The sequence below is a fragment of the Bos taurus genome, chromosome 15, assembly GCF_002263795.3.
Source record: "Bos taurus isolate L1 Dominette 01449 registration number 42190680 breed Hereford chromosome 15, ARS-UCD2.0, whole genome shotgun sequence".
NCBI classification, from domain to species: domain Eukaryota; kingdom Metazoa; phylum Chordata; class Mammalia; order Artiodactyla; family Bovidae; genus Bos; species Bos taurus.
The window spans coordinates 17,233,162-17,300,661 of record NC_037342.1 but is presented as its reverse complement, the minus strand read 5'-3'; the positions used below and the strand labels follow the sequence as shown (position 1 = coordinate 17,300,661).

Below are 67,500 nucleotides of genomic sequence, written 5' to 3'. Positions count from 1 at the left end.
CCTTGTACATACCTCTGTGAGTATAGAAATAAACCCTCATTATTCCAATGTCCCTGTGGCTATTGGGGAATGAGTAATTTAGCACAAATGTTCTTGTAATTGGGACATACTGTAATAATTAGCAGTGATCAGTCCATATCAGGTGTCAGGACACTCTTGCCTTCTGGAAGGAGTTTTGTATAAGGAGTCAAGACTACTGCTGGCTCTGTTCCTGACAGTGTGACTTTGGAAGAGGAATTGAGGTGTGATGGAATGAGCAATGGATATGACACCAGGCTTGGCTTCCAGCTGTACAACTAATTCCACTTGAGCCTCAGTTTCTTCATATGTAAAAAAAAAAAAAAAAATGATGCTGCTTCACAGTGCTATTGGACTCAAACTGGATAGGGGTGAGATAAGAGATAAGAGCAGAATGTTGCTATTATTAATTTAAATATTAATAACCTCAGATATGAAGATGACACCACCTTCTTCACAGAAAGCAAAGAAGAACTAAAGAGCCTCTTGATGAAGGTTAAAGCGGAGAGTGAAAAAGCTGGTTTAAAACTCAGCATTCAAAAAGCTAAGATCATGGCATCTGGTCCCATCACTTCATGGCAAATAGATGGGGAAACAATGGAAACAGTGACAGACTTTATTTTCTTAGGCTCCAAAATCACTGCAGAGGGTGACAACAGCCATGAAATTATTAAAAGACGCTTGCTCCTTGGAAGAAAAGCTATGACCAGCTAGACAACATATTAAAAAGCAGAGACATCACTTTGCCAACAAAAGTCTGCCTAGTCAAAGCTATGGTTTTTCCAGTAGTTGTGTACGGATGTGAGAGTTGGACCATAAAGAAGGCTGAGCACTGAAGAATTGATGCTTTTGAACTGTGGTGTTGGAGAAGACTCTTCAAAGTCCCTTGGACAGCAAGGAGATCAAACCAGTCAATCCTAAAGGAAATAAACTCTGAGTATTCACTGGAAGGACTGATGCTGAAGTTGAAGCTCCAATACTTTGGCCACCTGATGTGAAGAGCCAATTCATTTGAAAAGACCCTGATGCTGGGAAAGATTGAGGGTAGGAGGAGAAGGGGACAATAGAGGATGAGATGGTTGGATAGCATCATCGACTCAACAGACAAGAGTTTGAGCAAACTCTGGGAGACAGTAAAGGACACAGAAGCCGGGTATTCTGCAGATCATGGGGTCGCAAAGAGTCGCACATGACTGAGCAACTGAACAAAAACGAAGTTCTCAGTTTTCATCATTGTAGAATAAGAGGGATAGAACTTGGTATTGAAAGCCCTTTTTACTCTAAAACTGCTTGTGATTCTGTGACCAGGGATAAGTCAGATCCCCCAAATGAGAAGGGTGGGGATCATCCTTGGGTCCCCACCAGGTGGCCACCATTGGAAGAAAAAGTAGTACAAGGCAAATAATATAGCATCCTTTCCTTTCTCCCCTCATCACTTCTTCCATTCCTCCCTTCTTCTTTTTCATTTGTTCGTTCCTTCCTTTCTTCTTTTTCTGTTCTTTTGTCCTTCTTCCATTCCCCAAACTTGCTATACCTCTTGAAGCACTCGTTTCCACCCTTCCTAGCTAACTTCAGTCTATTCTTCAGATATTTGCTTTTCTGGGAAGCCTTCTTTTGTAGGCTTTTCCAGATCTCTCAAATTTTGAGCATGATGCCCTTCCCATGTTCTCCAATAATGCACTCATGACCGTCATCATTGCATTTATCACTGTGATTTGAATTGTCTTCAACCGTTAATAGAATGTAAGACTGGGGGGGCATGTAAGTTTCATGTCTTGTTCACTGCTTTATCCCAAAAGACCATACTGGTGCCTAGAACATAGAGGCCACTTCAATTCTGTTGAATAAAGAATAAATAAATATTCAGACACCATGCTAGGCAGCATGAATACAGGGATAAATAACGCAAAGCTTTAAGCTCTCAAGGAATTAAAAGTCTTGGAGGGAAGATAGCACGAGCACTTGTTAAGTCGCTTCAGTTGTATCCAACTCTTTGTGACCCTATGGACCGTAGCCCACCAGGCTGCTATGTCCATGGGATTCTCCAGGCAAAAATACTGGAGTGGGTTGCTATGCCCTCCTCCAGGGGATCTTCCCACATCTCTTACATCCTCTCCATTGGTAGGTGGGTTCGTTACTACTAGTGCCACACGGGAAGACCAGGGAGGATAGACAGGCAATCAAATAATTGCAATGCTATATTATAAGAACAAGCATCAAAAATCTGTTCAAAATGCAAATGTATATAGTGAAAAGAGTTTGAGTGGGTCTAAGAAAGTTGTTTAAGAGATTGGTAAACTGGATCTTAAGGATGAGCAGAAATGTGTCAATCTGGGAAAAGCAAAGGACATGCCAGGCACAGCATCAGCATATTTATTCAACTCGTAGTTAATAATCCCCAAGCATGTGCCAAGCACTGTTACAGGTATGGGTGGTATAGCAGGCACGTTGGGAAACACCCTCCTCAAGTCCCTTCCCTCCCTTGCAGAAGTCTTCGTTCTGTCTGACCCATGTCATCCTGCATCCCTGCAGCAGCCCTGCAAGTGTAGGTATTTACCACGTATGAAAATTTATAGGGAAATTGCATTTCCTTGATCCAAGAGAACAAGGTCTTGGCTGTTTTTGTGCTGAGGAGGACGTGAGGGCTTGAGTTTCTCAGTGTTTTGATCAAAGGCACACAGCTGTTACATGAGAACGCCCTGGAAATGTAATCTGAGTTCTCCAAGGCATAGACTGGGCCTCACCATCTGTCTCAGGCCACAATCTGACTGAGGACTATCTTTGGCTGAACATCCCTTGCATGGGTCAAATATTAATACAAGCATCTGCCAGGGAGAATAACAAGGTAAGAAAAAAATGCACATGAAATAAAGGCCAGAAGAAGTCTCATAGATCAACACACACCATTATGCAGAGCTTTTATGGAGGCAATTAGTGAAAAGAAATACAGAGTTACACAGAGTAAAAGATAGGCCATTAAAGGGGTTGTTTCATGACAAAACTGGTATTTCCATTTGCAGCAAATTTTATACAGGGCTCTCAGCAGTGAAAGAGTGGAGTCCTAACCACTGGATACCAGGGAGTCCCCTGAAAACATGTTTATTTTACTTTTTCACTTGCCTGAGGATAGAATTCTGAGTTGGACACAGTTTTTCTTCAGAATTTTGAAGTAATTGGAAGCCTTCTATCTTCCAATATTGCTGATGAAAAGTTGGAAGCCAATCTAATTACTTCTTTGAATGTTTTCTTCTTCTTTTACAATTTCTGTTTACTTAAGATTGCATTTCTTCTGTTTGTATTGAACTTTAACTTCCACATTTTCTGATAATCTTTAAGTATGTAGGACTAAAAACTGCTAAGACTCTCTGAGTACAGGGGTGAAGCTTGTTGATTGTGCACTTCTGTGTAAGATGAGCTGTTAGGGACTTTTCACTGGGGGAATTCCAATGTCAGTATCTTTTCCCCTTGGGCTGCTCAGATTCCTCAGAGAAGGCTTTTCCAATCCTTTGCCCAGAGCTACATGTGAAGGCTTATATTCCACTCTTAATGGAACCTGAGTAGGGGAAGGTGCCTGGGGTGGGATATGGGTTCACCGTTCAGATGTATGTCTATTTAAATCCACCCTTTCAGTAGGCTTCTTCAGTCTTTAATTGTGCCATTGGTTTCCCAGTCCAGAGAGTCTCTTCAAGGAATAAAACTGTAGTTTCTGCTTAGGCTGAGGAAGAATAGTTGTTAGCTGTATCAAGGTTAAGGGAAGGGAGGGATCTTTGGGACCTAGCAATTTCTTGAAAGGCTCTGAACTAGTTATCTTATCTTAGCTATCCCCACTGCTGCCAGTCTCTACCGTATAAATCAGATGGACTCTTGGCTTTCCCTACTACCAGTTTAGGATTCAGCTTTCTTAGTTTTGCTAAATTGGTTACAGCAGTCCTTTTGCATCACAGCTTCCAAAACTTACTTGCTGCTTTCTTCTCTTTGATTCTTATCATCCTTATGGATTTATGCTTTAAAAAAGTCTCTCTACTGTCATTTTAGAAGGATTTTGAGAGACAGTAAAATTACATGCATATGTTGTATCTTTCTGTCTTAACCCAGAAGCCCAGAAAACTTTTAAATTGAGGTGAAGATATGCCATTTCTATTACTGTATCTTGAACTTCCACTGAAGCCAGGAAATTAGCAAGTAGATAGCATAAGGGTTCAGAATTTACACCATGGAATCAAACCTGCGATTGAACCCTATGTCTGTCACAAAATATTGATAGTGACTAATGTTGCTATTATGTACTTAATTTTTTCCTCCTAACATTTCTCTCTTTTCCTACAATATGCATGTATGTGTGTGTGTTTGTATCACTCAATTGTGTCTGACTCTTTGTGACCCCGTGGACTGTAGCCCGCCAGGCTCCTCTGTCCATAGAATTCTCCAGGCAATACTGGAGTGGATAGCCATTCCTTTGTCCAAAGGAACCTTCCCAACCCAGGGATAGAACCCGGGTCTCCCAGATTGCAGACAGATTCTTTACTGCTGATTCAACAGGGAAGCCCACAACATGCATATATTACTTTTATAATTAAAAATGTTAGTATTATTTAAATAAAATAATGCTAGTTGAAATGGGTAATACAAACATTTCATCTCAGTTTTATTCTTTAATAGAGAATAGAGCTACTCATTTGCTTAAAAAGTTTGTGTAGAAATAGTTCTAGCTAGTAATATAGTTTGTTTCAACCTGTGAAGATTTATTATATAAGTAGTTTAAAAAATATAACACCCAGACCATATAATCATGCTACATTCACAAAAGGAAATACTGACCTGTATCAGCAAGATCTTCCTTTCTGTGATGAGTTCAGGGACAGGCTTCACTGAAAAGAAAATTCTCTAACATCTTTTAATAATTAGTAGAATTGAAAACTTATCAGCCTTAAAAGGGTGACAATAGATTGAGTATCTTTTGTCTTATCTCCCTTCTTGTCTAATGTTTTTCTTCTTTAAATCTTAATTTGATTTTGTCTTTATTATCTTCTAGGAATCATAAGAAGGTTAGTAGAAAATATTTATATATCTATATTCCCATTGAATGATCCATCTTACATTTCATCACTATCATATCAGGACTTTTCTAATTCTTTGAGAAGTTCAAATATAGTTTCATTATGTATTTAGTATTGATGATGAAAATTTAAGGGAATGAGGATGTTCCATGACTGAGGTAGATAAGATCAAAGCCTGGGTGCTATGGAGTTACCAGTAAGGTTTGTGAATTCTTTATATGAAGCATAGACTATGGACTGAATGCGTAACATTTATTACAATTTTTCAAATATTTGTTGATGCTATCATATTTAATATAATATGAATTCATTTCTTTTCTCTCTTTAGTCGCTAAGTCATGTCCAACTCTTTCAACCTCATGGACTCTAAGCCTGCCAGACAAGAATACTGGAGTGGGTTTCCATTTCCTTCTCCAGGGGCTAGCAGTATAGTTAATTCTCAGTTCTCTAACTCTGATCATCTGTGCCTCTCTTCCTGCAGAAAACCCACCCCAGATGAAGCAAGCACTGACTGTCTCCTATTTGAGGGGAAGGTTCTAAGAACACTGCCACCAACAACATGGCTAGAACCACTAGCCCTTGGAACTAGCTCCTGAGAGAATTTGAAATAGTCATCAACATTTCCCTCTACTTTTGCAGGAAATACTGGAAGTAAATAAGGGGAGATGGAATTTAACAGCTGACTACCAGTGTTTTACATTCAGTTGTTTGGAAGTATACTGATTCAGCTCTGGCTAGAAAATACAGAATTACTTTATTACTTCCTAAAGTACATTATTTGTGTATTGTCACCCTGCTTATTTGACTTATATGCAGAGTACATCATGAGAAACGCTGGGCTGGAAGAAGCAAAAGCTGGAATCAAGATTGTCGGGAGAAATATCAATAACCTCAGATATGCAGATGACACCACCCTTATGGCAGAAACTGAAGAGGAACTAAAAAGCCTCTTGATGAAGGTGAAAGAGGAGAGTGAAAAAGTTGGCTTAAAACTCAAACATTCAGAAAACGAAGATCATGGCATCTGGTCCCATCACTTCATGGGAAATAGATGGGGAAACAGTGGAAACAGTGGCAGACTTTGTTTTTTGATTTTCCAAAATCACTGCAGATGGTGACTGCAGCCACGAAATTAAAAGACGCTTACTCCTTGGAAGAAAAGTTATGACCAACCTAGATAGCATATTCAAAAGCAGAGACATTACTTTGCCAACAAAGGTCCATCTAGTCAAGGCTATGGTTTTTCCAGTGGTCATGTATGGATGTGAGAGTTAGACTGTGAAGAAAGCTGAGCACCGAAGAATTGATGCTTTTGAACTGTGGTGTTGGAGAAGACTTGAGAGTCCCTTGGACTGCAAGGAGATCCAACCAGTTCATTCTGAGGGAGATAAGCCCTGGGATTTCTTTGGAAGGACTGATGCTAAAGCTGAAACTCCAATACTTTGGCCATCTCATGCAAAGAGTTGACTCATTGGAAAAGACTCTGATGCTGGGAGGGATTGGGGGCAGGAGGAGAAGGGGACGACAGAGGATGAGATGGCTGGATGGCATCACTGACTCGATGGACGTGAGCCTGAGTGAATTCCGGGAGTTGGTGATGGACAGGGAGGCCTGGCGTGCTGCAATTCATGGGGTCGCAAAGAGTCGGACATGACTCAGCGACTGAACTGAACTGAACTGAAAGTACATTAAGACATAAAAGTCAGTTCAGGATAACTTAGTTTTTGAATTGAAGGTGAATCTGCAACTAAAAATCTGCTCAACGCTAGATCTGGAGATTCAGTTGTGAAACCCGAAGTGACCATTTGTCACTGAGATATATAGGTGCTTGAATTTCTTAGTTGATGCTGCCAGAGAGATGTGGTTACTGGTCAAGGGGAGGAAAGAAAAGAAATCTTGTCCTTTACATGCATAGTTAGTTTGAGTGTAATCACTCAACTCTGAAAAAAGGGATTTAATTTTCACAGCAATTTAAATGAATTCATTTAAAGGTATGAAAACATTTTGTCTAAAAGTTTGAGAATCATTTATCTAGTTAAATGAGCACTTGACATGGGACATGTCCTTAAATATTGACCTTAAATATTGTTTTCATATGTAAAAGGTAAGACTCCATCCTGGGTTATTCATTTAACTAGTTCTGTGATTCATTTAGTTTTCCTCATTTGAAAAATGGAGATAATAATACATACTATATTTATTCTTCCGGGAACTGTGCATGTCAAGTGCTTTAAAGAAGCTACATACTTTGAAAATATTGGATGTCACTATGATGACAGTTATTATCACAGTCATCCATATAATGATATAAAACCTAAAGACAGAATTGAAAAAAATGATTCACTTACCCCATACATCAAGTGTCTTGATTGCTAAGCTCATAGGATTTTAGTTTTTGTTGTTTAGTAATAATTTATTTAAAAAATAGAATCAAAAGTTCTGGGTCAGTATGACAGAATGAGTACATGCAGAAATCTCCAGCTTCTGTTCTAAATGCTTAAGAACTAGGGATAAAATATTGTCATATATATGTGTGTGTATAAATATACACTTTCAAAGACAACTGAGACAACCACTATAGATAAAGAGGGAAGCTACAAAGGTAATCAGAGCCTGAAGGTACATAGTTTTCAGGAAGTTGGGACTGGAAAGAGGATGAAGACTTCAGTGTCTTTATAAGAGCAAGGGCTCAATATGCCTCTGTCATGATGAGGATGAAGTTTTCTTCTTCATTATGGGGAACAAGTATTATTTGCTTTGCTCTCAAATATCACCTGTGTTCTGTGTTGAAAGAGAAAGGAAGTACATTTACTTACCCATCTGAAACTTACTTCTGTCAAAATCTGGTAGTTGAAACAGGTTTCTGTGTGAGACCGGAATTTGAGCTTGAATAACATATAATGGTTGTAACTCGACCACCTGAATAAGTGAGAATCCCAAGACAAGGGTGCAATATGCAACTTGGTTTGAGGCCAGAAAACTGGTGAAGCAAGGATGACTCTGCCTTACATGCAAGCCAAACATAGGAGGAACTCTGCACTGAAGATACAATCTCAAGCAAAAAGAACACAAGGACACTTGGTATCAGAAAAAGTCGTCAATAGAATCCATAAGTAAGAAAATTCACAACCATAAAAAGAGAGCTAACAAAATGATCTAAAAGGCCTTAAAGCTTAAAACTGTCCCCCAAATCAACCAGCCAACCCCTAACCCACCCCGCTGCCCCAAGCAGCAATCCTTGAAAAGCAAATTCATCATCCATAAAACAAGATTAGGAATTTATGAAAGCAGCATGAAAGTAGCACGGAAATGAATTTATTGGTAATCTTGGAAATAAAGTGTAGTCAAAAACTTAAAAATATAATGGATGGGTTAAATAATAGCTTTTAAAGAATGAAAGAGGGACTTTATGAATTGGAAGACAGAACAGAAGAAAACTCCTATAATACAAAGACAAAGACATGTAAAAAATGTAAAAGAAATATGGAAGATTTCAGACTACCTGCAGGATATATCAACGAGATCAGTAGCCTACTCCTCAGTCATAGCAATAGAAGTCAGAAAACAATGCAGTTATTGTTTTAAAGCACTAGGAAAAAATAAATGTAAACATAAAATTTGATACTCAGCAAAAAGATCATTTAACAGGGAAGTCTAAAGAAAGCAAATTTTAGGTATATGAGGAGCAAGAAAGTTTGCTATTTCAGAAAAGAATTGTTAATGAAAAAAATTCAATATTGAAACTGACTCATTGGAAAAATTATTGAAAGATGAATTTCAGCAAAAAGAGAAGGGAAGGATGAAGTATAATGCAAGAATACTAGGTGTGCTTGTAAATCTGGAAAATATCTTAATGTAAGAAAGTGTTGGTTGTATAAATAATAGTAGTGACAATAAGAACAGTACTGTTGACATTAAAACAGAGAACTAAAGAAACAATAACTACCTGAACTTTAAAGGATATCAGAGGGAATGAGAAGATCTTTAATATTCTTTTCTTATTTAGAAGGAAGATTGAAATGTTGAGTAATTTAGGTTTTAATTTAAAAAAATGTATGTCTAAATATGTATTTAGATTATTGGGTTAATCTTTCAAAGAATAAAAATGGAAGAATTTCCAAGTCAATAGAGAGAAAAATAAGAACAAAAACAGGACAACTTTATGAAAACAAATAGGAAAGGGAAAATGTGGAAAATATAAAATGTTTTCATATAAGTATTTCAGAATAATCTCAGAAATATAAGTTGAACCTATCTATTCAAAGATATACACTTAGACTAAATTTTTAAAATTTAGCTGTATGCAATTTAGAGAAACACATATAAAACAAAATTATATAGAAATGTTGGAAATAAAGAAATCTAAAAGTTACCAGGTGAGTACTCATCAAAGCACAGAAGCTATTACAGCATTATTTAAAACAGATAATATAGGATATAAAATTAAAAGCACTGAGGAATAAGAAGAAAAATAATCTTAAATCAACTAACACAAGAGGGGAGTAGAAGAACGTGCACTCAACTTCTCCTGTGAGAACTCCAAATTTATAACTAATCGCTGAACAACCATTGACAGGAGAATGATGGATCCCACAAAAAAAAAAAAAAAAAAAGATACCTCATGTCCAAGGGTAAAGGAGAAGCCCCAATAAAACAGTAGGAGAGGCGAAATTGCATTTAGAATCAAGCCCCATACCTGCCAAAGATGCTCAGAGGGCTCAAAGAAAACCTTTTGTGTACCAGGAATCAGGGACCCCACAAGAGACTAGGCCAGACCTGCCTTAGATTGTTTGAGTGTCTCCTGTGGAGGCACAGGTCAGCGGTGGACTGCTGAGGGGACAGGGACTTTGGCTCAGCAGACCGGGGGAGTGAAGTGTGTGAGCCCCACCATAAAGCTTCTGATCAGACAACCCACAAACTGGAGAATAATTATACCAAAGAAGTTCTAGAACTGTTGTGAAAGTTCCAGGGCCCACAACAGATTTCCCAAACTGGGGATCTGCCAAAGGGACTGAGAACCCCCAGGGAATTTGAAGACCAGTGGGATTTGATTACAGAATGTCCACAGAACTGGAGAAACAGACTCTTGGAGAGCACAAACAAAACCTTATGCAGACCAACCCAGGAGAAAGGAGCAGTTACCTCATAAGAGACTGAGCCAGACTTGCCTGTCAGTGTCCAGGAGTCTCTGGCAGAGGCGTGCCATGTGGCCTGCTATGTGGTTGGGGGCAATGAATACAACAGTCCTGGCATAAACCCTTTTAAAGGAGGTTACCATTACCACCGTTATTCCTGCCATAGTCTGGCTTAGGCCAACTAGAGGAAGGAAACACAGTCTCACACATCAACAGAAAATTGGATTAAAGATTTAGTGAGCATGACCCTGCTCATCAAAGCAAGACCCAGATTCCCCTACAATCAGTCTCTCCCATCAGGATGCTTCCATAAGTCTCTTATCCTTATCCATCAGAGGGCAGACAGAATGAAAAGCACAATCACAGAAAACTAATCAAACTGATCACTTGCATCACAGCCTTGTCTAACTCAATGAAACTATGAGCTATGTCATGTAGGGTCACCCAAGATAGACAGGTCATTGTGGAGAGTTCTGACAAAACATGGTCCACTGGAGAAGGGAATGGCAAAACACTTCAGTGTTCATGCCTTGAGAACCCCATGAATGCTATGAAAAGGCAGAAAGATATAACACTGAAAGAAAAACTTCCCAGGTCGGTAGGTGCCCAATATGCTACTGGAGATCAGTGGAGAAATAGCTCTAGATAGAATGAAGAGGCTGAGTCAAAGCAAAAACAGCCCCCAGTTGTGGATGTGATTGGTGATGGAAGTAAAGCCTGATGCTGTAAAGAACAATATTGCATAGGAACACGGAATGTAGGTCCATGAATCAAGGTAAATTGGAAGTGGTCAATGGAGATGGCAAGAGTGAATATTGATTTTTAGGAATCAATGAACTAAAATGGACTGGACTGGGTGAATTTAATTCAGATGACCATTATATCTACCACTGTGGGCAAGAATCCCTTAGAAGAAATGGAGTAGCCCTCATAATCAACAAAAGAGCCTGAATTGCAGTGCTTGGGTGCAATCTCAAAAGCAACAGAATGATTTCTGTTCATTTCCAAGGCAAACCATTCAAAATCACAGTAATCTAAATCTATTATACCCCAACCACAAATGCTGAAGAAGCCGAAGCTGAACGGTTCTATGATGACCTACAAGACCTTCTAGAACACCAAAAAAAGATGTCCTTTTCATCATAGGGGACTGGAATTCAAAAGTAGGAAGTCAAGGGATACCTGGAGGAACAGGCAAGTTTGGCCTTGGAGTACAAAATGAACCAGGGCAAAGGCTAACAGAGTTTTGCTAAGAGAACTCACTGGTCATATCAAAAACTGTCTTCAAACAACACAAGAGATGACTCTACTCATGGACATCACTAAGTGGTGATGGTCAATACCACTGATGGTCAATACAGAAATCAGATCGATTGTATTCTTTGCAGCCAAAGATGGTGAAGCTCGATACAGTTAGTGAAAAAAAGACCAGGTGCTGACTGTGGCTCAAATCATGTACTCCTTATTGCAAAATTCAGACTTAAATTGAAGAAAGTAGGGAAAACCACTAGGCCATTCAGGTATGACCTAAATCAAATCCCTTACAATTATACAGTGAAAGTGACAAATAGATTCAAGGGATTAGATCTGATAATTAGAGTGCCTGAAGAAAGATGGACAGAAGTTTGTAACATTGTACAAGAGGCAGTGATCAAAACCATCCCCAAGAAGAAGAAATGCAAAAAGGCACAATCATTGTCTGAGGAGGCCTTACAAATAACTGAGAAAAGAAGAGAAGTGAAAGGCAAAGTGCCGGGAGCCGGCATATTGCATATTGAGTGCATATTGCATATTGAGTGCAGCACTTTCCACAGCATCATCTTTCAGGATCTGGAATAGCTCAACTGAAATTCTATCACTGCCGGTAGCCAGTGTGAGGAACTCCGCCCATGACAAAGGTCATGAGGAAGGAGGCTCGGCACACGCAAAGGCGGGATCGAGCTTCAGGAGTCCCCCTGGAAATTCTCGAGCATATACCCCCAAAACCAGAGTCTGCCTACTTTCTGCTTTGTGCTTTCACCTACACCTCTGACTTTGCGGGGGGCTGTCCCCCACTACCTCTCTGAAAAAAGAGTTAGCTTACAGCTCCAGTTAATAATTCCTGGGTGTGACAGTGTTTAACCTACAAACTCCTTTGAAAATCCTCTAGCCTGCCTGAATAGGTTTTTCTGGCCACATATGATTGTTCAGAGCCTCCCAACTGTGAGAGGCAGGAGATGTTCTAAACTGTCTAAACACAGATTCTTTTGAGTAGTTAAAAGATTGATTAGAAATTGTATTGGTGAAGGGATTTTCACTTGTTGGGCCAATGTTTGCTGCTAAGTTTCCATATCCCTTACCTGCTGTGTCCCTGGCAGTGTATTGATTAATATAATTGGTGTAAGTAGTAGCTTTAATGTTTGTAACCTGGAACCCTTGAGTTAATTCTTTTTCTTGTTATAGCCCACCACACCTTTGCGCTGTAGGAATGCAACTTTATCTAATGCTTTTGGAGGGTGGCTCCTGACCAATCACCTTTAGAGAAAAATAAGTTTTCTGAAGAAAAGGTCTTAGAATGTTAACAGGCCTCCGGGCCAGAAGATGATGCAAATCACCTAAACTTTTGCATATGATAAGTTTGCAGGAAGAAAGCCTGGCTTACTGCCTGACTCTACCCCTTCCCCCATTATCCTCTATGCATAACTTAAGGTATAAAAACTACTTTGGAAAATAAAGTGCGGGCCTTGTTCACCGAAACTTGGTCTCACCATGTCGTTCTTTCTCTTACCTTCTGGCTGAATTATTCAGCCTCTTTTCTCCACTGAATTTCCTCACTGAGCTATCCTTATTTCAGCCTCTTTTCTTCACTGAATTTTACTGAGCTATCCTCATTCTATTACTCTTTATATCCTTAATTAACGTTTAATTAAGCAGTTGTTTCCTGATCTTCGCCTACGCCGTCTCTCCTTCGAATACCCTGGATCAGCCGGGGCTGGTCCCCGGCAGCAAAGGAGAAAAGGAAAGATATATCCATCTGAATGCAGAGTTCCAAAGAATAGCAAGAAGAGATAAGAAAGCCTTCCTAAGTGAGCACTGTGAAGAAATAAAGGAAAACAATAGAACAGAAGACTAGAGATCTCTTCAAGAAAATTAGAGGTGCCAAGAGAACATTTCATGCAAAGATGGGTACAATAAATGACAGAAATGATATGGACCTAACAGAAGCAGAAGATATTCAGAAGAGATGGCAAGAATACGCAGAAGAACTATACGAAAAAGATCTTAATGATACAGATAACCACGATGGTGTGATCAGTCACCTAGAGCCAGACATCCTGGAATGTGAATTCAAATGGGCCTTAGGAAGCATCACTATGAACAAAACTAGTGGAGGTGATAGAATTCCAGTTGAGCTATTTCAAATCCTAAAAGATGATGCTGTGAGAGTGCTGAAGTCAACATGCCAGCAAATTTGGAAAACTTGGCAGTGGCCCAGGACTGGAAAAATCAGTTTTCATTCTAATCCCAAAGAAAGGCAATGCCAAAGAATGTTCAAACCACCACACAATTTCACTCATCTCACACACTAGCAAAGTAATGCTCAAAATTCTCCAAGAGAGCCTTCAATAGTATGTAAACTGAGAACTTCCACATGTTCAGGTTGGATTTAGACAAGGCAGAGGAACAAAAGATCAAATTGCCAGCATCCACTGGATCATAGTAAAAGCAAGAGAATTCCAGAAAAACATCTACTTCTGCTTCATTGACTATGGCACAGCCTTTGACTGTGTGGATCACAACAAACTGTAGAAAATTCTTCAAGAGATGGGAATAACACACCACCTTACCTGCCTCCTAAGAAATCTGCATGCAGGTCAAGAAGCAACAGTTAGAAACTGACATGGAACAATGGACTGGTTCCAAATTGGGAAAGGAGTATGTCAAGGCTGTATATTGTCACCCTGCTTATTTAACTTAAAAGTAGAGTGGTTATATGGGAAATGCTGGAATGGATGGAGCACAAGTTGGAATCGAGATTGCTGAGAGAAATATCAATAATCTCAGATATGCAGATAACACCATTTATATGGCAGAAAGTGAAGAGGATCTAAAGAGTCTGTTGATGAAAATGAAAGAGGAGAGTGAAATAGCTGGCTTAAAACTCAACATTCAAAAAACGAGGATCATGGTATCTAGTCCCATCACTTCATGGCAAATAGATGGGGAAACAATGGAAACAGGGACAGACTTCATATTCTTGGGCTCTAAAATCACTGCAGATGCAGCCATCAAATTAAAAGTTATTTGCTCCTCAGAAGGAAAGCTATGATCTACCTAGACAGCTTATTAAAAATTGGAGACATTACTTTACTGACAAAGTTCCACATAATCAAAGCTAAGGCTTTTCCAGCAGTCAGGTATGGATGTGAGAGTTGGACTAAAGAAAGCTGAGTGCCAAAGAGTTGATGCTTTTGAAATGTGGTGTTGGAGAAGACTCTTGAGAATCCCTTGGACAGCAAGAAAATCAAACCAATCAATCCTAAAGGAAATCAGTCCTGAATATTCATTCGAAGGACTGATACTGAAGCTGAAACTCCAATACTTTGGCCACCTGATGTGAAGAACAGACTCACTGAAAAAGACCTTGATGCTGGGAAAGACTGAAGGTAGGAGGAGAAGGTGATGACAGAGGGTGAGATGGTTGTATGGTATCACTGACTCCATGGACATGAGTTTGAGCAAGTTCTGGGAATTGGTGTTGGACAGGGAAGCCTGGAGTGCTGCAGTCCATGGGGTTGTAAGGAGTAGGACATGACTGAATGACTGAACTGACCTGAGGTTACAAAACTCCCTAGAATTGTAATAATATAACAAGAAAAGTTCAAAAATATATACATCTGAAAATAGTGTTATAATGTAGGAAATGCAAACCTACAGTTATTATGGTATATTTTAACAGATCTTGCTCAGAAACAGATTAAGTAACTGAAAATTATTTAGGGTATTGGGGGTTTGAGAAATAAAAATAGCAAGTTGACTTAACAGATATATATTAATGTTATTTTTAATAATCAGACAATATACATTCTTTTTAAGCACACAGAAAACAGTTACATGAACTTTTCTCCTATTAGACTCAAAGACAGTCATCAAAAGTAACTACAATTCATAACAATAATGAAATAAAATTAAACAGAAACAATAGAAAAGAACCAAAATATCCATATATTTGATACAAAAATAACTCACTTCAAAATAATTTGTGGGTAAAGAGGAAATTCTAATGAGAAAGATAAAATTTTACAACTGACCGATAGTATCATGAGTGCTATCAAACTGAAACATACAGAGAGCAGTTAAATTAGAGTTTAGGAGATTATAGACTCACATTCATATATTTGAAAACAAGGGAAAGAAAGTGAAGAGGAACTAAAAAGCCGCTTGATGAAAGTGGAAAGTGGAGAGTGAAAAAGTTGGCTTAAAACTCAACATTCAGAAAACGAAGATCATGGCATCCGGTCCCACCACTTCATGGGAAATAGATGGGGAAACAGTGGAAACAGTGTCAGACTTTATTTTTCTGGGCTCCAAAATCACTGCAGATGGTGACTGCAGCCATGAAATTAAAAGACGCTTACTCCTTGGAAGAAAAGTTATGACCAACCTAGATAGCATATTGAAAAGCAGAGACATTACTTTGCCAACAAAGGTCCATCTAGTCAAGGCTATGGTTTTTCCAGTGGTCATGTATGGATGTGAGAGTTGGACTGTGAAGAAAGCTGAGTGCTGAAGAATTGATGCTTTTGAACTGTGGTGTTGGAGAAGACTCTTGAGAGTCCCTTGGACTGCAAGGATATCCAACCAGTCCATTTTGAAGGAGATCAGCCCTGGGATTTCTTTGGAGGGAATGATGCTGACGCTGAAATGCCAGTACTTTGGCCACTTCATGCAAAGAGTTGACTCATTGGAAAAGATTCTGCTGCTGGGAGGGATTGGCGGCAGGAGGAGAAAGGGACGACAGAGGATGAGATGGCTGGATGGCATCACTGACTTGATGGACGTGAGTCTGGGTGAACTCTGGGAGTTGGTGATGGACAGAGAGGCCTGGTGTGCTACGATTCACGCGGTAGCAAAGAGCTGGACACGACTGAGTGACTGAACTGAAGGGAAGAAAAAGAATTTAAGGCATTTAAATAAAGAAGCTAGAAACAAGACAAGGAATAAATCAAAAAAGAAATAGAAAGAAGTAAGAAGTAAATATTAAAGGAGAATTTTTCAAATAGTGAACAAATTAATAAAATAGCAAGGTGCATTAATAAGGGGAAAGAAAGCAAAACTAAATAATACTAGGAACACAGAGACCTAGAAGTTATGTAATTCAACAAGAAAAAAGAAAATATCAGGAATTGTTATTCACTTTGTTAGGTATGATAAAGATGAGGTGAATGGAAAAAAAAAGACAGTGTTATCAGTTAAACATGCATATGAAATGGTCACTATTTCCAGGATTTCCACTAAAATACCTGGAAGACATAAGGAAAGAAGGAAATAAAAAGGAAAGAAAATAAAGGAAAAGTGAGAGGGAAAAATGATAAATGTGACAAGACTGGCAAAAATATAATTGCTAAAACTTAGGGTTTGCTGGGGCTTCCCTGGTGGTTCAGATGGATTATTTCTTCTACTTTTGTTAAAAATTTCTAAAAAATAGAAGCATAACAATAGATCTGAGAGAACTGAAAAAAATCTAGAACACAATGATAAGTGATACTAATAAAATTACAAGAAGATTATAGACAATTCTCGATTAATATAATAAATTGCCAGAATTGACTTAAGAAGAAATAGAAAATCTGTTTTCTAAGAAATAGGGTGTTTAACCATTAAAAATCATGAAATTAGTAGTCAGATATTTCCTCTGACACTCCAAAAAGGGCACCAGGCCCATAGAGTTTAATGGACTGTTTGTTTTAAACTTAACAAAAAGAAAGGTATTGCCTTTTTTCCCAAACTGTTTCAGAGAAGAAAGAGGGAAACCTACTTATTCAGAGTAACATAACTGGGATGCTAAATCCTAAAAGGTTAATTACAAGACTAGGATTATATACCAAAACATAGCAGCTGTTTTATCTAGGGAGGTGGGAATGATTTAGAGAACTGAAAAGGGTAGTTCAATGGGACTTCAGCTGTATCTATAATATTTTAATTCTCTTATTAAAAGAAGACAAGAAGCAACATGACAAAGTATAACCAAGCAGGACTCGATTGAGCCCTCCTGGGTCAGACCCTCTTAGGTCCTCTGCTTGCCTTTTGTTTGTAGAAAAATTTTAGCTTTCTAGGCCTTTCCCCAAGTTATCAAGAATATGTTTAATCAGAAAAATGAAAAAATGTAGAATTAAAGGGAAACAACCAAGCAAGAAAAAATTATAATAGTTTACCATTAAACAAACTTTATCATTAGATAAAGTTTAGCTCCCCTTGTCTATTAGGTCTATAGATAATATCCTAAGCCCTGTTGTTTAAGCTGTTTTGCAGATACTGAAACCCCCACCAGGCGAAAGAAGTTAACTGTATACTGACCACAAGCACTTAGACCTCAGACTTGCTGGAACCAGAAGGTTGATGATGTTGACTCCCAACCACACTGAGTAAGATCTCTGCATGTCCCCACCACGATAATCAACTGACTTCCAACGCAGATTCCAAAAGACCACTGCAAGGGCAGAAAAGAGGTGGCACTCCAGTTCCAGGTAGAATCCCACCTGTTTCCAGAATATTTTTTATTTATCTTGCCCTAACATTTTGTCTTAGTCATCCCCTGGGTGCAAAGTTGATTTGTAAACTAAGTTCTCACTTCACCAATCTCTGACAATTGAATAAAACTTGTGCTGTTTTGATCTGTTTTGATTTTGGCTTTGTGAACTCAAACAGAAAAAGAATTTTCCCTGCCAAGGCAGGGGACCTCTGCTGGACCAGGGACCAAGTGGGAGTCCATATGGTATAATTTGGTAACAAAAAAATTAAGATTTGTTAACTTTGTGTGGTGATAATGTTAAATTAAATTATTTATACATTCCTAAATTTTAAAATTTTCTCTAAAAATACTACAACAAATTTATCAATACATTGTTTGTTGCTCAACTTCAACAGTAGAAAGAAAATCATCCCTTTAAAACATATTATGTGCCAACCTAATAAACAGCCATCAGACCTGGTCAGTGGTAGGAAGCCTAGAATGTACTATTCTTAGATCAAGAAATCCTCAGTAGTTCAAGTTACTACAGGTCTTATAAATATCACTATCTTTTCTCATGTAAATTGGTAAAAATTACAGCATTTTATTTTTAAAACATTTATTTGCCTATGGCTTTCTAGAGCTGAGCAGTTATTAATTAATTACTTTACATTCATACATATATTTATTTAACAAATTCTTCTAGAATGCCCACTACATTGCATGCACAGCTTGTCTATCCACTGGGTCTCCATGGGTGAGAGATACAATCCTTGTTCTTAAAGAGAGCAGATGGACAGGAAGGTTAGTACTGACAATACAGTGAAATCAATAGCACTTAGGGCTATGCACAGTAATGCTCAAAATTCTTCAAGCGAGGCTTCAACAGTACGTGAACCGAGAACCTCCAGATGTTCAAGCTGGATTTAGAAAAGGCAGAGGAACCAGAGATTAAATTGCCAACATCCATTGGATAATAGAAAAAGCAAGAGAGTTCCAGAAAAACATCTACTTCTGCTTTATTGACTATGGCAAAGCCTTTGACTGGATCACAATATATTGTGGAAAATTCTTCAAGAGATGGGAACACTAACCACCTTACCTGCCTCCTGAGAAATCTGTATGCAGGTCAAGGAGCAACAGTTAGAGCTGAACATGGAAAAATGGGCTGGTTCCAAACTGGGAAAGGAGAACGTCAAGGCTGTATACTGTCACCCTGTTTAATTTCTATGAAGAGTACATCATGCAAAATGCTGGGATGGATGAAGCACAAGCTGGAATCAAGATTACTGGGAGAAATATCAGTAACCTCAGATATACAGATGACAACACCCTTATGGCAGAAAGTGAAGAGGAACTAAAAAGCCTTTTGATGAAACTGAAACAGGAGAGTGAAAAAGCTGACTTAAAACTCAGCATTCAAAAAATGAAGATCATGGCATCCAATCCCATCACTTCATGACAAATAGATGGGGAAACAATGGAAACAGTGACAGACTTTATTTTCTTGGGCTCCAAAATCACTGCAGATGGTGACTGCAGCCATGAAATGATTAAAAGATGCTTGCTCCTTGGAAGAAAATCTATGACCAACCTAGACAGCATATTCAAAAGCAGAGACATTACTTTGACGACAAAGGTCTGTCTAGTCAAAGCTATGGTTTTTCCAGTAGTCATGTATGGATGTGAAAGTTAGACCATAAGGAAAGCTGAGTGCTAAAAAATTGATGCTTTTGAAATGTGGTGTTGGAGAAGATGCTTGAGAGTCCCTTGGACAGCAAAGAGATCAAACCCATGCATCCTAAAGGAAATCAATCCTGAATATTCATTGGAAGGACTGATGCAGAAGGAGAAGCTTCAATACTTTGGCCACTTGATGTGAAGAACTGACTCACTGGAAAAGCCCCTGATGCTGGGAAAGATTGAAGGCAGGAGGAGAAGGGGATGACAGAGGATGAGCTGGCTGGATGGCAACATTGACTCAATGTACATGAGTTTGAGCAAGCTCTGGGCATTGGTTATGGACAGGAAAGCCTGGTGTGCTGCAGTCCACGGGGTCACAAAGAGTTGGACATGACTGAGCAACTGAACTGAACTAGGGCTACACAGATCAGAGATTCATCTGTCTCAGTCTTTAGGATCAGGGAATGTGACACTTGAATCAAGTGCTGTTATTAATCATCAAACAAAGGTGGGAGGTGTTGAGGAAAGGGGTAAAAGGTGGTATAATCAAAGGGAATGGCATACGCATACATGAAGAGAACATCTGAGGAACTGCAGGTTTGGGATTGCTGCAGAGGCGGTCAGGGAGTTTAGAAGCTAGATCACTTTAAGGCCTTGCCTCTGCACTTGAAGATTTTAACCTAATCAGGAAACCACTGAAGTAAGAAATAATGTTTTCTGTCTGTAGTGCAGAAGAGTCCATTTTTATGTGACTCCAATGGGAAGATGGCTGGTAGAAAGCACAACATACTGCACCATGTGTGTAAGGGCACTGATGTGGTAGGACCTCAACTTGCGCCTCAGTTCAGTTCAGTCACACAGTCATGTCTGACTCTTTGAGACCCCATGGACTGCAGCATGCCAGGCTTCCCTGTCCATAAGCCACTCCCAGAGCTTGCTCAAACTCATGTCCATTGAGTTGGTGATGTCATCCAACTAGCTCATCCTCTGTCGTCCCCTTCTCCTCCTGCCTTCAGTCTGTCCCAGCATCAGGGTCTTTTCCAGTGAGTCACTTCTTTGCATCAGGTGGCCAAAATACTGGAGTTTCACCTTCTGCATCAGTCCTTCCAATGAATATTCAGGACTGATTTCCTTTAGGATGTACGGGTTTGATCTCCTTGCTGTCCAAGGGACTCTCAAGCATCTTCTCCAACATCACATTTCAAAAGCATCAATTCTTCAGCACTCAGCTGTCTTTATAATCCAACTCTCACATCCATATATGACTACTGGAAAAACCATAGCTTTGACTAGACAGATCTTTGTCGTTAAAGTAATGTCTCTGCTTTTGAATATGCTGTCTAGGTTGGTCATAGATTTTCTTCCAAGGAGCAAGTGATTTTTAATTTCATGGCTGCAGTCACCATCTGCAGTGATTTTGGAGCCCAAGAAAATAAAGTCTGTCACTGTTTCCATTGTTTCCCCATCTATTTGTCATGAAGTGATGGGATTGGATGCCATTATCTCCAATTTATGAATGTTGAGTTTTAAGCCAGGCTTTTCACTCTCCTCTTTCACTTTCATCAATAAGCTCTTAAGTTCCTCTTCACTTTCTGCCATAAGGGTGGTGTCATCTGCATATCTGAGGTTATTGATATTCCTCCCAGTAATCCTGATTCCAGCTTGTGCTTCATCCAGCCCAGAATTTCGCATGATGTACTCTTCATAGAAGTTAAATAAGCAGGGTGACAATATACAGCCTTGATGTTCTCTTTTCCCAGTTTGGAACCAGCCCATTGTTCCATGTTCGGCTCTAACTGTTGCTCCTTGACCTGCATACAGATTTCTCAGAAGGCAGGTAAAGTGGTCTGGTATTTCCATCTTTTGAAGAATTTTCCACAGTTTGTTGTGATCCACACAGCAAAGGCTTTGCTGTAGTCAATAAAGTAGAAGCAGATATTTTTCTGGAACTCTCTTGCTTTTTCTGTGATCCAATAGATGTTGATAATTTGATCTGTTTCCTCTGTAATCCAGCTTGAATATCTGGAAGTTCTCAGTTTACTTACTGTTGAAGCCTCACTTGGAGAATTTTGAGCATTATTTTGATACAATTGTGCCATAGGTTGAACATTCTTTTGCATTGCCTTTCTTTGGGATTGGAATGAAAACTGACCTTTTCCAGTCCTGTGGCCACTGCTGAGTTTTCCAAATTTGCTGACATATTGAGTGTAGCACTTTCAGAGCATCATCTTTTAAGACTTGAAATAGCTCAACTGGAATTCCATCATCTCCACTAGCTTTGTTCATAGTGATGCTTTGTAAAGCCCATTTGAATTCATCTTCCAGGATGTCTGGCTCTAGGTGACTGATCACACCATCATGATCATCTAAGTCATTAAGATCTTTTTTTGTATCATTCTTCCATATTCTTTTTAATATCTTCTGCTTCTGTTAGGTCCATATCGTTTCTGTCCTTTATTGTGCCTATTTTTGCATTTAATGTTCCCTTGGTATCTCTAATTTTCTTGAAAAAATCTCTAGTCTTTCCCATTCTATTGTTTTCCTCTATTTCCTTGCATAGATATCTGAGGAATGCTTTCTTATCCCTTCTTGCTATTCTTTGGAACTCTGTATTCAAATGGGCATATTTTTCCTTTTCTCCTTTGCCTTTCACTTTTCTCCTTTTCTCAGATGTTTGTAAGGCCTCCTCAGGCAAGGATTTTGCCTTTTTACATTTCTTCTTCTTGGGTATGGTCTTGATCACTGCCTCCTGTACAACATCAAGAACCTCCATGCATAGTTCTTCAGGCACTCTGTCTATCAGATCAAATCCTGTGAATTTATTTGTCACTTCCACTGTATAATTGTAAAGGATTTGATTTAGGTCATACCTGAATGGTCTAGTGGTTTTCCCTGTTTTCTTCAATTTACATCTGCATTTTGCAATAAGGAGTTCATGATCTGAGCCACAGTCAGCTCCCAGTCTTGTTCCTAAGCTTGTGTTATTTACTGATGGAGCAGGCCTGATCGAATCTGATTTGTTTTGGGAACTTAGGCTCCTCCTGAGATAGAATTCATCCTAATAGAAGGAACATTTGTTGGGCGCAATATCAAATCTTAGTAGTGAAGGGAAGAATTGAGTCTTAGGTAAAAAAGATGCCTATTGGGGTTTCAGGGAAAACACTGAAGTGAGAGTGAGGAAGTATTCCTTTGGTATTCCTCAACAGGGTGTAACACATAGAAAGAGACACAGTTCCTCTTCCCAATGCCTCATTTTGCGCTGGAAGTAAGTGTAACTTCTTTTTTTTTTTTTTTAACCTTCAATAGTGAACTCCGGGAGTTGTTGATGGACAGGGAGGCCTGGCGTGCTGCGATTCATCGGGTCGCAAAGAGTCAGACACGACTGAGCGACTGATCTGATCTGAGTCAATAACTATGGAGACCTGGGTTCAATCCCTGGGTCAGGAAGATCCCCTGGAGAAGGAAATGGCAATCCACTCCAGTACTATTGCCTGGAAAATCCCATGGACAGAGGAGCCTGGTAAAGCTACAGTCCATGGGGTCCCAAAGAGTCAGACACGACTAAGCGACTTCACTCACTCACATGGTACTTAGCAGAGGCAGTTGCAGAGGAAGGGTATCTTGTAGGCAAGGTCGATACTAGAGGCAAGAAGTGGTGGTTCTCAGCAGACGTGGTTGTTTGTAGAGAATGGAGAGGGATGTCTTGTGCTTGTGCTGTTCCTTGGTAGAGTGGTTGACATGTAAATGGCTGTAATATCTTGCAAAAGAGAGATAATAGAAGAAGAAAATTTAGCCTGTTAGCACAAAATGTGTACCCTCATGTAGACACAGATATAATTGGCCTGAAGTGTGCAGACCTCCTTTTCTGTTCTACACTGGCAAATGGGGGCAAGAAGCAACAAAATAAACAGTAAAGAGAGAAGGCCTGAACTACCTCTCCCAGATAAGCCGCCCAAATTCCCAGAATACTAGGTCCTGGCAACTACTCATTCACTTACTGTAAAAGTGTAAAAGGTTAGGTTACTCCGCATGCTGTAGAACAAGTGCCCAATTGCCCTCAGAGATAGCATATCCTTCATCCAAAAGGAAACCCAGCTTGATCTTACATCCAGTCGATCTTTCACATTACTGCAACTAGGCATTTTTGTTTTCTTATCATCTTCACAGAGAGCAGAGAGAGATTTTCTTGATTTTTCATGACTCTATTCTCTCCACTTTAATAGCCAAAACTAAAACCAAATAAACTTGTTTACAGAGAAAAACCAGCAATTTTGTCTGATCAATTGATCTATCTCATTCTTACTGAAACTGCAATTATGTTATTCTGACTGACAGATTCTCAAGATTTAGAAAAAATATTCTTGATCAAATTCACTAAGAATAGAATGTTTCAAGTGGATGTGTCTGGCTAGAATCTCCCTGAACTATTCAGTAACAGCACATCAAAAGTCTGCTGAATTTTTATTTCCCATCAGAAAAATAACAAAACCAATATGAAAAATGGAAGTGTTTTGAGGGCAGTTGGTATATAGCCTAGTACTAAATACATTTTTTTGGCTGCTCCTTTCTTTTTCTCCCCTTCAGCAGCTATGTTTAATGGGCTGAGAGAAAGCTGTTTGCTTGCAGAATCTTATTATAGACCAGAAATACACTTGTTCCAGAGAAGAGTAATTTAATTGGTTCCAAGTCAAATGATGTTAACAGGTGTCACCTCACCAATCCAGGACTTAAAATGGGTTATTATAAACAGAACTAATACGTATTTTTCTGGCTTTTGCTCCCATTTGTTATGCAAGACTGCATGCCCCTGTAATGTTCCTCCTGATTATTTCTAGCAGCTTTAGGAGGTGGTTGACATGTGCTCATGCACACGTATCGTCAGCTACCACATAATGCCTGCCATTTTCTTGCCCTTTAGCTCAAGTTCTTCTCTGCTGCCATCTGCAACTAAGGCCTGCACAGCTTAATATAAACTGCAAGGAAGTCTTGATCAGTATTTCTGCTTCTGCCAGGCTCCGTGACACTTCAGTGGAAGGACATTACATTGCTGGTTCCATGGATACACGAGGTCCAGGAGAAGGCACAGGTAGAGGGAGAATCTCTCTGTCCCTTTCAGTGTTCCACACTGCTGAGATTAGTTGTCAAAGAGTTATTTATAGAGCTTTTATCCATAGCTCTCTCTCTTCCCCTAGGACCCAAGCAAGCTGTAGTGGAGTAGGATGGGTAGTGTGTGAGTCTGGTGGCCTTGGAAGGTGCCTCTAACATGTGACTGTAATTGAGGTGGACTCCAGCTGCTGTGCTCTGAAATCATAATCAGGTTTTCACAGAGGCGATGCTTCCCTGGCTGCTCTCAGTCAAGAACTGAGCATGGGAGTAATACAAAGGGGGACACGCTGAGATTCGTGGGACACTTCTGATAGATATCTTTGATTTGAAGTTTCCTAAAAGCTTTGTCAAACTTTCCTTAGAATTAGTCTTATAGTCCAATCACCCTTCCTTTTTTTCTCTCATGGGCATTTCCCTCAGTACATTTTTCTTTTTGCATATTTAGTCCCATCTTGGCATCTTGCTTCTCATAGGACCTAGATTAGCACAGGGCATCTGTTATGTGCAACAGAATAGCTTAAATATTCACCCTTTTGTTAAACCACATGTATCTTCTTGACGACTCCCCTTCAAAGGAATTTTCTCTCCCGGGTGGCTTCTAGGTCCTTTTACAAATAGATTTGATGTAGACTTCAGTTTCCTCCACCAGGTTTGCCTGGCATGCTCAGACACATCTAGATCTCAGTAGGAGATGTGATGTGATGGAGGCTCAAACTAAGCCCCTTGCTATATATCCTAGAGCATCTATTATGATTCTTTACCAGTTCAACGCATGGTTAGAGAAACAAAAGAAATACAGGCAACTATCCTTGCTTTTGAAATTAAAATTCAGTTAGTGAGATAAAAATCACACGTCTGCCACAAGTGGCTTAAAATGCAGATAATAATCATTGATTTTTCAAGGACATGAAGAGAGCTTCAAGAAATATGGTTTCGTCTTTCTCTGGGTTTCTACTTATGTGGGATAATGACAGATAATAGCAGAAAGCTGTTTCTTTCTGTCTGTGCAGGTCCATGATCAACGGTTGAATGTGAAGATGTGGAGGTGAGAGAGGCACATAATCATCATACTCATTACTGTGATGGGCTGAGCCCACCGCCTTTCATCAAGGGCTTACTGAATTCTCCCACCGTGTCAGAGACTTGTTGATTCATGGACTGACCTGATGTCTTCACTTTTTGCTTCCCAAAGTGAAAAGGTGGATAGAAATTGAGAATAAATTAAACAAGTTAGTTTATCTTATAATCAGGCATAAGAACTCAACATTGATTTTCAAAGGGTAAAATATTTTAGAGTTAAGAATGTATATAACATATGGGGTGGGAAGAAATAAATGCCAATTAGCTCTTCAATACCAATGTCAATATGCATGTTGTTTTCTTAGCAAAAGGCCTTTGGATAAATTCTAGATTAACAGGGATAGAAATAATGTCAAAGATTACTAGTTTAGTATGTCCTCCTGCTGATGGGAAGAACAGCACCTTGAAAGAAAGTTAATATGGAATGTTATATCATGGGAATTGCTCACAGAAAAGAAAATACCAAGAGAATTAAGTAAAATTAATTTGAAGGCAAATTTTCTTTGGTAGTGAGGTTTGAAATCTTATTACTCCCGCCATTTAATTGAGAGACAGTATGCTGAATTTTTTTTTGAACTTGCAGATCCTCAGGGTTAAACTTGGGGTTGAATGGCTGTCATGTGACTTTGGGTGGCTTGCAAATTCTTCAGGAGAGAGTTAGGTCAACTAACAAGAAGCTAAATGCTCAGTATTATCTCCTGATATCACAGGATAAACCATTAATATCAAGAAGCTTCTGAAGTATCTATCTGGGAATTTGTCAGCGCACCAGGAACAGCAATCCTTGGAATAATGTTAGACAAACTTAAATGGGACAACCAAACAAACAACGAAACAGACTCATGAATAAGCAGTAGGATTTTATCTTTCAAGTTACATTTCATTGGTAATTGAAATTGACCAAATAAATGAAATTAACAGTATTGGTGAGCTGTGTTGTGATATGCTAACCCTTCCCCATTGTATTTAGCATTTTAAATATTGGAGAGCTAATTCCTATTCTAACATATACAAAATAAATGCTTGCCCCATAAATCCAATACCAACACATGGTACAGTACAAGTAACTTAATCCTGCAAGAATTATAAAAGATAAAGGCTTTTCAAGAATCAGATTCCTTTACTGAAAATATCTTGCAAATTTGAGATTGTGTCTATGTAACCTCAAACATGACTAAAAAGTAATATATACTTTTTTCCTTTTGGGTGCTGATATTAAATTTTCTTTATACTTTTATATTTTCAATATATTATAATAAATATATAACTTTTTAACTGGACAAAAATTAATTTTGAGTGGTTAATAAAGGAATGGGTGTGACTCAGTGAGTAGGGAAATATTCCTAGTATTTGAAACAATCTGGCAAAGTCTTGGAAGCAAAAGACAGAAATCTGACTACATTCAAGGAGTTTGCCAGTGTTTGACTGAACTATAATTTCTATATCCTACCTATCACTTCGTTAAGCCTTGTCTTTTTACAAGGCATGTGACAACAGAATGTTGTATTAAGGTTCCCCAACATTGAGTTTATATCAAAAATGAAGAAATGGAGTGGAAAGTTTTTGTTTTAGTAATATTTCTAGTTCATGAGGAATAATGGGGAAAAGTTTGGAGAAGGAAATGGCAACCCACTCCAGTATTCTTGCCTGAAGAATCCCATGGACAGAGGAGCCTGGTGGGTTACAGTCCATAGAGTTGCACAGAGTTGGACATGACTGAAGCAACTGAGCATGCATGCATACACAGGGAATTTTCTTTATGTCTTCCGGGAATATATTATTTTGATTGATGCTACCTGGGAATTCAGAGGGGAAGTTTGTTCTGTTATCTATAAAGAAAGAATTTGATGAACAAACACAGTTGCTGGGGTCATGCTTAATGGATGTATTTTCAAGTTCAGTTAAATACTTTGTGTTCATTTGTTCAGTCGGGTCCAACTCTTTGTGACCTCATGGACTGTAGCCTGCCAGTCTCCTCTGTCCATGGGATTTCCCAGGCAAGAATACTTGAGCGGGTTGCTATTTTCTTCTCCAGGGATCTTCCTGACCCAGGGATGGAACCCATGTCTGTTGCATTGGTAGGCAGAATCTTTACCACTCAGTTGCCAGGGAAGCCCTGTTAAACACGTCAGAGGTTCCATTTACCACCAGACACCTAAAATGTTTATTACAAACTCATTCTAGTAGTCAAATGTTAGTAAATGTTTATATTTGAATGTTACACAATTTTATTTCTTTCAGATATATTCTATAACTCACGCTTTCCACTAGTTTTTACCAGTTCTCCTGCTACCTCCAGTCTATCCAAATGACTGAGTTTTGCTGTATGGGTTTACTGCTGTATTAGTACATTGACAGAGATATATAAACCATGGCTTCCACAGCTGTTTCAGATGAAACTGTATATTAATGTGTAAACTTGCAACATACAGCTTAGCCGGAAAGTTATGTGGAACAGGTGATTGGGGAGATAGCTTTCACCACTTGGACTGAAGTCCATTTTGAAGGAGCTAAAAGATACCTATCGAATTCTGGTGCATGTGTGTGGTTTGAGCAGTGTGTGTGCACGAAGAGAATTCTTTATACTTCAAAAAAGCTGAAAATATGGGTGGTTAAATGAAGTTACATTTTTACACCCTCATATGCTAAGTGGAAGAGGCAGCCAAATGCAGTAAAAATTTGTTAATATTAGTCTATCATTCTCGGTTTACAGTGTTTTGAACACATATTAGAGATACTTGTGAAGATGTAAAAGATGAATTTAAAACCTACATTAATTGTACCGAAAGTCAACTGGAAAGAAAAGGATTTTAAGTCCTTGAGCTTTTATTAATAATACAAATTCGCAGCCAAAGGAATAGCCTTAGTCAACACATTTCCATGTCCCCCTAAACACAAATAGCCTCCAACCTTTGGAGGTTGTTCCTTCGAGATGTTTCACCAGTGACATCACAGTGATCGCCACCTCCCTTGGACTACTTTAGGCCCTGCCCAGAGCCCAGAAGTCCAGACAGCCTGGGAGACAAGAAGGAGTTGGAGCCCAAGTTGGAGAGAGAGAGGAGAAGCCTATTGCAGCCCAGTGTGTCCTTGACCCTATTCAGGTAACAGCAGGATTTTTAAGCTTAGCATACAGAGTGTATGTGTGTACAAGTTGCAAATAAGAAAAGCACAGGAATATTTACATTTCTTAATGAAATAGACAATGCCTATTGTACAGTGTTTCTTAGACTAGAAAGTGAATATTATTGATTCTTGTTTTCCTTTTTTTCACTTTATGGCATGCATTTTCTCCCTTTCTATATGGCATGCATTTTCTCCCTTCCTATTAAAAAATATCATACAGGAAAATATGTCTTCCATCTTTTCAAAGTCTCCATTCAAAGAAAGTCAATATCAAACAGTTTATTCAGAGTTCTTCTGTTTTTTCACTTTGAATCATATACTGTGATCTTGATGTCAGGAAAGATTTAAAATGAGGCCAAAATTGTCTTTGTGGGTTAACAGCAGAAAAATGGAAGATTTCTGATCTGAGGTTTTACTTAACTTTGGTATAAATGTGTGTGAAATTAGAGCCCACTCCCTATAGATAGCTTATATGTTGATTGAATTGGATTCATTAGAAATTCCCACCTTAACGCTGTGCTTTGTTACTTTAAAAACATACAAAACAACAGCATTTAAGCTATCAAAGTGCAAGATATAGTAAGAGGTAAACCATAGGTAATAAAGAAGTGTGATGAGTAGCTGTCAATTCAGAGACCATTGAAAAAAAATGTGAAGAGTCCATAAAACATACCCTTTGAACAATTATTGTAAGGCAACACCTGTATAAATATCACTCAGGTCAAGAAATTGTCATTGGCGCACTCCAGAATTCCATTCTTAATCACTTTTCTCTTTTGCCTCATCATCAGTAATCATCATCTTAATTGTTGAGCTGGTCTTATCCATGGTTTTCTTTATAATTTTACCATTTCTGTCTGCGTTCCTAAACAATATAGTTAAATTTCTTGTTTTGGGGTTTGAAGAAATAGAATTACATTCTGTGTTTCTTTTTGTAAATTCCTCTTTTGCTTCATAGTTATTTTTGTGAAATCTACCCATCTTATTATGTGGTGCTGTAGTTCATATATTTTATTTGCTCTATAACATTTTAAAGTATGAACATACCACAGTTCACATTCATTCTATTGCTGATGAACATTAGAGTTGTTTCCAGCTTAGGGATATTATGAAAATGTTGCTATGAACATTCTTATACATATAAATCCTGGTGTATATGTGCTTGAGTTTCTAAAGTGGGAGTGAAAGAGCCAGATAAAAGAGAATGAACATTATCAACCTTAATTTTAAAATGTCAAATTGTTTTCCCAAAGGTCAAAAATTTACACTAGCCAGGGCAGTTATTTGTGGTTATCATTCATGTTATCACTCCTAAGAGTAACCACAATCCAACAACTATTTCCAGTCTGCCAGTTCTAGTTCTGCCTCTAACTTGCTATGTGTCATCACACAAACAACTTAACCTCTCTCTAAAAGTCAGTTTCTTAGCAATAATCTTGGGAGAGAAAAAAATCGCAAAACTTGCCTGAGTTGTAAAAGTCAGAGTTGTTGTGAAGGTCACATGAACAAAGCTCTGGACAACTTTCAGCAACATTTTCTGAATATGTTCCTGTTGGGTCACAGTCTCATAAGATTTGATGGGACAGTTATTTTGCCCTCCCTGGGCAAAATAATGGGTTGTTTTGATCATTGTAAATAAGGCCTCATATTTTTTACATATCTTTGTACTTCTTTGGGACTTACTCAAATAAATTAGTGTTTGGACCAGGATTTAATTTCATTAATAAATCCATAAGGAAGAATCTGCTTTAGAGTCTTTAGATTCTTTTGTTCTTAGGCTCCTTGCCTGAATTCATCAACTTCCTGTTCTCCTCTGCTCTGATGTACATGCTTATACATTCTCTCTACTTCCTTAATACTTTATTTTCTTCTGTTTACTTTCTCCTTCAAGCAAATCTTTGTAAAGATTTTCATTGGAAATGGTGTAGAGGGCAAAAATATAAGTAAGAATTAAAAAGAAAGTGAAACATGAATCAGTTACCATTGGTCATATTTTAAACCAACATTCAACAACATACCTGTTAATATAATCTTATCTGAACTTATAGCAACAATAACATAAAACATTAAAAAGGATCATTTGACTGGTTTATGCAATTAATAATTTGGCACACTAATAATAAAAGAAATATAGTAATTATAATTCATAATTCAGGGGAGACTTCTTCCTCCTGAACTTCCACTTTAGAAAATAAAACACTTTTTCCCCTTGAACTTTTTCTACTCCATAATAGACTTTTGCTCTAAATATTTAAAATTTTATTTTTAATCTTTACTTTCATTTGGTTTGCACATACACAGTGTCAATTATGCCACATCACTGGAAGTAATAATTTTATGTTTCTCAAAGCATGATTTTCCGTAAGTATTATCTATACAGACTATAAAGATACCACCCTCACTTTTTGAAGTGTTTACAATATAAGCACATCCTGGACTTGACTAAAAATAGCTGGCACAAGCCCTTGTTGAAATAGAAGTACCCATGGGGTTAACACTTGCTGTTTGGACTGAGTGCCTGTTATGTGAGGGACTTTTGGTTGACCCCAGTAGGCTCTATGCCCAATGCAGGGATTTCAAGAGGCCAAGCAGCTGTTGAAACTACTTAATGCTTTCACAGGGTTAGACAAAGATAGATCAGCTTGAAACTTGAAAAATTATGGTATCCTACCTCTGTATGTAATTTGAAGCAAGAAAAATTCTAAGCCATAACATTTTTTTTTTTTTTTCTGTTTTGGTGACCTTACTTGGTGGTAGCAAAGCAAGCAAGCATGCACACACATTCGCACAGAAGTTGGAGAAAGAAAAATGCAATATTTTGTATTTTATCAAGTGAAAGTCGAGTGACTTTTTGTGACCCTGTGGACTCTACAGTCCATGGAATTCTCCAGGCCAGAATACTGGAGTGGGTAGCCTTCCCCTTCTCCAGGGCATCTTCCCAACCCAAGGATCGAAACTAGGTCTCCCACATTGCAGGTAGATTGTTTACCAGCTGAGCTACAAGGGAAGCCCAAGAATACTGGAGTGGGTAGCCCATCTCTTCTCCAGCGGATCTTCCTGACCCAGGAATTGAACCAAGGTCTCCTGCATTGCAGGTGGATTCTTTACCAACTGAGTTATGAGGGAAGCCCCATAGCATCAATATAATCATCACAGAAAAATAATCAGAACTGTATTGGTCTTTTTGACATCAGGCCTAGAGGGAAAAAAAAAAAGGCTGTCTGTGTAAGTCAATGTTTCTCAGAGAAACAGAATCTACAGGGAGGGTGTGTGTATGTGTGTGTAATATAATTGGCTTATATGATTGTGGAGGCTGGCAAGTCCAAAATCTTCAGGGGAAATTAGAGGCTGGAGACCCAGAGAAAAGTAATAATTCTAGTCCAAACATAGTCTGGAGGTTAGATATCTGAAATCAAAGTATCTGACAGGGTTGATTTCTTCTGAGACCTGTCCTTGGCTTGCATATGACCATCTTCTCCTTGTGTCTTCATATGGTCTTCCTTTTGCATATGTTTGTGTCCTAATCTCTTCTTCTCATAAGGATAACAGTCATATTGGATTAGGACCCATCTTAATTACCTCATTTTAATTTAACCCATTTTCATTTAACCCATCTGATTACCTCTTGAAAGACCCTATCTCTACAAATATAACCACATTCCTCAATTAAAAAAAAAAATATATATAGTTGCATCCCAAGATACTGGGGATTAGGGTTTCAACATGTGAATTTAGAGTGGGGGATACAATTCAGCCTATCACACATTTCCCTTCCATAATGCTTCTATTTCTTTTGAGGAAAGAATGCTCATTAATTTCTTATGTTTTCTTTGTTACTTTCTAATAGGAGGTAAGGACAAGCAGGAGGTCTTTGGTGTGCCCTCAGAAGTTTGCCTTCAGTTCTCACCAAGCCACTCTGAGAATGGAACGATCCACCCGAGAGCTGTGTCTCAACTTCACCGTTGTCCTGATTACAGTCATCCTTATATGGCTCCTTGTGAGGTCCTATCAGTACTGAGATGCCACAGCTCCTGGAATTGACTGCAATGCTCCAGGGCTGTCTTCTGTATGCCCTGACATCCCACTACTGTCATGGGATGCCTTTTCTGGCACCTCATGGCACTTCTGACCAGTTCGCACAATATCTGGGGTGCCTCCAGAGCTGCTCTCAATGGCTTCAAAATGTTTGCCAGTAAGCATTAGATTTTTTCCCCCATTTCTTACTGCAAATGTGTTAGACAAGCCGCAAGGTTAAAAGTAAACTGGATTTATGATGACATAGAATGTTAACAAGCTCCTGAGCTGTCTCACCACACATCCCTTCAACCCACACTCAGCAACCAAACTCTAAATCAACTTGCCAGAAGAAAGAAATGTTAAAGGAAGTCTTTGTCAGCCCCTATAACTATCATGTGAATAAAGTTAAGTCAACCAAAAATAAGACTTTTAGAATTTATTTTAGCTTCTATTTGTGATACTGCATTTAATCCTTGACTGAGACTGAAGTGACAAATGTTATAATATTTCTAGCATTTGAGATAAGCCAAGATCTTCCAACTGCTGAGGATTTGAAACCAAGTCAATTAAGAGTGTCATATTTCAAACAATTCCATTGGTTGAGTGTTCCTCAAACTTGCCTTCTGAATTAGTCCCAAGGGCAAAGGGAAAATAAATCCATTTCACTAGGAGGTCTGGAATACAGCCTGAACTGTTCACTAAAAGCACAAAATTTCTTTGAAGCCTTGTTTTATCATTAAAATTGACAAAGGTATATTTTATTCTGTAATATCTCCATTTGCTTTAATATATATATTTACATTATTTCCCCTTGAGTAAAACTGAAACATGAGTCATGTCCCTAAGAGGTGCATATTCCAGTTTGGTTATACTCATTATGCAAATAGAGCTAGTCACTAATAAACTACAGTTGTAACAGAGAAAACATTACAACATTCATGTTTGTAAATACATGAAATAGACATTTCTTAAGCCTGTTGCTAGACAACCCCACACTAGATAGATCACATTTGTTCTCTGTGCTAATCTCAAGGTAACCATGGAGAAAGAGAGTACTGTTAAGCCTCATTTTTCATAGTACCCCTCATAAAGTCAATCCTTACTGAATGTAGCCTATCACTGCCTTTGCCTGCCTAGTGTTGTGATTCTCATCCCTGTATGCACAGTTTGTTTATTTAGGGGTGATTTTTCAAAATATTTATTCTGGGTCCTCCTCACACTAATTAAATAAAAATCTCAGGGGGTAGAACCCAAGAATCTGCATTTTCCAAAAGTCCTCTAGATAAATATATTATGTAGCCAGAGGTGAGAAACACTGATACCTATACCAGTACTTCTCAAACTTTGATGTGATTATGAATCACTGGGAGGACTTTTTAAAATGCAAATTCCAATTCAGTTTGAATTCTGATTTTGTCTGTATTGGGGTCTGAGACTCTGCATTTTAAACAAGCTACTTAATGATGCCAGTGCTATAGTCTATGGTCTCCACAGACTTAGCAGATTAGAATTGTGGAATTAGTACATTAGAATCACCTAGAACCTTCAGAAAATGACCCAAGCTTGAGCCCTATTTCCAGGAGTTTCTAACATCACTATTCCAGGATTGAATCTGAGCATTATTTATTTTTAAAAGGATTCCAGGTGATTCTAATGTGCAGCCAAGGCAAAGAACCCTGAAAGAGATAAAGGAAAAAAAGTGTTATTATTTTGATGGGTTCCCACAAAATTTGAGAAACAACAGTGTATGGTCCTCAATGTCATGTTCCCAATTTCAGAGTCAGACTACACATATGGATATGCAATTGTTAATGATTTAGTGCGCAGTATGCTAACTCATGGGCACATGGCTCCAGGCCCCTTGGTAGAGAATTACTAGTCCTTTTCTTACTCAAAGAAAATCTCAGAAAATCTACCAATGTTTGTATATGTGTTTGAGAAGGTATGTGTGTGGTAGTGGAGAGGGGAATGGACAGAATGATAAATTCTGTTCCTCTGAGTGTTGGTGCCAACATTTATAACAGGTACCATTTATTGAGTCCATTGTATATGAAGCCCTGAATTGGGCACTCCCTATGCATTATTTCCATTTAGCGGATGTGAGAACTGAGGATCGTAGGCCTCACTAACCAGATATGAGTAGTGAAGCTAGGATGACAAAAATGCCAGATTAATTTCTGTTGGGGACTGCATACAAACCATGCTTAATTATAGAGCTCTAAACCATTAGAGTATAAAATTTTACCCTCACATTCTTTAGCATTGCAAAACATCAGCCTAGTTAAAGATAATAGTTGTAATTTTCTATGCATATTTCTTGCTTGTCAGTCCTCACCTGCTTTTTCTCTATTTTCATGTGATTGGATCTACTGATAGAATCTGTTATGGGTCACTTTTGAAGAGGTAGGACATCCTTTAGCTGGGACTAGTAATTTTGCCTAATTTCTCCCATGTTCAAGACTCTTAGTCATTATTAAATTCCAGTCTCATTTAATAGTCTCTTTTTATGTATAATCTTTCCTATGGCCTGAGTTTTCCTGAATCATCACAGTACTATATCAATATTGGCCCTAGTCACTCAAAAGCTGTCCAGTTACCCCCAAATAAGATGCTAGCTCTCCTCAGGAAACAAAATGCTGAATTATGTTTGCTAAACAAAATTATAGCTCATAGACTTGAGCTTACATAGCTTCTCTGTCTTTAATTCATTCATTCATTATAATTATGTGAAACTACAGGTAGCTTATTGTACTAGTCCCTGGGGCTAAAACGGAAAATGAGACGAACAAGTCCTGTTCTCGTGTAGAATATGATTTATCAAAGGAGACACAAACAGATGATCATCATGGCATAAGCTCTTTGACACGGGAAGGATAGGATGTTATTGGAGGAGATTCTAGGCAGAGGGGACAGCATTAATAAAGATCTAAAGGTCAGAAGTGAAGTGAAGTGAAGTGAAGTCGCTCAGTTGTGTCCAACTCTTTGCAACTGCATGGACTGTAGCCTACCAGGTTCCTCTGTCCACGAGATTTTCCAGGCAAGAATACTGGAGTGGGTTGCCATTTCCTTCTCCAGAGAGCATGACGTAATTCAGGAAATTGAAAGTACCTGCTAGCTGAAGTATAGAATACCTCTCCAATCATTGGCAGAAGTTATACCACATAAGGACAGATCTCAAGATTCTGACTTGAGTTGATTTCTGAGTTCATCTACCTCTGGGATCCCTCATTGTCAAGCCTCCTGCCACTGACATTTTTCTAAATGATGTCTGTGCCTACACAGATACTAGACTTTGAGTCTTGGAACACCTCGCAACATTTATCCATAACCGTCAGAACGGTCCTCCCCAGTAACCATCATACTGTTTGCACAGCTCTCTGTTGGGTAATGGTCTCTTCCTATAATAAATTCTGGGATGCCAAGATCCAAGAATATCTTAAAGTTGAGCAGCTCTCACAATGCCAACAAACCATATGAATTTTAAAAGGAAGGTGCTGTTGGCTTACACTTTTCTTCCAGTCTCCCCTAAACTACTTAATTGGGTATCTTTTGGAACATCTCATTTTTATCCAACAATTTTTTACATTGAGGTAACACACATGCTTTTATCAGTTTCTAGCAGCACCAATACAACATCTGGTCACCAGCTCCTCTCCCTAGAACTGCCATGTAATTAACCTTTTAAGCATAAGAAATTATCCAGATAATTCATGATACAAACCATAGCTCTAAGAAAAAAGCCCCAAGATACTCCAATCTGATCAGCCTTTATAACCACATTTCCATCTCTGCTCCATTGACCCAGAGATGAGTGTGTGAATATTGTTATAAAATGATAGTACTGCCATTGTTTTCTTCTAATTTGGGGTTCTCAGTCAATCTAGAAGCTATCTCAAGGGGAGAAGCCCTCTTTCACTTCCACTGGGACCTAATACTTTTTGCCATTCCCACCTGTCCCTCAGTTATTTTGGTACATGATCCTTGCCATTCCTACATGGGGTTCCAGAGCCTGTCTCAAGAAGGTAGGGTTCATCAGTCACCACCTTGAAATTCCATCACCCAGAATCCTGTCCTGAAAGCCCAGAGCACCCCCAGTAGTTAGAGACAAACTAAACAAATTCTGTCCCCTTTTCTTCTGAATATGTTACCTCTTCTGGGTATATTTTATTATTATCTTGCTTTCAGAATGTCTTTTAAAAAATTTGACACAGAAGAGCCTTCTTAGTGGTTCCATGTAGCTTCTCTTCTGTTTACCTATCCTTCTTGTACCCCTTCCCATCACCTCTTATTTCCAACCATTTTCAACATTTGTAGTTTTCAAGTGTGCCATGCTCTCTTATCCATCCTAAAGGAAATCAGTCCTGAATACTCACTGGAAGGACTGATGCAGAAGCTCCAATACTTTGGCCACCTGATGTGAAAAGCAGACTCATTGGAAAAGACCCTGATGCTGGGAAAGATTGAAGGCAGGAAGAGAAGGGGATGACAGACAATGAGATGCTGGATGATATCACCGACTTGATGAACATGAGTTTGAGCAAGCTCCAGGAGTTGGTGATGGACAGGGAAGCCTGGCATGCTGCAGTCCATGGGGTTGCAAATAGTCGGGCATGACTGAGCAACTGAACTGAACTGATGCTCTCTTATACTGCAGTGAGCTTGCACATCTATTCCCTTTGCCCTAAATTTCCTCTTTTTTCCCCTGACATTAATTTGTTAAGATTGCAATTAGGTGTTACTTCTTGAAACTTATCCCCAGGCAATTCCATTTTCTGAGCCTCATTTCGAACATGCTCATAGCACTTATCACATTCTATGATTTGTTTTTGTGTCTCTCCTATGTTTGTTTCTCATCTATGGGGACTCTCTTCAATGCTAAATTTTAGTTCCTAGTTGGTCCATTACTATCATTAGATAAGTATCTATTGAACATATCAATAAATGTTTGGTTAGATAGAAAAATCCTTGGGATAGACATGTACGCATTTCTATTATTAGATTCTTGAGCTGTGCCCCCACAGTATAATAAAGAGGGGGCATGAAATCTGTAATTCTAACAGTTCTGTTACAGTAATGAGCAAACTAAACTTCTTTTAAATTATGAGCAGTTGAAGCAACTTTTCCAAAGGCAGTTTACTGCTCTATGAAATATTCATGGTTCTTGCTTCTTTTGATCTAAATCTATCATCATTCTGAATAGTCTGAGATGTTTATGATTGACTCATCAAACCCAGTATATTGGGTACATTTTAAAATTTGTCTACAAACAAGGTAAATACTGGGGAAATTTCATTTTTCAAACTTCATACAGGTAGGGTTAATTAACTTCACTTATAAACAGCATATTTAAATAAATCTTATTTCACATCTACTGTGTTAGGAACTTATGTATTTAATTTCCTTTTATTCTGTGAAGTGTTTATCTTTTATTGATAACTTTTATTTTAAAAGGAGAAGGTTGAGGCTGAGAAAGGACAAATAACCAGCTCCCAAACACAGAGCTAATGAAACGCAGAGATGACAGGCAGATTCAGTTCTTTCCAACTCAGATCAGAGAGAGCTCTTTCCAGTCACCATGGCTGCTCCTCTGTGCTGTCAGATAGATTCTATGGCAGAAGGCACAGTCTCTTACTCTGGACTTAAAGCGCCAAAGATGGCATATATCAAAAACCTCTAGGCAAACACTTTAATTGCTCTACCACTCAATCATATGGGGTATACAACTTATAGAATGATGTTTACCAAGAGTTTAAAACTAAGTCTTGGGATCATCTTTTCTTTGTCTATCAAAAGAGCAGTGGACAAGAAGGAATAAGAATACTCATGGCTAATTAAGCTAATAGAAATTATTGTTGATTAAAATATTTGTTCTTTGATGCCAGAGTTGTTGCCTGCTCTGGGTCCATCATGTCCCTCACTGGTGGTAGGTCTTCTTTGTGTGTATCTGGGTGTGGGTGTGATCATGGGTGTGTGTATTTATATTTGCTTAGTTATGCAGTTTGCATGCGTACTAAGTTGCTTCAGTCATATCCAACTATTTGCATCCCTATGGACTGTAGCCTGCCAGGTTCCTCTATCCATGGGATTCTCCAGGCAAGAATACTGGAGTGAGTTACCATTTTCTCCTCTAGGGGATCTTCCCAACCCATGGATCGAATCCAGGTCTCTTATGTTTCTTGCATTGGCAGACTGGTTCTTGCCAATGCAAGTAGCCTTTAATACCAGCTGGGAGGTCCATCCGGGGAAAAACTAACCAAACATAGTGAACAAGCACAGAGATATATGTTGTTGGGGAAATATTTTATAGGCTATGTGCTGCGCTTAGCTGCTTAGTCGTGTTTGACTCTTTTCCCACCAGGCTCCTCTGTCCATGGGGATTCTCCAGGCAAGGATACTGAAGTGGGTTGCCATGCCCTCCTCCAGGGGATCTTCCCAACACAGGGATTGAACCCAGGCCTCCTGCATTGCACACAGATTCTTTTCTGAGCCACCAGGGAAGCCCTTTATATGCTATATATTTTATCAATTATATCAAATTATCACACATACATTTTATGTTTGCTTTTAGCAATAGACTTAAAGCAATCAGTAGTACATGTCATGAGTAACTATACTCTGCAATGACTTCACAAAAATGTTTTCTTTCCATCTTGAACACTGAGGCAAAAGTATAGCTAGAAGTAAAACAGTAGCTTGGCATTTTGATAGGGAGACAAATACCCAGTAAACAGTACTACTGATTTAGTGGGATAGGTCTTATAGGAGTGGTCTAGGTTTTAGGGTCAGTTGTCTATCACTGCTGTTGTCTTCTTCTTGACCTTTTGAAGGTATATTTTCTCTATTTGAACATTGTTTTCATGGTGAGTTTGAGGTCAGAAATCCTCTCACAAGTCCAGTCCAGTTCAGGGCCTTTTAAAGTGGGGAATATGAAGTCTAGAATTAATTCCTTTCAGTTTTACTGCAGATGAACTAGTTAAGAGTTCTTCCATCTGGATTGGAGAAAATCCTTTAAATAATGCCTTTTCCAGTATGCACAGTCTCCTGGTTGCTGTTCATGAAGCACCTGACCTTCATCCAAAGATATATTACTGTGTTGAACTTCAAAATGGTCTTAGAATGTCCTTTTAGTAATTCAGTTAAACATTACAATAATGTAACATAGCAAAAAGGAGCCATCTAGGAAGTGAGTCTTAGGCATCAAATACCAAACCTCAAAGACAATTAACAATATAAGAATTTAATATCCACAAAGGTACACTACTGAAACATGGTTTTTCTCTTTAAAATTACCCTCATTTCTGCCAACTATAGCCAAATTAAGACTAATTTGTTGGCAAAATAAGTCTGGTTTCAATAAAATTGTCCTAATTATTTGCCGAAGAATTGATGCCTTTGAACTGTGGTGTTGGAGAAGACTCTGGAGAGTCCCTTGGACTGCAAGAAGATCCAACCAGTCCATTCTGAAGGAGATCAGTCCTGGGATTTCTTTGGAAGGACTGATGCTAAAGCTGAAACTCCAGTACCTTGACCACCTCATGCGAAGAGTTGACTCATTGGAAAAGACTCTGATGCTGGGAGGGATTGGGGGCAGGAGGAGAAGGGGACAACAGAGGATGAGATGGCTGGATGGCATCACTGACTCGATGGACGTGAGTCTGAGTGAACTCCGGGAGTTGGTGATGGACAGGGCAGCCTGGCGTGCTGCAATTCATGGGGTCGCAAAGAGTTGGATACGACTGAGTGACTGAACTGAACTGAACTGAATTATTTGCATAAGTGAGCATAATTTGCATAAATTATCATATAGGTTCATTTAAATTTGATTTTGCTGGAAATTTTCATGAGGAATCTCAACTTGAACTTAAAAAAACACCTCTCAAGGAAATTATCCTGTGGTCAGTTTAGAAATAAACAGCTTCAGGACAAAATCCTTTCTTTCTCCTTAACAAAAAATTTCCATTCTTCACACTTTCTCTTACCAACACATAACCTACTATACACATACAGTCCTTTAAAAATCTTAATTTCTAAAACTACGTGCTACTTTATAATAATTTTCAAAAAAACATAAAATATACTAATAGTCTAAAACATATTTAGTCTCTCTGCTATAAGAAGTCAAAGTAAGTAAGCATAGAATTCTTTAGCAATAAATGCTTCAGCATGTTATCTTAATTAAAAATGTTTTAGGCGTTCAATGAATTCCTGTAATTTAACTTAATTAGCAAAATTTAAAGCTTCAACTTACCAAAAATATGCAGAAAATATTTTTAGATAGACATATCGTAAAGCAATTATTCTCAAAGAGTTCACCTAAAAATGTTTAAACCATTTATCTCTATTTTATTACTTACAAAAATATCATACCAAGTTATGTTTCTTCTTGACCATTTTGTAAAAGAGATAACATGAGCTTATTGACTTTCAGTAAACCTACATACAATAAAAGTAGTATGCCTAATGTTGATGATTCTAAAGACATGTATGTATTAATTAAATCAACAACTTAAACTAACTTTAATACCAAATACTAACTTGGTATTAACCAATTCAGCATTAACCAAATGTTGAACACTTCCCAGATCCCATGGACATGAGTTATTTGGCTTAATTTTGGCCATACCACGTGGCCTGTAGGATCTTAGTTCCCTACCAATGGATTGAACCTAGACCCCCAGCAGTGAAAACGTGGAGTCCTAACCACTGAACTGCCAGGTAATTCCCTTTATTGTATTTTTGAAAATTATATAAGTGCTTATTTGTTCATGTCAATTAAATACAGGCAATTTACAAGTTATTTTTGGAAAATGCTATTTAGAGATAGAAATATGTTTACAACATACATACATAGATATACATACATCCAGATAGACACAGAGATCTCATACTTTTATTTTAAAACTCAGTTATGAGTCAGAGATTACAATATAAAACTCACCAGCAAATACATTATAGTTGGAATAAGTTTATTCACTTGGATTTAAAAAAGGCTTATTTACCCTTGTTTTGTTTTGTTTTTGTTTTAGGTTCTACGGATTGAGCCAAGGCTAGTCTCAGGCTATGCAGGACTATGCTGTGTTTACATTTAAAGGACATGATAAAAGTTGTCAATTCAAGCTTTCTCCTGGAAGTACTCATTCACTCATTTGAAAAGATGTTTATGAAGCCAATTTCTCTGTGTATGCAAAAGTCAGTTTTGGAATGTCAAAAGGGCCCCATCATGATCATTGCTTGGCAAGATATGTATTTTCATGTATTCACTCCATTTTTGGACTCCCCTGATGGTCTAGTGGATAAGAACCTTCTTGCTTACACAGGACACAGGTTCAATCCCTAGTCCAGGAAGATTCCACATGCCATGGGACAACTAAGCCTGGGAATCACAACTACTGAGCCTGGATTCTAGAGCCCATGAACTGCAACTACTGAGCCCACATGCCACAACTGGTGAGGCCTGTGTGCCCTAGAGCCTGTGCTCCACAACAAGAGAAGCCAGCACAATGAGAAGTCTGCACACCACAACTAGAGAAAGCATGCACATGGCGGTGAAGACCCAATGCAGTCAAAAATAAACAAATTAATTAATTAAATTATTTTTTAAAGTATTGGCTCCATTTCAATTATATACGAGGTCAACTAGAGTCCTTGGGGTAGCTGCATGTCCAGGAGCTTGTCAACTTTAGAAACGTGATTTCTATTTTCGTTTAGCTTTATTTTACTACAAACTGAACAATTTCTAAGGACAGAATACTGGGTCCCAAATGTGCTGTTTGTGAGCTTGGCTCCTCAAGGTGTCACCCTTGAGTTAGTTCAGCTCTTTCGTGTCTTCAGTTTCTTCCACTGACAGTCTAAAACCACCATGGGGACTTGGAGTACACAGTTTGTATGTGTGTTGCCAGGTGAGCTGTGAACTAAGTGTCATGATAGGGTGCCCCATGGCACTGCTACTTGTCGCAAATACTTTCACTAGATTCCTGGTGGCCAGAAGGAGCCCTGTCTTTAGAACTGAGTGGATTCAGTCTCTCATTCAATTAATGTCAAATGACTGGTTGAGACCATATATATAAATTTCTTCAATTTTAAACACATTAAAAAGGTCAGCAAACACAGTTCAATCAAATGTTCCTTCTAGGCCTTTCCTGCCAAGAAAATTTCCCCTCAGTCCCAAACTAAGAAATTCCAACTAATCCCCTGCTCAGGAAAAATACAGGTATCTCCTTAAGACTCCAGTTTTAAGAGTCCAAATAAAACTCATAGGACTGTCAAACTTCAGATAAGAAGGTCCATCCAGGTCCAGGAAGCATAGATCAAAAAGAGAATCAACCCATAGAGGACAAAGTCAAGATACATTATAATTAAAATGGCAAAAATTAAAAATAAAGAGGAATATTAAAAGCAACAAGGGAAAGGGTAGTAAATCACCATGAATAAATCTAGTAGGAAGATTAAAAGACAAAAGTAATAAAATCATCTACGTCTGCAATAAATAGTTATGAGACACATAAAATAAAAAGATGTAAAATATGATATGGAAAACAGTAATGTGGGAGAGGGAATAAACGCACAGGATTGTTAAAATGAGTGTGAAATTAAGAGATCAGCAAATTAAAATAGTTTATATGTGTTTATATATACTATTATATATATTATATTTATAAATTGGCATATATAAACCTCATAACAACCACACACAAAAACTCTAATAAATAAAAACACAAAGAAGAGAAATACAAACACAACACTAAAGATGGCCATCAAATCACAAGGGAAGGAAACAAAAGAAAAAGAAAGGAACAAAAAAGAACTACAAAAGGATCCCCAAACAATTAACACAATGACAGTAAGACATACTTATCAGTGACTCCTTTAAATGTAAATGAACTAAATGTTCCAATAAAAAGGCACAGAGTGGTTGAAGACAGAGTGGCTGCCTGCAAGAGATTCACTTCAGATCTGAAGACACACACCAACTGAAAATAAGAGGATGGAAAAAGAGATTCCATACAAGCAGAAATAAAAAGAAAATTGCAGCAGCAACACTTACATCAGACAAAATAGACTTTAATACAAAGACTGTAAAAAGAGACAAAGAAGGACATTGCATAATGATAAAGGGATCAATCCAAGAATTAGGATATAATGATCATAAATAATGCACATCCAACAAAAGAGCATCTAAATACACAAAGCAAATATTAACAAACAAATTGACAGTAACATAATAATAGTGGGGCATTTTAACATCCTACTTACATCACTAGACAGAGTATCCAGATAGAAATGAGGACAGATTGGCCTATATGGCTCATTAGATCAAATGAACTTAATGGAACATTCCATCCAAAAGCAGTAGAATACACATTCTTTTCAAGTGCACATGGAACATACTCCTGGATAGATCAATGATCAACCAGAAAGCAAGTCTCAGTAAATTTAAGAAAACTGAATTCCTATCAAGTATCTTTTCTGATCACAATGCTGTAAATTACTAGAAAATGCAATTCAATTACTAGAAAAACACTGCAAAAAGCACAGATACGTGAAGGGTGAGCTATGCAACTAAACAACAAATGGAATACCTAAAACAATCAAAGAAGAAATTAAAAATACCTAGAGATAAATGAAAATGAAAACACAGTGATCCAAAATCTCTGGGATGCAGCAAAAGCAGGTCTAAAAGGCAATTTAATAGTGATACAAGTCTACCTCAGGAAATAAGAAAAATCTCAAATAAACAACCTAACCTTACCTAATAATCTCAAATAAACAACCTTACCTAAAGTAACTAGAAAAAGAACAAATAAAACTCAAGTTTAGTAGAAGGAAGGAAAAATCATAATAATCAGAGCAGAAATAAATAAAATAGAGACTAAAAAATGAACAGAAAAAAAATCAGTGAAACAATGCTGGTTCTTTGAAAAGATAAACAAAATGATAAACCTTTAGCCAGACTTATGCCTCAAAAAAGAGAAAAAAATAAGTGAGGAGGAATTACACCATACAGAAAAATAAGCTTAAAATGAATTAAAGACCTGAATGTAAGACCAGATACTATAAGACACTTAGAGGAAAACATAGGCAGAACACTCTATTTTATAAATCACAGAAATGTCTTTTTCAATTCATCTCCCAGAGCTATGGAAATGAAAACAAAAATAAACAAATGAGATCTAATTAAACTGAAAAGCTTTTGTACAGCAAAGAAAACCATAAACAAAATGAAGCAAAAAGATAATACACAGAATGAGAGAAAATATTTGCAAATGTTGTTTAATAAAATGCTTGTTTCTAAATTAGAAGAGTCTTGAATTTGAAAGTATGAAGTATGTTGATTGATTATTACTGTGGGATTGTCACTAAGTGTGCAAAAAAAGAGAAACATAGCAGACCTGACTGCTATCCTTTGAAAGGCCTTCTTATAAGTTTGGTCCTTGGCTGACATCTGGGAACTTAGATTACAAGAGTGTTCCCTCCACTCTCATCAATAAGAATTGCTTGCTACGACTAAGGTGCTTGTACAGTGTGATTTGTACTAAACCTGCTTTCTTCCTGGGAATCTAGAATTTTGGTATATGCTAGGCAGAATGTATGGAGAAGGCAATGGCACCCCACTCCAGTGCTCTCACCTGGAAAATCCCATGGACGGAGGAGCCTGGTAGGCTGCAGTCCATGGGGTTGCGAAGAGTCGGATACGACTGAGTGACTTCACTTTCACTTTTCACTTTCACGCATTGGAGAAGGAAATGGCAACCCACTCCAGTGTTCTTGCCTGGAGAATCCCAGGGACAAGGGAGCCTGGTGGGCTGCCCTCTATGTGGTCGCACAGAGTCGAACACGACTGAAGCAACTTAGCAGTAGCAGCAGGCAGAATGTGAGGCTTCAGAGGTCGTTCAGTGGTCAAGAATCTGCCTGCCAATGAAGGAAATGTAGGAAACATGGATTTGACTCCTGGGTCAGAAAGATTCCCTGGAAAAGGAAATGGCAACCCACTCCAGTATTCTTGTCTGTGAAATCTCATGGATAGAGGAGTCTGGCAGGCTACAGTCCATAGACTCACAGAGTTGAACATGACAGAGCAACTGAACATGCACTCAAATGATATAAGATTGGTCTCCAAAATTTACAAACTACTCATGTAGCTCAATATTAAAAAAAAAAAAAATCCAATCAAAAAGTTGACAAAAGACATACATATACATTCTCCAAAAAAGACATACAGGTGACCAAGAGGCACATGAAAAGATGCAAATCAAAACCAATCAGAATGGTCATCACCCAAAAGATCTACAAACAATAAATACTGGAGAGGATGTGGAGAAAAGGGAACCCTTCCACACTGCTGGTGAGAATGTAAATTGTACAACCACTGTGAAGAACAGCATGGAGATTCCTTAAAAAACCAAAAATAGAGTTATCATATGATCCAGCAATCCCACTCCTGGGCATATATATATCCAGGGAAATACATGGTTTGTAAGGATACATGCACTCCAATGTTTATTGTAGTACAGTCTGAAGTCAAGAAAGTTGATTCCTCCAGCTCCATTCTTTCTCAAGACTGATTTGGCTATTTGGGGTCTTTTGTGCTTCCACATGATTTATGAAATTTTTCATTCTAGTTCTGTGAAAAATGCCATTAGTAATTTGATAGGGATCACACTGAATCTGTAAATTGCATTTAGTAGTATAGTCATTTTCACAGTCTTGATTCTTCCTACCCAGGAACATAGAATATCTCTCCATCTCTTTATGCTGTCTTTGATTTCTTTCAGCAGTGTCTTATAATTTTCCATATACAGTTCTTTTTACACCTTAGGCAGATTTTTTTCCTAGGTGTTTTACTCTTTTTGTTGCAATGGTGAATGAGATTGATTCCTTAATTTCTCTTTCTGATTTTTTGTTGTTAGTATATAGGAATGCAAGTAATTTCTGCGTATTGACCTTGTATCCTATGACTTTTATAAATTCACTGATTAGCTCTAGTAATTTTCTGATAGTTTTTTTTTTTTTTTGAGGGGTTTCTATGTATAGTAGTATTATGTCATCTGGAAACAGTGAGAGTTTTACTTCTTCTTTTCCAATCTGGATTCCTTTTATTTCTTTTCTTCTCTAATTGCCTTAGCTAGGACTTCCAGAACTATGTTGAATAATAGTGGTAAGAGTAGAGACCCTTGTCTTGTTCCTGATCTTAGAGGGAATGCTTTTAGTTTTTCACCATTGAGAATAATGTTTGCTGTGGACTTACCATATATGGCATTTACTGTTGAGGTAGATTCCTTCTATGCCCATTTTTTGAAGAGTTTTTAGCATGAATGGGTGCTGAATTTTGTCAAAGGCTTTTCCTGCATCTATTGAGATTATCATTTGGTTTTTATCTTTCAATTTGTTAATATGGTGTATTACATTGATTGATTTTCATATATTGAAGAATCCTTGCATCTCTGGAATAAACCCAACTTGATCATGGTGTGTGAGCTTTTTAATGTGTTGTTGAATTCTGTTTGCTAGAATTTTGTTAAGGATTTTTGCATCTAGGTTCATCAGTGATATCAGCCTGTAATTTTCTCTTTTTGTGTTGTCTTTGCCTGGTATTGGTATCAGGGTGATGGTGGCCTTGTAGAATGAGTTTGAAAGTGTTACTTCCTCTGTAATTTTTTGGGAGAGTTTCAGAAAAATAGACATTAGCTTTTCTCTAATGTTTGATAAAATTTCCCTGTGAAGCCATCTGTTCTTGGGCTTTTTTTTAGGGGGGGGGTGGAGATTTTTGATCACAGTTTCAATTTCAGTGTTTGTAACTGGGTTACTCATAATTTCTCTTTCTTCCTGGTTCAGTCTTGGGAGGTGAACTTTTATACGAATCTTTCCATTTCTTCTAGGTTGTCCATTTTATTAGCATATAATTGCTCATAATATTCTCTTATGATCCTTTGTATTTCTGGGTTGTCTGTTGGAACCTCCTTTTTCATTTCTAACTTTGTTGACTTGATTTTTCTCTTTTCCTCTTGATGAGTCTGGCTAGTAATTGTTAATTTTGCTTATCTTCCAAGATGCCAGCTTTTAGTTTTGTTAATCTTTGCTATTGTTTCCTTCATTTCTTTTTTATTTATTTCTGCTCTGATTTTTATGGTTTCTTTCCTTTTGATGACTTTGGGTTTCTTTGTTCTTTTTTAAGCTGCTTTAGATATAGAATTAGATTGTCTATTTAATGCTTTTCTTGCTTCTTGAGGTAAGAATTTATTGCTATAAACTTCCTTCTTAGTACTGTTTTTCCTGAATCCCATAGGTTTGGGTTGTCGAGCTTTCATTATCTTGTTTTTAAGAATCTTTTGATTTCCCTTCTTATTTCTTCAATAACCTTTTCATTACTTAGCAATGTATTGTTTAATCTCCATGAGTCTGTGTTTTTTGCAGGTTTTGTTTTTTTTCCGGTAGTTGATGTCTAGTTTCAAAGCATTATGGTCAGAGAAGATACTTGATACAGTTTCAATTTTCTTAAATTTACTGAGGCTTAATTTGTGGCCTAAGATGTGGTCTATCCTGTAGAATGTTCCATGTGCACTTGAGGAAAGTGTATTTTTCTGCATTTGGATGGAAAGTTCTTAAGATATCAATTAGGTCCATTTGGTCTAATGTTTCATTTAAAGTTTGTGCTTCCTTGTTGATTCTCTCTTTTGATGATCTGTCCACTGGTATAAATGGAGAGTTAAAGTCCCCTACTATTATTGTGTTACTGTCAATTTCCCTTCTTATGCCTGTTAGTGTTTGCCTTATTTATTGAGGTGCTGTACATTGGGTGCATAAATATTTACAACAGTTATGTCCTCTTGGCTCAATCCCTTGATCATTATGTAGTGTCCTTCTTTGTCTCTTATATTATTCTTTATTTTAAAGTCCATTTTGTTGAAATAAGGATTGCCACTCCAACTTTCTTTTGGTTTCCCTTAACATGGAATATCTTTTTCCATCCTTTTACTTTCAGTCTGTATGTGTCTCTAGGTCTGAAGTGGGTCTCTCATAGGCAGCATATATAGGTTTAGTTTTTGCATCCATTCAGCCAGTCTCTATCTTTTGGTTGTTACATATAACCCATTTACATTTAAAGTAATTATTCATATATATGTTCCTATTGACATTTTCTTAATTGCTTTGGGTTTGTTTTTGTAGGTTTTTTCTTTCTCTTGTGTTTTCTGGGTATGTAAAGTCCCTTTAGTATTTGTTGCAAGGCTGGCTTTTGGTGCTAAATTCTGTTAACTTTTTCTTGTCTGTAAGGTTTTTTATTTCTCCTTCAATTTTGAATGAGATCTTTGCTGGGTATAATAATCTTGGTTGTAGATTTTTTTTTTTCTTTCAGTACTTTAAATATATCCTGCCATTTCCTTCTGACTTGCAGAGTTTCTGCTAGAAGATCTGCTGTTAATCATATGGGTTTTCCCTTGTATGTTGCTTGTTCATTTTCCCTTGCTGCTTTTAATATTCTTTCTTCATGTTTAACATCTGTGAGCTTGATTAATATGTGTCTCAATGTGTTTATCTTTGGGTTTGTCCTGTAAAGGACTCTCTACACTTCTTGAATTTGATTGACTATTTCCTTTCCCATGTTGGGGGAGTTTTCAACTATAATTTCTTCAAAATTTTTCTCAGTATCTTTCTTTTTTTCTTCTTCCTCTGGGATCCCTACAACATGAATGTTTGTGCATTTAATATTGTCCCAAAGTCTCTGAGGCTATCCTCAGTTCTTTTCATTCTTTTACCTTTATTCTGGTCTTCAGCAGTTATTTCCACCATTCTATCTTCCAGCTCACTTATCCGTTCTTCTGACTCAATTATTCTGCTATTGTTTCCTTCTAGAGTATTTTTAATTTTGGTAATTGTGTTATTCATCTCTGTTTGCTTATTCTTTATTTCTTCTATGTCCTTGGTCATTGCATTAACTGTGTTAAATGTTTCTTGCCTTTTCTTCATGCTATTTTCATTCTTCAGAGCATCTTTACTATCATTATTCTGAATTCTGTTTCAGGTAGATTGCTTATTTCCTCTTTGTTTATTTGGTAGTGTGCATTTCTACTTTGTTCTTTCATTTGTGCTGTATTTCTCTGTCTTTTCTGTTCTTCTAACTTGTTCCACTTGAGGTCTGCTTTTCTCAGCCTTTAGGGTTTTATTCCTTCTTCCTTTTGGCTTTTGCCCTTGGAGGAAAAGATTGGTTGAGTGGTTTGTGTTGACTTTTTGTTAGGGGTGACTTGTGCCTGTGTTCTAGTGGGAGGAGACCAAGTAGATCAAGCAGGTAATTAAAGAAATAATGGGAAATACACCCACACTTCCACACACACAGTTATAACCAAAGTGTTCTAAAGAAAAGAGTACAGTAGATTGACTTGGTGAACAAGGAAAACCAAAAATGATATCGACCAATTAAAGGCAGAGCTAACTAACACTCAGTCTGGAAACTGAGCCTGAGCAGAGTGTCAACTGGGGAATAGAGCAAAGAGAGTACAACAATTTAACTTACATGGTTAAAAAAGAAAGAGAGAAGGAAAAAAGGGAGGAAAAAAGACAGAAAAAAGGAGAAGGGAGAGAAAAGAGAAAAGGAAGGGGTGGAAGAAAAGGTTAAAAAAAAGAGACAAAAGAAAAAATAGAAAAGCAAAGATAAATAGATGTATGTGAAAAGATTTACATATATTCAGGAATAGCTATAGCTGGTAAAGAACTGTAAGAAAAGCAGTCAAATATATCAAAAACAAAATCAGAAAAATCACCCCCCCCCAAAAAAAGGTGAAGAAAAATAATCTTAAGAAGAATTTGCTTTTTAACTGGAAAAGCAAAGAGGAAAACTCCATAGCACCACATAAAGCTAATGTGAAGGCAGAAATATATAGGGAGAATAAAGAAGTGTGAATTTTATAGGAAAAAAAAAAAAAGGTTTCAAGGTCCTGGTTCTTCTTGGTTGTGGAGTCTGTCCCCGTGGAAGGGGTTGGATTAGTGTCCTGTGATGTTTCCCTGGTTGGAGGAGCTTGTGTCTGTGTTAAGGTTGATAGAGCTTGTCTCTTTGAAGGGCAGTGCAGTGTCCAGTAAAAGGTTTTGGGGTGTCTATGGGTTTAGTATGTCTTTAGGCAGTCCTTCTGGCTTTGGCAGTGTTGCTGCTGCTGCTGCTAAGTTGCTTCAGTCATGTCCGACTCTGTGCGACCCCATAGACGGCAGCCCACCAGGCTCCCCCGTCCCTGGGATTCTCCAGGCAAGAACACTGGAGTGGGTCGCCATTTCCTTCTCCAATGCATGAAAGTGAAAAGTGAAAGTGAAGTCGCTCAGTCGTATCCGACTCTTAGCGACCCCATGGACTGCAGCCTACCAGGCTCCTCCGTTTTAGACATGTCTATTTCCACAGCTGCGTTGATGTGGCCCTCTCAGCCTCCAGCCCCCTACTTGTCCCTGGAATCTTTGCCAGTGCTTCTGTTCCCTGGTCCCGCCCTGCACTGCAAGCCAAAGCTTGCTAGGAAGGGGCTTCTGTGGATCTTTTCTCAGCTCCCCGACCCTGTTCTCTGCATCATGGAGACTTGTGTGGGCTTCTCTCACCCCTCTGAGCTCACCCTCTATGCTGTGGGGCTTATGTGTACTTGTGTTGGCTCCCGGGGCCCGTCTTTTATGTCGTGGGTCTTGTATACACTTGTGTCGGCTCACCAGCCTGCTCTCTATGTCCCAAGGCTTGTGTGTCCTTCTTTTGGCTCCCCAGGCCCACCCTTTGTGCTACAGGGCTCCTGTGGGCCTCTCTCAGTTCCCCAAGCCAGTCATTTTGTTGTTGCCAGTGTTCATGAGCTTCTTATGGGCTGAGAAGTGCAGCTATCTCTGTTTTCTGCCTTCTAAGTCCTGCTTAGCCTGGCTATCTGAGATTCCACAGGTCCCCTTTGGGCCTCCCTGTGAGGGAGCTTCCCAGTGCATAGGAACTCTTCCTGCTTCATGACTCCCTCCCTTGGGGTACAAGCTCCCAACCAGATGTTCTCCATCTTTTCTCTTTTTATGTCTCTATCCTCTCTCCTACCTTATTCCAGGGAGCTTATCCTCTCCCTGTGGAGGCCTGGGGTTTTCTGCTGTTGCCTAAATGTGGCTTTATTGCAGTTATTCTGTATCTTGATGAGTTTTTGATGTATTTGTGGGGAGGCTGGTGATCTCCCTGTCTTATTCCTCTACCATCTTCTTCTGCCATCCTATAATTAGGCTTCTATACATTTTGAAATGCATAGAAATATTGAGACGCTATGTTGTGAAACAGGAACTAACATAGTATTGTAGGTCAATTATATTTAAAAGCAAACAAACAAAAAAACTCATAGGAAAAAAGATCAAATTTGTGGTTTTCATAAGTAGCAAGTAGAAGAAGGGAGAGTTGGATGAAAGCAGTCAAAAGGTATAAACTCAGAGTTGTAAGACTAAGTGCTAGAGATGTAGTACCTGACATGATAAATATAATTAACACTGCTATATGTTACACATGAAAATTGTTAAGAGACTAAATCCTGAGTTGTGATCACAAGAAAAAAGGTTTTCTACTTAATTTTGTACTTGTATGAGATGGTGGTTATTTACTAAACTTGTTTTGATAATCACTTCATGTTGTTGTTCAGTTGCTCGGTTGTGTCTGACTCTTTGAGACCCCATGAACAGCAGCAAGCCAGATTTCCCTGTTCTTCACCTTCTCCTGGAGCTTCACGATATATGTCAAATCATTATGCTGTACACTTTAAACTTATATAGTGCTACATGTCAATGTATCTCAATAAAACTCAAAGGAAAAAAGATAAGTAGATCCAGATACCAGGAAGAACTCATTGAGACACCTAAAGACTGCTGTGAAGCCGGAATTGGGGTGGGGAGGTGTCAAGATGCCCATGCTTGGTACCAAGTACCAGTCCAAAGTTGACTCTAGCTGATCTCAGGTGGGTTTTTCCTGATATCTTTCCCGCCAATTAGACAAAGCAATGTTTATGAGAACAATAACCTCTAATTGGAATGTGAAAGTGTTTTATTTGAACTAAACTAGGGATAAAGGACTTCCCCCAGTGGCTCAGAGGTAAAGAATCCACCTGCAGTGCAGGAGCCACAGGAGATGTGAGTTTGATCCCTGGGTCAGGAAGATCCCCTGGAGGAGGGCATGGCAACCCACTGCAGTATTCTTGCCTGGAGAATCCCATGGACAGAGGAGCCTGGCAGGCTACAGTCCATAGGGTCACAGAATTGGATAGGATTGAAGTGACTTAGCACACACATATGTCTAAGGACAAAAGCCTGGGAGATGCAGATTCAAGAAACACTTGAATTTTGCTGTGTAGACTACAGAATAGGGGAATTTTATATAGGCAAAATTACATTAGTTAATTGTCAAAAATTAGGATTGGAGCTGGCAAGAAAGAAAGGTGACTGTTAAGCAAAGATTGGTTGGGATTTGAAATTTTTGCATAGTTGCAAGGAGAGTCCTTGAAACCACAAGTCTGCAGCTTGCAGCTGCTAACAGATATGGTTTTGAGTATGGCTGGTGATACTCTTGTGTTTGATACAGTTCAGAAAATTCAAGTTCTCAGTGATGCAGGAACATGTTTAAAACCACAGCCACCTGGCTGCGTTTTGGATGCCTGGACCACAGTTACTTCATTTTGATTTTTAAATGCCTTCTGTACTTTAATGTTGAAAGCAGATGAATAATCTGTTTTTTTTTTTAATTTTTATTATTTAAATTATGAAAATATGATAACACATTTGTAAGAGTTTTGGAAAATACAGAACAAGGTTACATATAGTTCCACTATTACAATTATTTTTGAATAGATAAATTAAGATTTTTAGTTGGAATTTCAATATCAAACTCTCAAAGATTAATAGAATGAATAAACACAGAGGTAGAAAGCTATAGCTGACCTGAAAAGCTCTATGAACCAATTCAACGTAATTAAGATTTACACAATTTACACAGAAGTAAGAAACAAATTCTATTCAAGTTCCCATAGACTATAAACTAGGAGACACTGGAGCATATCCAGGGACATAAGACCAAGAGCAAAAATTTGGTGTTCTAAAGATATTCAAATCATATATAGCCTGTTCTCTTATCACTGTGGAATACTGTTAGAAATCAATATCAGAAGATATTTGAAGATAACCCACATATTTTCAAGTGCAATGTGACATTAAGCAAGATCTTTGACTTAGCCATTGAAAGATTCAATAAAGTTGGAAGACTGAAAAAACACAGAGAATGATTGGAAAGAAGAAATCATTTGAATGATAAATTAATATCAAAATGAGAAACTAATTTCAAAGATACTTTAAAAATCCCATGTATTTGGAAATTAAATGTTCACTTTTAAATGATGGGTGTATCTAAGAAATCATAATAAGGAAAGAGAAAATATTTATAATGGAACAAAAATGAAAAGAGAATTTACCAGAATTTGTTGCATGCAGATGCTCAATGCAATTGAATACAATGTGGAGTTCTTGCATAAGGTATGAAAACAAATAATGAACACTAGCATAAAATTTTGTGAAATTTGAACAAAATCTGTACTTTAGTTAATAATACTGTATCACAAGTTAATTTCCTGTTTGTTTGTTTGTTTGTTTAGACTTAGTATTTCTTTATATTTTCAGAATTGGATTAGAAGTTTCAAGCCACATTCAAAATTTTTTTAATCAGTAAGATAATAAATTTTCTAGACTTTTAGCAGTAATACTAGATGCCAAAATACATGAAACTATATCAAAGTTTTGAGTCAATATAAATTATAAATCAAGTATTCTATGCATACAAAGTCAAACAAGTGGAATCAAAGTGTCATAAGATTTTAGCATTTTAGCTTTTCTACTACACTTGATAAAAGCTGAAAAAGAACAATGAAAACAAAACAAAAAAGATGGAGAAATTGGAAAACACAAAGTAAATGAAATAGTAGCACTGAATATGAAAGAGAAAAAACGAAACATGATAAAGTAAAAGATCATCATAAGATCTAGTCTCTCTCTCTTTTTTTTTAATGACGGCTCATTAGAAACATAACAGGAGCTTTGGAGAAAAAAGCAATAATAGCTGAGCATTTGTATTCTTGAAAAATTCCCAGATAATCCTGTTATGCATCTGAATTTTAAAACATGATTACAGGTTTTTCTAGTATATGGTAGTATTAGTGATATGAAGTGAAGTTGCTCAGTCATGTCTGACTCTTTGTGACCCCATGGACTATAGCCTACCAGGCTCCTCCGTCCATGGGATTTTCCAGGCTAGAGTACTGGAGTGGGTTGCCATTTCCTTCTCCAGGGGATCTTCCCGACCCAGGGATTGAACCCAGGTCTCCTGCACTGTAGGCAGACTCTTTACCATCTGAGCCACCAGGGAAGCCCCTAGTATTAGTGATATAGCATTCTATTATTACTGTTGACCAATCATGATAGAATAGTATTAAGCAAATTATAGTTACATAATCATACTACTAAAAGAAGTCTATCAGTTTTCACAATCAACAGCCAGACAAAAAAGAAAAGATAATTACACTTGCAAGCCATAATGGAAACATGACTAACCTAAAAATATAAATAGTTACATGCAATTTAGGGTGTTAAGTAGAGTGATGTGGTAAGTGGAAGTGTATACATGCACATTTTCTCATCTGCCGAGTGGGTGGTGCATTTAATTCATTTACAGTTAAGGTAATTATCAATATGAAAGTGAAGAGGAACTAAAAAGCCTCTTGATAAAGGTGAAAGAGGAGAGTGAAAAAGTTACCTTAAAACTCAACATTCAGAAAACGAAGATCATGGCATCTGGTCCCATCACTTCATGGGAAATAGATGGGGAAACAGTGGAAACAGTGGCTGACTTTATTTTTGGGGGATCCAAAATCACTGCAGATGGTGACTGCAGCCATGAAATTAAAAGATGCTTACTCCTCGGAAGGAAAGTTATGACCAACCTAGACAGCATATTCAAAAGCAGAGACATTACTTTGCCAACAAAGGTCCATCTAGTCAAGGCTATGGTTTTTCCAGTAGTCATGTATGGATGTGAGAGTTGGACTGTGAAGAAAGCTGAGCACCGAAGAATTGATGCTTTTGAACTGTGGTGTTGAAGAAGACTTGAGAGTCCCTTGGACTGCAAGGAGATCCCACCAGTCCATTCTGAAGGAGATCAGCCCTGGGATTTCTTTGGAAGGAATGATGCTAAAGCTGAAACTCCAGTCCTTTGGCCACCTCATGCGAAGAGTTGACTCATTGGAAAAGACTCTGATGCTGGGAGGGATTGGTGGCAGAAGGAGAAGGGGACGACAGAGGATGAAATGGCTGGATGGCATCACTGACTCGATAGACGTGAGTCTGAGTGAACTCCGGGAGTTGGTGATGATGGACAGGGAGGCCTGCCGTGCTGCAATTCATGGGGTTGCAAAGAGTCAGACACGACTGAGCAACTCAACTGAACTGATGACCATATTATCATTTCTGAATTGTTTGGGGTTTATTTTGTGTCGGTCTTTTCCTTCTCCCGTGTTTCCTGCTTAGAAAAATTCTTTTAGTGTTGTAAAGCTGGTTTGGTGGTGTTGAATCTCTTAATTTTTGCTTGTCTGGAAAGCTTTTGATTTCTCCATCAAATTTAAATGAGAGTCTTGCTGAGTAGAGTATTCTTGGTTTGGGGTTCTTCCCTTTCACCATTTTAAGTATATTGTGCCATTCCCTTCTGACTTGTAGGGTTTCTATTGAGAAATCAGCTGATAACCTTATGGGAGTTCCCTTTTATGTTATGTGTTGTTTTTCCCTGTTGCTTTGAATATTTTATCTTTACATTTTCACCATTTTGATTACTATGTGTTTTAATAAACCTCCTTGGGTTTATCCGGCCTGAGACTCTCAGCACTTCCTGAACTTGGTTAAATATTTCTTTTCATTGTTGGAAAAATTTCAGCCATCATTTCTTCAAATATTTTTTTGGGTCATTTTCTCTCTCTCTTCTTCTTTCCTTCCTTTATAATGTGAATTCTGGTGTTTTTAATGTTGTCCCAGAAATCTCTTAGGTTGTCTTCATTTTTTTTTTTTAATCCTTTTTTCTATATTCTATTCTATGGCAGTGATTTCCACCATTCAGTCCTCCAGGTCACTTAGCCATTCTTACGCCTCAATCATTCTGCTATTGATTCCTTCTAGTGTATTGTTCATCTCTGTTTGTTTGTTCCTTAGTTCTTCTAGATCTTTGGCAAACATTTCATGCATCTTCTCCATTATCTTTCTGAGATCCTGGATAATCTTCACTATCATTATTTTGAATTCTATTTCTGGAAGGTTTCTTATCTCCACTTCATTTAGTTGTCTTTCTGGAGTTTCTTGTCCCTTCATCTGGAACATAACTCTCTGCTTTTCCACCATAAATAAGTGTCTGTAATGTGATCTTGGTTCTAGCTTCTCTGGGATTGTGGTTCTTCTTGCTTCTTCTGTCTGCCTGCTGGTGAATGATGCTAAGAGGCTTGTGTAAGCTTCCTGATGGGAGGAACTAGGTAGGGAAAACTTTCTCTGGTGGGTAGGACCTTGCTCAGAAATCTTTAATCCAATTATCTGCTTATGAATGGGGTTGTGCTCCCTCCCTGTTAGTTGTATGGCCTTAGGTGACCCAGTCCTGGGTCTACAGGCTAAATGATAGGGTTAGTGGTGACCTTCAAGAGACTTACACCAAGGAGCATCTCCCAGGACTGCTGCTGCCAATACCCTATCCTGCAGGGAGCCACTGTTGACCCATGGCTCCACAGGAGATCAATATTAGCAGGTAGGTTTGATTCAGCCTCCTGTGGAGTCACCATTCCCTTCTTCTGGTCTTGGTGCATGCAAGATCATGCTGGTGCCCTCCCAGAGAGGAGTCTCTGTTTCCCCAGTCCTGTGAAAGCTCTATGATCAAATCCTGCTGGCTTTCAAGTCAGATTCCCTGGGGATTCCAAGTATCTTTGCCAGATCCCCAGGATGGGAAGTCTGACTTGGGGCTTAGAACCTTAACAAGAGTGGAAGAACTTCTTTGGTATAATTGTCCTTCAGTTTGTGAGTCGCCCAACCACCAGGTATGGGATTTGATTTTATTGTGATTGTGTCCCTCCTATTGTCTCATGGAGGGTTCTTCTTTGTTTTGGAAGTGAGATATCTTTTTATGGTGGTTTCCAGCATACTCCTGTCAATGGTTGTTTAATCACTAGTTGTGACTTTGGCGCTCTTTCAGGAAAGATATGACGGCATGTCTTTCTACTCTGCCATCTTGATCCAGAAAGTATAATCTATGTTTGATACTACCCTCGTGGCTCAGACGGTAAAGCGTCTGCCTGTAATGTGGGAGACCCAGGTTCGATCCCTGGGTCGGGAAGATCCCCTGGAGAAGGAAATGGCAACCCACTCCAATATTCTTGCCTGGAGAATTCTGTGGATTGAGGAGCCTGGTAGGCTATAGTCCACAGGGTTGCAAAGAGTTGGACACGACTGAGGGACTTCACTTCAAGAGACAGGGGACAATTATCAGTTCAGTTCAGTTGCTCAGCTGTGTCTGACTGTTTGCAACCCCATGGACTGCAGCACGCCAGGCCTCCCTGTCCATCACCAATTCCTGGAGTTTACCCAAACTCATGTCCATTAAGTCGGTGATGCCATCCAACCATCTTCTCCTCTGTTGTCCCCTTCTCCTCCTGTCTTCAATCTTTCCCAGCATCAGGGTCTTTTCAAATGAGTCAGCTCTTCACATCAGGTGGCCAAAGTATTGGAGTTTCAGCCTCAATATCAGTCCTTCCAGTGAACAGCCAAGACTGATCTCCTTTAGGATGGACTGGTTAGATCTCCTTGCAGTCCAAGGGACTCTCAAGAGTCTTCTCCAACACCAATATCCATATATGACTACTGGGAAAAACCATAACCTTGACGAGACGGACCTTTGTTGGCAAAGCAATGTCTCTGCTTTTTAATATGCTGTCTAGGTTGGTCATAACTTTCCTTCCAAGGAGTAAGCGTCTTTTAATTTCACAGCTGCTGCTGCTGCTGCTGCTGCTGCTAAGTCGCGGCAGTCCTGTCCAACTCTGTGCGACCCCAGAGACGGCAGCCCAACAGGCTCCCCTGTCCCTGGGATTCTCCAGGCAAGAGCACTGGAGTGGGTTGACATTTCCTTCTCCAATGCATAAAAGTGAAAAGTGAAAGTGAAATCACTCAGTCGTGTCTGACTCTTAACGACCCCATGGACTATAGCCTACCAGACTCCTCCGTCCATGGGATTTTCCAGGCAAGAGTACTGGAGTGGGGTGCCATTGCCTTCTCCGTTCACAGCTGCAGTCACCATCTATTTTTGATACTACATAAGAGACAGGAGACAATTATAGTTACAGTAATATTCAAGCCAAATCAAATTTAAGCTAGAATTTTACCACATACCCGAATATGTGAAAAATTCTTTCATTAACACTGATAGCTTATGGTGAATGATGTTGGATTTATGATCTCTGAAGAAGATAGCTTCAAGACCAGGAACCAGGCTTGATCACTCCAGAGTTTTTGTGTAGCAGAGTTTTATTAAAGTAAGAAAAGGGACAGAGAAAGCTTCTGACACAGACATCAGAAGGGGAATGAGAGTGCCCCCCTTGCTAGTGTTAGCAAAGGAGTTATATACTTTTTAAATTAGTTATTACAATAAATCAAAAGAATGTCTCAAGGTTGCAACAATTTTATGAGATCCACTTCCACAATTTGCATTTTAGGATAACAGGAATAGAACTTAACAATAGAAAGATCCTACCAGACCCACTCCAATAATTTACATTCTAAGATATCAGGCTTAGTCAGAAGGTTTTCAGGAAGGAGAACTGTTCTCAAGCAGGATACATTGTTGTTATATAATCCCTAGTACAGAGTTTAAACTAGGTTGTTTGTTGTGTAATCATCAGTTCTGGGCTTAAAAGGAAAAAAAAAAAAAAGTTTTATGTGACTAAGACTAAGGAATGTAGAGGGGGTGGGGGTGAGGGAAGCAATTGTCCTTTGCTCCTCCTTGAGAATTCTAGACCCCTATCTCCTGCCTGAGAACCCCAGACCCCTTTTTCCTCCTTGGGGAACTTGGACTCCTTATCAACCTACCTAGGAATCGACTCTCTCAACAGCGTTAACCAGTTACTAGAAACTAACACAAAGCTGTAAATCAACTACATTGCAATTTTAAAAATTAGCCAATTATATACACTTGTAGGAATTTTTTCACATTTGAGATGCTTTTATTTTCCAATTGTCAGATGAGTGTATGCTTCTCGATTCTTGCCTCGTCACAACAATGATTTGGAACAATGGACATTAAAGCCCTTAGTGTGTCACAGCTCTCAGGTCTTGAACAAACTGTGTCATAGCTCTTAGACAAATCAGTGTTACAGCTCTATTTTATTTAGAAGATAGCAGGAGAATCCATCCTTGAAAAAGAGAAGAAAATAGAAGAGTGCGCCAGTGCGTGTGCCGGGGGTGGGGGTGGGGGTGGGGGGGGTGGGGGGGAGGGGTAGAGAGAGAGAGGAAGAGCATACACACGCAGGAGAGAGAGAGCTAGAGAGCACTTGGCTCCTCCTTTTATGTTTCTTCCCCCTGGGCCTGCCCTATGCAAATTGGGCTCAGCCAGGAGTGCTGTTCTACCTGAAGTCCTCACTCCGGTCCTCGAACCATTCTTCGACCTTCCTTTGTTCTATTTTTGCGGGCTTTTCCCTTCCTTGTCTTTTAGCCACTGCCATTTTGGACTCCTTTTCCCTATTCTAACTATCTAACACAATCATTAGATCATTTTAAAGTAAGGCACTGGAAAGAGCACAGTCTTTGAATTCACAGATTATATTTTGCTTACTAATGTGTGTGTGTGGTTAGTCACTCAGTCGTGTCCGACTCTTTGTGATCACATAGACTATAGCCTGCCAGGCTCTTCTGTCCATGGGGATTCTCCAGGCAAGAATACTGGAGTGGGTTGCCATGTCTTCCCAACCCAGGGATAGAACCCAGGTCTCCTGCATTGCAGGTGGATTCTTTACCATCTGAACCACCAGGGAAGCTCAGACAAGTTTTACCAAGTTCTTACCAATCTTTTGTAAGTCACAATTTTCTTAGCTGTAAAAGTAGACTATAGTATCATTTTGTAGGAATAAGATTACATAAGGTATTATTTAGAAGTTTTTGTTCTAGTACATAAGTCATATCTAACTCTTTGCAACCCCATGGCTTGTATCCTGCCAGGCTCCCCTGTCCATGGGACTTCCCAGGCAAGAATTCTGAGGTGGGTTGCCATTTTCTTCTCCAGGGATTTTCCCAGACCAGGGATTGAACCCACGTCTCCTGCACTGGTAAGCAGATTCTTTACCACTGAGTCACCTGAGAAGTCCATTATTTAGATACTTTGTGTTTAATCAGATAACAGTGCCTGACAATTAGTAAATACTAAGTGTTACTTAATATTATTATGACATAAGTAAAGGATTTTCAATGCTTGGGACATAGTAGTCCCTAAAAAATATGTTAAAGATTAGTAGGAGGTAATGCTGCTGTTATTTCAATAATATTGAATACTATATCTTCTTTACAATGAGAGATAGACTGTAAAGAAGGCAGAATGACAAAAAATTGACACCTTCGAACTGTGGTGCTGACGACTCCTGAAAGTCTCTTGGACAGCAAGGAGATCAAACCAGTCAATCTTGAGGGAAATCAACGCTCGTTGGAAGGACTGATGCTGAAGTTGAAGCTCCAGTATTTGGTCATCTGATGTGGACAGCCGACTCATTGGAAAAGTCCCTGATGCTGGGAAAGATTGAGGGTAGAAGGAGAAGAGGGCATCAGAGGATGAGGTGGCTGGATGGAATCCCCAGTGCAATGGACATGAACTTGAGCAAACTTTGGGAGATGGTGAGGGACAGGGAGGCCTGGCTTGCTGCAGTCCATGGGGTCACAAAGAATTGGACATGACTGGGCAACTGAAAAACAATAAAAACAATGTTGCTGTTATTTAAATACTATATCTTTTAAGAAATAACATACAACACTTTGTGAAAGTTTGGGGATTCTTTTTTGAAAGCAGAAGAAAGAGAATTTCAGATTATTTTAATTCTGATAAATACAGTGTATAATATCTGAAACATTTATACAATTGTGAATTTCTGCACCAACCCCAGATCTACTGAATTGGAATCTCCAAGGGTGGAGTCTGGCTTGCTATATTTTAAATCAGCTCCTTGGATGATTTTTACACTCACTAAAGTATGAGAAATGCTAATTTACAACATACTCAAATGCCAATCCACAGGATTTGCACCTCTTATGAAGGACTTGGCACTGGTTGGACTGAGAACTTCACACACTTTTACTTTCTCATAAGGGTCAGAATTCAGTTCCCATGTTGGATCTATAGATTCTCTCCCAAACAAGTTTTCTTCTTTGTATCTGCAGATTCAGATCAGACTACAGATTCATTTAATTAAAAGAAAACACGAGGTTACAGTGTATTAGCTTGTATGCAAGATTTTTATTTTGATACATTTTCAGAAAAATTTTGGAGTTGTCATTCAAGTTTTAATAGCTTCAGAAGCATTAAACATCAAAAGATTTTTTTCAAATCATGTTCCCATTTGATACTAATCTTTTTTTTTCTTTTTTTGGCGTCAGACTGCATGCCAGAGTAGAAAATCAGCATATAGTAGTCTTTAGGATTCAGATTTTTAAAATTCAGAGCTTTGTTACTTTCTCCCTGAGAGGTAAAGTGAAAATGCATTCTCAGCAGCAGCCATTTCATACAGGGTTTGCGCAATGTGATATCAGTCTGGAGACAGCGTTCACAGGCTCCAACCAATGCTATCTGACCCAGATCCAAGTGTGAAAGCCTTCTCTTCCAACCACTTAACCACTTCATATTCCTCTGACACAGCCTCAAAAGAACCACAATGTAAAAATTCTATTTTCAATACTTAATGTGTCTATAGTGATAACACGAATAGTGAAACCCACCACCCACACACTCACATATATTCTGCCAAATCCCAAGACAGTCTGTCTTCCCAGTACAAACTTTTCAGATGTTCAGAGGTTTCATGGTGATTATACAACAATTAAACCTGAAAACTGCTCCTGTTCTTTGCTGTATACTCCTTGAACTTTCCCTCTTCATCCAGAATAACAAGGCATGCATAGGGTCTTAAAATCCACTTTGAGATTTCTCTGTGTGTGGAAGAGCAACACTTGGAATTAGTGATATTATAAGTCCCCTTTTATAAATTGAAATATAGTTGATTTAAAGATTGTGCTTGTGTCCAGTGTACAGCATAGTCATTCAGTACTTTTGCAGATTATATTCCATTATAGGTTGTTACAAGATAATGCACTATTCAGTATATCCTTGATGCTTATCTATTTTATACATAGTAGCTTGTATTTGTTAATCCCATACCTCTAATTTGTTCCATCTCCCTTCTCTCTCCTCTTTGGTAACAACAAGTTTGTTTTCTATATCTGTGTTTGTTGTTTTGAATATACATTTATTTATTAGTATTATTTTTAGATTTCACATATAAGTTATATTTGTCTTGACTTATTTCACTAAGAATAATATTTTCTAGGTCTATCCACATGCTGCAAATGGCAGTATTTAATTTTTATGATTGCATAATATTCCACAATATTCCACATTTTCTTAATCTAGTGTTCACTCGGTTTGCTTCTGTGTCTGGCGATTGTAAATAATGCTGCTATGAGCAATGGAGTGTATGTATCTTTAGAAATTAGGGTTTGATTTTTGCCTGGATATCCCCAGAAGTAAAATTGTTGGATCATATGGTAGTCATATTTTTAGTTTTTAAAGAAACCTCAGTACTGTTTTCCATAGTGGCTGCACCAATTCCCACCAACAGAGTAATTTACATGTGTTCCTTTTTCTCCACATCCTGCCCAACACTTGTTATTTGCAGTCTTTTTGATGCCAACATCCATCAGATCATAGAAAAAGCCAGAGAATTTCAGAAAAACATCTACTTCTGATTCATTGATTACACTAAAGCCTCTGACTATGTGGATCACAACAAATTGGAAAATTCTTAAAGAGATGGGAATACCAGACAACCCTACCTGCCTCCTGAGAAACCTGTATGCAGGTCAAGAAGTAACAGAAACGGACATGGAACAATGGACTGGTTCAATTTTGAGAAAGGAGTACATAAAGGCTGTATACTGTCATTCTGATTATTTAACTTATATACAAAGTACATCATGTAAAATGCCAGGCTGGATGAATAACAAGTTGGAGTCAAGATTGCCAGGAGAAATATCAATAACCGATATACAGATGATACCACCCTAGTGGTAGAAAGCAAAGAGGAACTAAAAGACCTCTTGATGAAAGTGAAAGAGGAGGGTGAAAAGGCTGGCTGAAACCTCAATATGCAGAAAAACTAAGATCATGGCATCCAGTCCCATCACTTCATGGCAAATAAATGGGGAAAAATTGGAAACATAACATTATTTTCTTGTGTTCCAAAATCACTGCAGACAGTGACCATAGCCATGAAACTAAAAGATGCTTGCTCCTTGGAAGAAAAGCTATGACAAACCTAGACAGCATATTAAAAAGTAGAGACATCACTTTGTCTAAAAGGTCCAACTACACCGTCAAAGCTATAGTTTTTCCAGTAGTCATGTGTGGTTGTAGGAGAAGGCAATGGCACCCCACTCCAGTACTCTTGCCTGGAAAATCCCACGGATGGAGGAGCCTGGTAGGCTGCAGTCCGTGGGGTCGCTAGGAGTTGGACACGACTGAGCGACTTCACTTTCACTTTCATGTACTGAAGAAGGAAAAGGCAACTCACTCCAGTATTCTTGCCTGGAGAATTCCAGGGACAGGGGAGCCTGGTGGGCTGCCCTCTATGGGGTCGCACAGAGTTGGACACGACCGAAGTGACTTAGCAGCAGCAGCAGCATGTGTGGATGTCAGAACTGGACCATAAAGAAGGTGGAGTGCTGGAGAATTGATGCTTTTGAACTGTGGTGCTGGAGGACTCTTGAGAATTCCTTGGACTTCAAGGAGAACAAACCAGTCAATTGTAAAGGAAATCAGTCCTGAATATTCATTGGAAGGACTGATGCTGGAGCTGAAGCTCCAATACTTGGCCAAATGGTGTGAAGAACGGACTCATTGGAAAAAACTCTAAGGCTGGGAAAGATTGAAGGCAGGAGGAGATGGGGGTGACAGAGGATGAGATGGCTGGATGATATCACCGATTCAATGGAGATTAGTTTGAGCAAACTCTGGGAGATAGTGAAGAAGGAAGCCTTATGTACTGCAGTTTGTGGGTCCCAGAGTTGGACATGACTGAATGACTGAACAACAACAGTTTGACAGGTGTGAGATGATATATCATTGTGGTTTTGATTTGCATTTCCCTTATGATTACTGTTGTTAAACATCTTTTCATGTGCCTGTTAGCTATCTCTATGTCCTCACTGGATAAATGTCCATTCAGTTCTGCCTATTCTTTGACTCTCTCTCTCTCTCTATATATATAGAGAGAGAGAGAGGCGGGGGGGGGGGGGGGGAGAGTTGTATGAACTGCCTGTATATTTTGGATACTAACCCTTTGTTGCTTTCACCATTTGCAAATGTTTTCTCTCATTCTGTAAATTTTTTTCATTTTATTGATGGAAAGTTATGTTTCCATTTTCACTTGTCTTGGGGTCTTTTCTGACTTTTATCTTTGATTTCATCATTGACTCATTGATTTTTCATAGCATTTTTATTTATTGTTCCTTCTTCATTTTTCTTTCTGTAGTTGATTTCGAGTTTCAAATCAGTGGCGAAATGCTTGATATAATTTTTATTCTCTAAAATCTGTTGAGGTTTGTGACCTAGTATATGATCTATTCTGGAGAACATTCTACATGCTCTGGAAATGAATGTGTATTCACCTATTTTAGAATATAATGTCTTTCAGGCATGAATTAACTCCAACTGGTTCATTGTGTTATTTAAAACTCTATTTTCTTATTGATTTTCTGTCTGGTCGACATGTCTATGATGTCAGTGAAGAGTCAAGTCTCCTACTATTACTGTATTATTGTTGTCAATTTCTCCTTTCATGTCTGTTAGTGGAGTGTAATTGCTTTATATATTTAGGTGTTCCTGTACTGAGTGTGTATATGTTAATGAGTATAATATCCTCTTCTTGAACCAATTCCTTTATCATTATGTAATGCCCTTTCATTATGGCCTTGTTTAAACTCTATGTTTGCTAATCTGAATATTGTTCAACCCTTACTTTCTTGTTGTGCCTGTTTTTGTGAAATATCTTTTTCCATCTCCTCACTGTCAGTCCTTATATGTCCTTCACCCTGAAGTGAGGCTCTTGTAAGCAGAATATAGATGAGTTTAGTTTTTTTTTTATCCAGTCACCCAACTCTTTTGATTGGAGTATTTAGGTCATTGACATGTAAAGTTATTATTTATAAGTATGCAGTTACTGTTATTTTAATCCTTACTTACCAGGTTGTTTTTTTTTTTTTTTTTTGTAGTTCTGTGTTCATTTCTTCTTTTTGTTTTGCTCATTGTACCCTGATGATTTTATTTGGTGGTATGCTTGGGCTTCTTTTTATTTACTTTTTGTGTATCTATTGTAGATTTTTTAAAATTATTTTTTATTGAGGGAAAATTGCTTTACAGAATTTTATTGTTTTCTGTTAAACCGCAGCATGAATCAGCCATAGGTATACATATATCCTCTCCCATTTAAAAAAAAATTATTTTTTATTGAAGGATAATTGGTTTACAGAGTTTTGCTGTTTTCTGTCAAACCTCAACATGAATCAGTCATAGGTAAACATATATCCCCTCCCTTTTGAAACTTGATTCCATCTCCTGCCCCATCCCACCCCTCTAGGTTGATATGGAGCTCTTTTTTGAGTTTCCTGAGCCATACAGCAAATTCCCATTGGCTATCTATTTTACATATGGCAATGTAAGTTTCCATGTTACTCTTTCCATACATCTCACCCTCTCCTCCCCTCTCCCCATGTCCATAACTCTTTTCTCTATGTCTGTTTCTCCATTGCTGCCCTGTAAATAAATTCTTCAGTATCATTTTTCTAGATTCTATATATATATGTTAGAATACAATATTTCTCTTTCTCTTTCTGACTCACTTCACTCTATAATAGATTCTAGATTCATCCACCTCATCAGAACTGACTCAAATATGTTCCTTTTTATGGCTGAGTAATATCCCATTGTGTATATGTACCACAACTCCTTTACCCATTCATCCGTCGATGGACATCTAGGTTGTTTCCATGTTCTACTATTGTAAATAGTGCTGCAATGAACAATGGGATACATGTGTCTCTTTCAATTTTGGTTTCCTCAGGGTATATGCTTACGAGTGGGATTACTGGGTCATATGGTGCTTTTATTCCTAGTTTTATAAGGAATCTCCATATCATCTTCCATAGTGGCTGTATCAATTTATATTCCCACCAACAGTGCAAGAGTGTTCCCTTTTATTCACACTCTTTCCAGCATTTATTGTTTGTAGACTTTTTA

At 38.4% G+C, this 67,500-nt stretch overlaps 1 protein-coding gene across 1 annotated transcript; it reads left to right on the top strand.

Moving 5' to 3' along the window:
* Positions 1-28,807: 28,807 nt before the first annotated feature.
* On the top strand, positions 28,808-33,351 carry SLN (sarcolipin). Its single transcript, NM_001206365.1, is given in 2 exon segments — positions 28,808-28,891; positions 32,761-33,351. A coding segment is annotated over 1 exon segment (96 nt). The 5' UTR covers positions 28,808-28,891; positions 32,761-32,835; the 3' UTR covers positions 32,932-33,351.
* Positions 33,352-67,500: the final 34,149 nt, after the last annotated feature.